The sequence below is a fragment of the Aquarana catesbeiana genome, linkage group LG10 (assembly GCF_042186555.1).
Source record: "Aquarana catesbeiana isolate 2022-GZ linkage group LG10, ASM4218655v1, whole genome shotgun sequence".
NCBI classification, from domain to species: domain Eukaryota; kingdom Metazoa; phylum Chordata; class Amphibia; order Anura; family Ranidae; genus Aquarana; species Aquarana catesbeiana.
The window spans coordinates 47,849,318-47,921,406 of record NC_133333.1 but is presented as its reverse complement, the minus strand read 5'-3'; the positions used below and the strand labels follow the sequence as shown (position 1 = coordinate 47,921,406).

The 72,089-nt window shown below is 43.0% G+C and overlaps 1 protein-coding gene across 3 annotated transcripts; it reads left to right on the top strand.

Annotated features, from left to right (window-relative positions):
• The first annotated feature begins 44,024 nt into the window (after nt 1-44,024).
• LOC141110029 (C-X-C chemokine receptor type 3-like) lies at nt 44,025-71,061 on the top strand. 3 transcript variants are annotated; one of them, XM_073601275.1, is made up of 3 exons: nt 54,399-54,605; nt 54,948-55,071; nt 69,722-71,061. In XM_073601275.1, exon 3 carries the CDS (start codon nt 69,758-69,760, stop codon nt 70,715-70,717), a length of 960 nt encoding a protein of 319 aa, XP_073457376.1. In that variant the 5' UTR covers nt 54,399-54,605; nt 54,948-55,071; nt 69,722-69,757; the 3' UTR covers nt 70,718-71,061. The 3 variants fall into 3 exon arrangements, with proteins under 3 accessions (XP_073457374.1, XP_073457376.1, XP_073457375.1); XM_073601273.1 differs by lacking the exons at nt 54,399-54,605; nt 54,948-55,071 and adding an exon at nt 44,025-44,246; XM_073601274.1 differs by lacking the exon at nt 54,948-55,071.
• The last annotated feature ends 1,028 nt before the right edge of the window (nt 71,062-72,089 follow it).

The following is a 72,089-nucleotide window of genomic DNA, read 5'->3' as shown; positions in this document are numbered from 1 at the left end:
GGCGCATGTACGGATCATCGCAGCGCACGACCAGCTTATTTTAGCTGTGTATGCCAAGACATGTTTCCAGAGGACAGCTGTGGGACACAGAGCAGGCTCTGAACCAGGCATTTTCAGTGGTTCATTTCTCCTTACCCGGGTCACGTGAGTCACCAGGTGTTGCTTGGCAGTCTAAGGTGCTTAGTAGGATTGTTGCATAGGGACTTGGTGAGCCCTATTAAAGGGTCTTTTGATCCAGACTCTTACCAAGATGGTTCGATCTGCCTTTAAGTTACCTCCCACAGAAGTTTCTGAGCCCCCCTGGTGCACTTTGGGGTTCCTTGACAAGATTTTCGTTCCTCCTAAGAGGTTTTCCCTTTTTATCCCATGGAGGAAAAGTTTGTTAAAAAGTGGAGCATGCCAGCCATAGATGCGGCAGTCTCTTCCTTAAATAAGAACTAAAGGTTCCTTTTCTTTGACCAGTTCAGCTATTCAGCCAGCTGTCGCAACAATTGGTGTCTGCCAGTCCTTAAAGGCTCAGGTCAGGCCTAACCAAGAGGATGATCCTGCTGAAAGCAGAGCACATTTATCTCGAGCACTGTGTTTGGCTGTTGATGTCTTGAAGGATTCAATACAGCAAGTCTTTTGTATGGCTCTCCTGTCTGTACATATGCGCAGACTTTTGTGGCTTAAGTTAGAAAAAAATTGTAGCAGCGCTAGAGAGGTATGACAAATATTGACCAGTATTAACCAACAATATAATAAGCTGAACCAGTAGTGACTGGCAACAATATTCCAATATAAACTGTAGTGATTAACAATATTATTATTGTAAAGTTCAATAAATATGTTAGGGTTTAATAAAGATGAAAGTGTTCTTCAGTGTATAACTGATTGTGCTCAAATTCCGTAACCAAAGTGTAGGTAAATGCTTCTTAGATAAAAATGAATACTCCACCGCAACCACACTGATAACACCACACAGAATGCACGCTTACCCCAAGGCAAGCTCTGTAAGCCTGCAACCAATTTAGGGAGAACGATGTCCCAGCAAATTCTAGGAAGTGGCCAGCATACAGCCCAAGTCACCCCAGTCACGGATTCAAAACCGGTGGTCAAATATGGATGCCAGTCAGATGTTCCCCAGAATGAAAAGGTTCACCATAGCATAATTCTGACAGACCATCATTTATTCAAAGTATAAAATAACACTTACAATATCCAGGAAGTAAAAAACATAACAGCTGGCCCGCTAGTACGAGCACCCGTCCCTCGGACAGCACACACGAAGACATCAGCACGTCAGCTCCTCCCGACGCGCGTTTCGTCATATAATGACATCGTCTGGGGCGCGGGTCGTTTTGTGGCTTAAGAACTGGTCTGCTGAGCTTCCTTGTAAGAAGCTATTGGCAGGGTTCCCCTTTTATGGGGAACACTTGATGATTTGGACAAATATATCCAAAAGATTTCCGGAGGGAAGAGTTCTCTACTATTTCCAGAGGGAAGACCAGGCGGCCCTCGTTTAAAACCTCAGGGACCACTTCCTGAGATGTCTCAGCACCAAGGTGCAGCTCCCAGAGGATCATCAGGTGATCTCTGGAATGCTGCCAACAACATGCAAGAAGGTTTGGAGTAACATGTAAGTGCAACTGCTGGACATGCCAGACTGGCTGCAGTCTATATTATATTGAACATCTTATTTATCTACATATTTTTCATTATTTAGGGCTTTTACTATGTTACTAACATACTGATACTTCATATATATGGTTTTTATTCCCAATATTTTAATAGTTATTTACATTGTGATATATCCCTACTTATCAGGTACTTTATATTACACTTTCATTCATTTAATATGGGATTTCCCTCACTAGCAAAGATAATAAGGATTTACCACTTTTTTCCTCTTTTTGCACATGCTTTGCCACTCAGTTTTTTGAATACACCATTTTGCCCATGTCTTTTTTCACATCAGACCCCATCACTTATGCACTTTCATATTCATCACTTTTTTTTTTCCCTCACATCAGACCCCATCACTTATGCACTTTCATATTCATCACCTCACCACTTTGCACCCTCACCCGTGTAATCTGCTTTATTAGGTAACAACACATAGTATACTCACTTCAATTCATTATACATTATGATAAATCAAATAAATGCATAAACTCAGTACGAACAAATGAACAACATTAGTTGATATATTTCCAATACTTGTTTTAAATACCAGCCAGTCTGGCATTACAAGGCAGCACTGAATACTTATCCAATACCTGCTGATTGTACATTAATTTTTACAAATAGCGAATTACAGGTGCCTCGCCCCACACCCTCCCCGCTGGGTCCAAGAGCCTGGCTCCTTGCAAGCCCTGTGGACTATGGACCCGCCTGGAGGGGGCGGAGGGAGTGTGCGAACATTGTGGGACCACCGAATGCAACCGCTTTTAATAACCCTGGCTGAGCGACACATCTCCACTTTTCCATCCCCAGAATGGTAGATATTTCACCATATGTATGGAGATGTATTTTTTTTAAATATTATGAAATGTCCAAATATGTTTCGTATACTGTAGAAAATCTTTAATAGAATTTTTTTATATATCCGTTTAGAATAAAAATCCCCCTGAAGAAGACCAGAACTGAAAAGGGTCGAAATGCATTGGGGTATTCATGGGGTATTCATGTGGATAGCAATATTGCAATATAACTGTATAATTAGGATCTCCTTGGTGTACTGTTAGCAATGGTGTGATGGTTTTTGTTGTTTATATCGCCAACCAGAACTTATATTCAATATTGATTGTATAAATGAAATAAATTTTATGTCTGAAATAAATGAAACATTTTTTTACTAATCATGGTTTTAGAAATACTTTGCTGCTAAAAAAACCCCCTGGGGAAACTCTTCCACTTTTTTGCAAATTTTGGGGTGCGCAGCTGTGTCAACTCATACATGTGTTTTTTTTCATTTGTAACAAGATGGTTAACAAATCTCTTTGTGGAATTGCCAATTACTTGGAACCCCCAAACATTATTTATATATATATATATATATATATATTTCTTATACATCATGAGACACAGAGCCTAAGTAATTACCTAATGCGTTATGGGCTACCTTCAGGTGTTGACACTGGTATATTCACTCCCTATATAACTAGGGCTGGGGAAAAAATCGATTTAAATCTTGAATCAAGTTGAGAGGTCAAATCGATTCAAAATTTAAGCAAATCGATTTTTTTAGATTTTTTTTTCAACGCGCCGGTCCTAAGGAGCTGCGGGCAGAAGTTTTTAGGCCAAAGCCGCGGCCTCGCCTAAAAACTCCTGCCTGCAGCTCCCCAGGACCGGCGCTGACACTGCGCTGGTCCTGAGGAGCTGCGGGCAGAAGTTTTTAGGTGAGGCCGCGGCTTCCGCCTAGTCCAGGAGGCCTCACGCCGCGGACTAGGCCGAAGCCGCTGCCTCCCCTAAAAACTCCTGCCCGCAGCTCCCCAGGACCGCCGCGGTGTGCAAAAAAAAAAACTCGATTCGAATCGTGAATCGGGTTTCTTTTTTCAAAAATCGCAGATTTTTTTTTTTTTTTTGAGAAAATCGCCCAGCTCTATCATGTATACAACCCAACAGCCAACTGAAGTAGCTTGCATGGCAGGGTGACAACGCTGATGTAAATTGTCGCTTAGGGTTGTCATACTGCAACAGGAAGTGCTGCTGCTACTGGCAGGGCCTCCAGGTAAGTAACTTTGTAAAATACAGGGCATCAGGAAAGTAGTCACATCACTTCACTTTTTCCACTTTTCGTTATGTTACAGCTTTATTCCAAAATGGATTAAATGTATTAATTTCCTCAAAATTCTACAAACAATACCATAATGACAAAAAAGAAAATGTAGCGCTGGACTAGTGAAAAATGACACATGTGTTACATACGCATATGAATTAATAAATTAAGATCTAAAAGGTTAATGAGTCATAAATCAATACGTGATATTAAACTACTGTGAAACCATACCCTGAGTGGGTGTATGCAAAACTATAAGTGACAAAAAAAATATTATTTTATATAAATATTGACAAAATATTGACAAAAAGTTCATATATGTGACTATATAGACGTGACAAAAGAGATTATTTAAAAAAATAAAATCTATAAAAAAATGTTCATATATGTGATAAAATGGAGGTGTAAATCCACAAACGAGCCAAATGAAGGGTCCGGAGTTACATGATCCACCATCAGTGCAGCCCACCACCAGATGATAAAGTTAAAGGCTTACCAGAAAGCCTGCGACCGCCCTTAGTCAGGGGGGTCAAAACAGGCTTGGTAGTGGAAGATGAACTCCTGGATATATCCCACAATGGACTCCTTACGTTGTCCTACTGGTCTCCTCCTTCCACGACTGATCCGCAGTAACAGGGACACCAAAGTGGAGGAAATAATCCCCAGAGTTTCTTCCGATATTCCTTCCCATATAAACCAATGGGGGCCACAAATCCCAAGAAAAGAAAAGGGACTCCAATAGTGCAGATTGACCAGTGCTGTTTGATTTATTAAATGCAGCAATGCAATCCAATAGATAAAAAATGCTTGCAAGCAAAATGACAAGATAAAGTAACGAGCGGTTTAAAACAAAAACGCGCATGTGTGTTGACGTTGTGACCCTACGGCCGTTTCGTCACAACTGACGTCATCAGGGGTACGCAACCACGCTCGCGCATGCGCTTTATATACACAAGCGCTGCAGCACCATAGCGCATTCATTGGCTGAAGGGGAACAAAGGCTGGTGTCAATCAGGGGCGGATCCAGAGTCTAGTCTCGGGAGGGGCAATGCCAGAAAATACCTTTTTTTGCGGGCAATCATCGGGGCAATCATCGGTGCACTGGACGAAACATGTCTTGGGCATGGTTACACGGCATTCCATCGCACTGACATTAGATGCCGCTGTCTGAGGAGGACTACACCGATCGGATGGCTGGGCCTTAGAAGGTTGGGTGAGAGATACACCAGTTTACACTTCAGGTCCGCTGTGACCGCGGTGCACCGTTGGATCACTGATCCTGTTGCTTGCTGTGCTTGCTGTGGATTTCTTTTTAAAGGCTTTTATGTTTCAGTTTAAAAGTGAGTGTAACCATTGAAGTGTGTTTGAAGTGATTTTAATAAATCTCTCAAAATGGTATCACGCTATGTGGAGCACTTTATTCATTTTTTCACATATGGAGCTGGCTTGATTGGAGTCACGGTTCATCACATGCAACCCAGGTGTGGTTCAATTGCTGTTTTGCCAAACACGAGAGTGGGAGGCTATACAATCTGGTGAGTGCGCTCTTCAGAGGGAGTGGTGTCACTATCACGGTGGTGTGGTGGAAGAGTAGAAGATTTTTCACAAGAAGATTGAAAAACAACTGTTGAACTTGATCATTCATTTCTTGTAATTTATTATTTATAGTGACACTTTTCACTGGGTGTTAAAGAAATTTCTTTTCATGATAAAATTTAATATTTTTCATGACACTATTATTATTAATATTTTTATGCATAAGTAGAGGGTCATAGGCATTATACTGCTCTGACCCATTATTTTACACAATTTATATTAGCGCCGCTATCTCTATCTGTACACGTGTGAGAGGTATAGTTTTGGGGATATGACACATTTAGTTGTGTACGTGATGAGTGATTTAATGGAGTATGTAGCGCCTGTACCACTGGATGTGAACTCTGTTAGTCTTCTATCTCGTAATGAGTTAACACTACAGACATTGCATCTCCTACAAGGAGAGAATCCTTTTAGATCTCAAAAAAAAGTGGGGCGTATAGGTGGAACTGGAATATTTGGTGCCAACAAGTGTCTAAAACTGGTGGTTCCCCTAAATAAAACTCGTGGTTTGTCATACAATAGGGGTCCCAAGACTCGATCATTTTTGATAACAGACCAATGTTTTTTAATGATCCTTTTGATAGCCCAATGTTGGCTCGAATAGGTCGTGAGGAAAGCTAATCCAAAATCCTCTCTGTCTACTACCTGGGGAGGTTTGTCACATAATAGTTCCTTACGCTCCCTATTCTCTATCTCCACAATCAGGGAATCTAGCATGGCGGCATCATACCCCTTATTCAAAAACCTAGATTTTAAAGTTGAAGCCTCCCTACGGAACTCATTAGGATCAGAGCAAAAACTGACCCTTAGGTACAGCAAATAGCCAAGAATGATGATGACAGGAGTCAAGTGGTATAAAGCTATTCCTGTCAGTTGGTTTGAAATAGGTCGAGGTGGTGAAAACATCAACGACAATTGTGATAACCAAATCCAAAAAATGGATTTGGGTGGAGCTGGCTTCATGGGTGAGTGCTATACCTCTATCGTTATCATTGAGGACAGAGAGAAAAGTGGTCACAGAATTGATGTCGCCATCCCAAATGAATAGGACATCATCAATAAATCTCCTCCACATTACCAACTGGGGTGGACTGTCACTTAGGACCACATCCTCCTCCCACTTGGCCATGAAGAGGTTGGCCATACTGGGAGCAAATTTGGCTCCCATGGCCACTCCCTTTGTTTGTAAATAATGTGTGCCACCATACTAGAAATGATTATGCTCCATCGAGAAGTCCAGTAGCTCCATCACGAAGTTACATTGCGTGATGGAGATACTGGAGTCCCGATAGAGAAAATGGCGCACAGCCTCATGTCCTAAACTATGGGATATTGATGTATAGAGTAATGCGATATCAGCTGTCACCAGCATGTATGTAGCCTTCCACTCTATTTCACTCAATATATTAAGAACATGTTTAGTGTCCTTAAGATAGGAGGGGGTGCCCATCACCAGTGGTTGTAGAAAGAAATCTATGTACTTCCCCACAATATATTGAGTGAAATAGAGTGGAAGGCTACATACATGCTGGTAAGTCGTGTATGAAATTCAATTCGGATTCGTACGAAATACGAATTTTCGTTAGGTTCGTTAACTTTTCGTAACGATTACGAATGTTCGTTATTATGGATTTATCATTATAAGGGGCTCCCACCATTCCTGTGTTGTGCAGTGTGTTGACTTCCTGGGTTTTACTTTTTAACTTTTCTCGCAGAAGAGAGTTTAATAAGACTCGGGGCCACTCATTACAATTAGAAGAAAAGAGGTTTAACCTTAAACTACGTAGAGGGTTCTTTACTGTAAGAGCGTTAAGGATGTGGAATTCCCTTCCACAGGCGGTGGTCTCAGCGGAGAGCATTGATAGCTTCAAGAAACTATTAGATAATCACCTGAATGACCGCAACATACAGGGATATGTAAGGTAATACTGACACATAATCACACACATAGGTTGGACTTGATGGACGTGTGTCTTTTTTCAACCTCACCTACTATGTAACTTTTAGGTTCGTTAACTTTTTGTAACAATTACGAATGTTTGTTATCATGAATTTATCATTATGAGGGGTTCCCACCATCCCTGTGCAGAGTTTCCAAGTCTGTACACACACTGTGTCCATTATGAGGGGTTTCCACCATCCCTGTGCTGAGTTCCCAGGTCTGTACACCCACTGTGCCCATTATGAGGGGTTTCCACCATTTCTGTGCTGAGTTCCCGGGTCTATACACTCGCTGTGTCCATTATGAGGGGTTCCCACCATCCCTGTGCTGAGTTCCCGGGTCTGAGTGTACACCCACTGTGCCCATTATGAGAGGTTCACACCATCCCTGTGCTGAGTTCCCAGGTCTGTACACCCACTGTGCCCATTATGAGGGGTTTCCACAATCTCTGTGCTGAGTTCCCAGGTCTGTACACTCACTGTGTCCATTATGAGGGGCTCCCACCATCCCTGTGCTGAGTTCCAGGATCTGAGTGTACACCCGCTGTGCCCATTATGAGGGGCTCCCACCATCCCTGTGCTGTGTTGACTTTCTGGGTTTTTAACTTTTAGGTTTGTTAACTTTTCGTAACAATTACGAATGTTCGTTATTATGAATTTATCATTATGAGGGGCTCCCACCATCCCTGTGCTGTGCTGACTACCTGGGGTTTTTAACTTCATCATAACGGATAATCGTAATTAACAAACATTCTTATTTTGTCCGATTCTGTCTGAACGGAATTTTGATCCGAAGTTCGTAAACGAAATTTCGTACAAAATTTGTATGCATAAAAATTCGTATTTCGCATCCTCACGAATGCACGAATTTTCGGAAATTCACACAAATTTCCGATTCGTACGAAACTAATCGCACATATCTAGTGGGCACAGGATGAGGTATTACCCTCAGGCGATCACGTACAAAAACAAACCGATTTTTCCTCTGTGGAGGAAACAACAGTTGATGAACCTTATGCAACCTCGCAATCTGAGAGATTGATGGTACAAACTCTTACGGAGATGGTTCATTCCACTTTCATGCTACCCCTAATAGTCAGCTGAAAGTTTGGTCCCTTCCTTGGGTTCTTTAAAACCTTTACAGCCTTTTCATGCATTACTAGAAAAGCTTATTTATGCTGAATGGGATCATCCGGATAAGCATTTTCTCTCTCCAAAGAGTCTCTTAGTTCTCTATCCCATGGAGGAGAAATTCACAAAAGATGGAAAGTACCAGCAGTAGATGCTGCGATTTCCAGCATCAATAACAATTTAACTTGTCCAGTAGACCATACACAAATGCTTAAAGGGGTTGTAAAGGTAAAATTTTTTTCACCTTAATGCATTTTATGCATTAAGGTGAAAAAACTACTGACAATACCGCCGCCCCCAGCCCCCCCGTTTTACTTACCTGACCCCTCGAAAGTCGGCTGCTCGTTCCCGACATCCATTCCGCTGCTCAGCCTGGCCGCTGATTGGCTACAGTGGATGGATTGGAAGCAGCGCAGCCATTGGCTCAGGCTGCTGTCAATCACATCCAATGACGCGGCGCGCTGGGGGGCGGGGCCGAGTGATACAGCGAGCGGCTATAGCCGCCGGCTGTATCACGGGAGCGCGCCCGCAACAACTAACCACCATGCGATGGAGCTCGCATTGAGGTGGTTAGTTCTTGCGGGGAGGAGCTGAAACAGCCGCCGAGGGACCCCAGAAAAGCAGGTTCGGGGCCACTCTGTGCAGAACGAGCTGCACAGTGAAGGTAAGTATAACATGTTTGTTATTTTTAAAAAATAAAAAAATTACCTTTACAACCCCTTTAAGGATCCAACAGATAAGAAGTTGGAATTTTTGTTAAAACCCTCTTTTTCCTGGCAGGCGCCATTTCTCAGCCTGCAATCACTGCAATGGGCATCTGTCAGTCCCTAAAAGACCAGTTCAAAGAGGCCCTTAGGGAGGTCCCTGCACAACAGGCCCATGAGTTAGCTGAACTACCAAGGCACTATGTTTTGCCATAGATGCCATAAAAGACTCTATCCACCAAGGGTCCTGCCTTGCGCTTGTGCTAAAACACATGCGTAGGACCCTGTGGTTAAAAAGTTGGTCAGCCGAAGCATCTTGCAAAAAAGCTTCTGACTAGTTTCCCTTTTCATGGGGAGCGACTATTTGGGGAGGATTTGGTCAAATACATCCAAATGATTTCTAGCAGGAAAGGTACTCTTTTGCACAAAAGAAGGTATAAACGTCCTTTTATTTAAACTGACTCCTTCCCCTGCGCCAGGGGCAGCTGCCTCTAGGCAGTGATGATGGCCTCCACCGTCAGACTCTAGAGGAGAAAACATTCAGCCCCTGTATACATGATTGAATATGCGTTTTTCCTCCACCCTGCAGGGCCAAGAAGAAAAATTAGCGACTTTAACCGCATCCGCTATCCAAAAGGATAGGAAGCGTGTTAGATCCCCTCCCCCACCTTAGACCCCTTATTAAGGGAAATATAATAAACTTATGACTCGCGCTATTGACAAAACACAGTGAATATAAATATAAAGGTGATCAGACATCACCTTAAACAAACTTCAAATATGCATATGACCATATATCTTATGAAAAAAGGACGTGTGCAAAAATTAATAAACTAGCAACAAAGGCTGCAATATATTGTGCAACAAAAGTTTAGAAAATAGTGAGTATTAGTCCATATATGAACACCCGAGTATGGTGTAAAAATCCAGTGAAGGTCCAGTTTAATAGAAACATAAGTGCTTGGGTCCACCACCATAAATAGAGTACCTGGCCGCTTACCAGAAACCCATGACCCCCGTTACAGAGGGTCTGAGTGAGCTGTTAAGTCCTGCTGCTCCGGACCACCATAAAGCCAAGATGAGTAGCTGGAATGGGACGTCAGGGACCTTATCAAGGGAACAGTGGGTAGAGGATGAGGGGTTACCCTCAGGTGATCAGGAAGAAAGGCAAACCGATTACTCCTCTGCGGAGGAGACAACTGGAGTTGAACCTTTTTTCAGCCTCGCAATCTGAGAGATTGCTGGTACAAATCTCTTACAGAGATGGTTCGTGCCTCTTTCAAGTTACCTCTAGTAGAGTCAGCTGATAGTTCTGTTTCTTCTTAGGTTCCTTAAAACCTTCACTGCCTTTTTCATGCGTTTCCTGTACATGTACAGATCCACGCAGAAATTCAACAGATCCATTCTAGATCTAAAAGAATCTAAATCAGTTCCTGAAGATCCGCTCCTTTCTATGGAGTCGATCAGGTCAGTAGTTTCTATCCTACAAGGAGGAAAACTTCTGGCCTCTATCGGCATCAGGGATGCATATCTTCATGTCCATATATTTCCTGCTCACCAAAGGTTTCTGCGGTTCGAAGAAGAACAGCGGCATTTTAGTTTGTAGCCTTGCCCTTCGGGCCAGCTACAGCATCACGAGTGTTCACAAAAGTGCTAGCCCCACCTCTAGCCAGGTTAAGGGCACAGGGCATAAACAGTCTTGGCATACCTAGATGATCTATTGCTAATAGACCAATTGGTGTTCAGAGTAAGGTGTGCGCGTTACAACCTGTTACCTGGAAATGTCCGGGTTGCGTTCTCAACCTAGAGAAGTCTCCCTTAAAACCGCTAAAATAGCTGAAGTATTTGGGTCTGATCATAGATACAGCCCAGAAAAAGGTGTTCTTTCCCAGGCAAAAAATAACTCCATAAGATAGTTGGTGCGGATGGTCAGGTGAAAAGGAGATCCCCCCCCCATTCGCCTTTGCATGAGGTTGTTGGGAAAGATGGTGGCTTCATTCAAAGAAGTTCCCTATGCCCAGTTCCATTCTAGACTGTTGCAAAACAGTATTCTATTTGCTTGGAACAAAACGATCCAAGCTTTGGACTTGCCAATGCGGCTGTCCCCAAGGGTGTCCCAAAGCCTCAATTGGTGGTTACTAAAGAATCTGCTAAAAGGTAAATCCTTCAGACCAGTTATCTGGTAAGTGGTAATGACAGAGAAGACAACTGTTCAAGGACAGTGTTCAAGAACCGAAAGAGCCTTGCCCATCAACATCCTAGAGATTTGGGCAGTGTGTCTGGCCCTGAAAGCCTGGACTTCCAGGTTAAGGTATTGTCCTGTCAGGATCCAATCCGTCAATTCCATGGCTGTGGCCTATATCAATCACCAAAGGGGGCGCCAAGAGTCTCTCAGCACAGAGGGAGGTGAACCATATTCTAACTTAGGCACAGAATATTTCTTTCTGCCCATCGGCAGTCTTCATTCTGGGAATAGAGAATTGGCAGGACTTAAATCGCCAGCAGATTATTCCTAGGGGAATGGTTTCTTCACACCGACATATTTTCGGGCTGTTTGTCAAAGATGGGGGACTCTGGACGTACATCTTCTAGAGTCCAGTTCAACAAAAAGTTAGTCAACTTTGTGTCCAGAACAAAGGATCCTTGCGCATGCAGAACACATGCGTTGAAGATACCGTTGGATCAGTTCTCACTGATCTATGCATTTCCCCCTATTCAATTGCTGCCTCGACTTCTTTGCAGGATCAAGCTGGAAAGAAAACCGGTAATTCTGGCAGCACCAGCATGGCCCAGAAGGTCATGGTATGCAGAAATCGTAAAGATGGCAGTGGAGGGTCCCTTCCACTAAGGCCAGATCTGTTCTCACAGGGCCAATATTCTATCCTACTTTACAAATGCCAAATTTAACAGCCTGGCTATTGAAACCCACATTCTGAAGAAACTTGGGCTTTCCGGGTCAGTTATCTCTACTTTGATTAATGCAAGGAAACCAGCTTCCAGAACTATACATTACAGAGTCTGGAAGGCTTGTGTTTCCTGGTGTGAATCCAAGGGTTGGCACCCTCGGAGGTGTATCATAGGCAGAATTCTTGCCTTTCTACAATTAGGCGTAGAGATGAAGTTGGGCTTGAGTACCATTAAGGGCCAAGTCTCAGCCTTATCGATTTTATCTCAAAGACCGCTTGCTATGCATTCTTAGTCCGGGGTTTTATGCAAGGGGTGATGTGGATTAATCCGCCAGCTAAAACACCTTTAAGCCCTTGGGACTTGAACTTAGTTTTGTCAGTGTTACAAAAATAGCCATTTGAACTGATACAGCATATTCCCTTAGTCCTCCTGATAAGGAAGCTGGTATTTTTGGTTGCTATATCCTCAGCAAGGAGGGTTTTGGAATTGGCTGCTCTTTCTTGTAAAGAGCCATATTTGATTATGAGGACAGAGTGGTGTTACGCCCTCGTCCAGGCTTTTTGCCAAAAGTGGTTTCAGGTTTTCACCTGAACCAAGATATTTTCCTGCATTTGTTTTTTTCCAAAACCATGTTCCAGGGAAGAAAAGTCACTACATTGTCTTGATGTGGTGAGAGCAGTGAGAATCTATTTAAAGACAACTGCTCAGATTCTTAAGACTGATGTCTTATTTATTCTGCCAGAGGGTCCTAAGAAAGGTCAGGCAGCGTTGAAATCCACTGTCGCTAAGTGGATTGGGCAAGTTATAATTCAAACTTATAATTTAGGGGTAAGATTGCCCCTTTTCAAGTTAAGGTGCACTCTACCAGGGCGGTTAGTGCTTCTTGGGCAGTGCGTCACCAGGCCTCCATGGCTCAGATCTGTAAGGCCGCAACTTGGTCTTCAGTGTATACATTCACAAAAATCTTATCAGGTGGATGTAAGGAGGTATGAGGATATTGCCTTTGGGCGCAGTGTGCTGCAGGCAGCAATATAAGTCCTCAAGCCTGGGGGTACCCTGCGGGTTGTCTCTCCCTCCCCTCAAGTAGCATTGCTATGGGATGTCCTATTAAGTAATTACTTAGGCTCTGTGTCCTATGATATACGATAAAGAAAATAGGATATTTATTACAGCTTACCTGTAAAATCCTTGTCTTGGAGTACATCATGGGATGCAGAGGTCCCTCCCCTCTTTTGGGATTTAAGTATATTGCTTTGCTACAAACACTAATGTGCTCCTAAAAGGAGGAGGGGTTATAGAGGGAGTGAACTTTTTGTATTGGGTATACCAGTGTCAACACCTGAAGGTGGCCCATAACCCATTAAGTAATTACTTAGGCTCTGTGTCCCATGATGTACTCCAAGAAAAGGATTTTTACAGGTAAGCTGTAATAAAAATCCTATTTTTTTAGCAGAGACCCTAGAGAATAAAATGGTGGTCATTGCAACTGTATGACACACTGTATTTGTGCAGTGGTCTTTTAAACGCAATTTAAAAAAAAAAAAAAATACACTTTGACGAATTTAAAAAAAAAAATAAACAGTAAAGTTAGCCCAATTTTTTTGTGTAATGTGAAAGATAATGTTAAGCCACGAGAATCATGATCTCTATTCTAAGCAAATAAATTGTGCTTCTCATTTTAGCCAGAATCGTGCAGCTCTACAATAAGTAGGCAGGAAACATCTGTGTCCACAGGCAAAGGTGAAAGTGGTCCATACTCAGGCAGGGCTCATTTATCTCTGTTTAGTGAAGTTCCTGTGCTATACAGCCACAGCATGCAGAGGAGGTGGTGGACTGGCTTACTAAATCATCCTCATCCTCTATGACCCAAGTGGATAATAGTGCACAGTCCATCACAGCTGCCAGAGCGGCTTATTCAGCCTCCTTATCCACAGCTACTCCTGCCATAGCCCCAGCATCATGCAAGGAGGAGTCAGCTAAATGATTTGAACACAGCATCAGCCACTTGCTTCTTGAGGATGCACAGACATTACTTGATTCTGATGTTTGGTCTGAGTTTGAGGAAGGAAGTAACATGAGCCTACAGTGAGGGGAGAACACTGATAAACAAGTTGGCAGTCTTGTTCCTCCAGCAGTAGAGTATGGCCAAGATGTCTCCAGTGATGATGAGGATGGAGGGGTTGATGATGATGAGGTCACTGACGCTACTTGGATGTCGGATAGAGCAGAGGAGGAAAATGAGGGGGAGGCACAACACCAATGAGTCAGGATGTCCTCCAGAGGCAGCCATCATGGAAGAGTATAGAGAAGCCAACCCTATGCCATTGTGGAGCTGTTATCACCCGGCTCACTTCCCACAGCTCAATTGTGTGGGGCTTTTTTAGCACATGTGCAGCCAATCGCACTGTTGCAATTTGCAATCTTTGCCGCAAGCAGATGAAGTGTGGCAAAAACACCAGCCATTTGGGTACCACATGCTTGACAAGGCATTTAACCTCCCACCACTCAGCCTGTAGACAAGAGCACCTGAAAGCCACACACACACAAGGGACACAATTCTTCTCCTCCTCAACTTTCATGTCTACCCTCGCTATATCTCATGACCTCTCAGCAGCTTCCACTGAAAGGAATGATGGCATAGCAAAGGGTGTCACACAGTGGCGAAGCTGGACATTCTTTCACCAGGGGCAAAAACTCAGTTTGGCGCCCCCCCCCCCACCACCACCACCACAATTCGAGAGAGAAGTTCTCCATCCACACAGCCCCCTGCCCAGAGAGAGAAGTGTCCTAAATAAGCCATATCATGGGTGACAGTGGCTGATGACCAATAGCCATACCTGGCACTTGTGATAACTAGCACCCACTCAGGATGTCTGTGTTGTGACAGTGCCATCCAAGTTTGTGTGCTGTCACTGCAAAGACTTTGTAGACCTGGGGGTGATAACAGAGCAGTACAGATCCCAGGTTCCCTGAGTGACAAAATTAATCAAGAAAGTCAAACACTATCTATTGAAACATTCATTGTAAGCATTATCTGCCTAGGGCTGGTAAGCATTGCTGTACTAGGTATGTTGAATAGCAGCTGCACTACAACTGAACAGTTGTGGGGAGGTTGATAACAGAGCCCAGGAATCTTGGGGTGTAATGTGCCAAGAGTGGTCTCCATCCAGTATGATTTGTATCCAGAACTACATGAAGAGTGTCTGAGCCTTGGGGTACACAGCTCAGGGGACACACATGTTGTATAAGGGGGTGGACCTGATGACTAAATGCCACTGCCACAGTTCACTATCCACCATATAATGACTGCCTATTAATTGTAAATGTGATTCAGCTGACTCGTGACTGGATCATTAGCTCCATGAAGCACCGATGTTTATGTATATCAGCATTTCCCCAGAAATGGAAAGTCTGCTAATGTATCAGTGACAGGATAAGCAAGGAGTGATTGAAGGGGTTAAGTGAACATGGAATAAGGCGGAGTGATTGAAGGGGTTAAGTGAACATGGAATAAGGCTAATTATTCCAGAAAGTATAAGATCTCACCAAATCCTTTCTTCCCAGTATAGGGTTCCAAGACCTGTCCAAGATCACTAAGAGAGTCCCAGTGAGTCAGTGATTAATTTTGGGGTGTCTGTGTGTCCCCTGGATAACCCCTGGGCTCAAGGGTTAACCACCAGGAGCCAATGTGCCAATACAAAATGAAAATCTTCACTCAGTGCTCATCTGTGTGATTTCTGGGCTGGGAGTGACACACTGACTGAGGTGACCCCTATACGGTCCTGTAGGTGCCACACTACCTCTATAATATCACTGATATTGATAATCATTAACCCTGGATCTACAGGACAGTCACAGACCCATTGCTCTATCTGTAGCTCTGTATAACCCTTTCTATACTCCTACACATCACCTTCACCTATATAATGTCCTTTAGTTCTAGTTTCCCATTTCCCATTCTGATAAAGCCCACCTTCCCTGATCTGATAAAATTGGCATATATACCCCCCCGCCCCAATTCTAAGGACCTTATTCCCCATTTTGATAAAATCACTCCTAACCCCCCCACACGCCCCCCATTTCACATTCTGATAAACCCCCTAATATTCCTTTTTCTAATAGCCCTCCATTCCCCATTCTGATAACCCCAGTAATAATAGGAATATCTTGGGATTTAGAGACCAAGCACGAACACAGAACTCCGATCACTTTCCCAAGTCTCAGATACTACTAGCTGAGTTACTGTCAGATGACCACCAGCTGATCAACAACCCTCCCACCCCTCACCCCCGTGGATCATAAAACGGATTATCAAAGAGAGGGGATCTCTGTCAGAAACCTTCTGCATAGAACTGGGTCGCCCCCAAATCGCTGGGGAAGCAGGACGGAACCAGACATACCTCTTATAGAGGTAATACTCAAGGCGGGTGCCTGCACAGAGACTGGCGCAGCAGCAGGGATGGCCTGCAACTCAGGCTGTACTGGAGCAGCCACAGTGGGGGATTCCAGGTGAGCCGTGCGACTCAGGAGCGTTTGTAACGCAATGGCAAACTGATCCATGCAGTGATCTTGCTCATCCAATCTGGAAAAAATATTACCAACAAGTGGATTGACTGTATCTTCTGAATTCATGGCCTTCGCCTACTGCTTCTGTCCATGGGAAACGCCTGGGGCAGCATCTCAAAGTATATCTCAACTGTTGAGATATACTTTGAGATGCTGCCCCAGGCGTTTCCCATGGACAGAAGCAGTAGACGAAGGCCATGAATTCAGAAGATACAGTCAATCCACTTGTTGGTAATATTTTTGTCATTTCCACTGCTGGTTTTTCAATGGACCCAGAGAAACTTTCGGCAGTCCTACAGTGGCCTCGACCCGTGGGGTTACGTCCTCTGCAGCGTTCCCTGGGTTTTGCCAACTATTATCGGAAGTTTATTCATAACTTTTCATCTCTGGTCAAGCCCCTGACCGATATGACCAGAAACAGTAACCCACAGAGTTGGTCCCTGGAGTCCATTCAGGCCTTTGAAAGTCTCAAGGCTGCCTTTGTTTCTGCTCCTGTGTTGGCACATGCTGATCCTACGTTACCTTTTATCCTTGAGGTTGATGCTTCTGAGACTGGTGTTGGCGCCCTTCTGTCTCAACGTCCTACCTCTGAGAGTGCTATGCATTCTTGTGGCTACTTTTGCAAGAAATTGTCACCTGCGGAGTGTAACTACGAGATTGGTGACAGAGAGCTGTTGGCGATCATTTTAGCCCTGAAAGAATGGAGATATCTCCTCGAACGTACCACTGTGCCGGTTCTCATTCTTACTGACCGTAAGAATCTCACATTCTTGTCTGAGGCTAAACACCTCTCTCCCAGAAGGGTGCGATGGGCTCTCTTCTTGTCAAGTTTCAATTACATTGTCTCATTCTTACCCGGTACTAAGAATGTAAAGGCTGATGCCTTGTCACGACAATTTTCCTCCACTTCCAAGTTGGAGTCGGTTCCGGTTCCTATGATTCCTCCTGATCGTATTCTGACTACGGTTCGCACCAGTCTTACTTCTCCTTTGGGTGACCAAATTTTTTCTGCTCAGGTGGATGCTCCTCCTGAGAAACCTTGTGACCACTACTTTTTTCCAGAGTGTCTCCGTACTGCCGTGCTCCAGACTTGCCATTCTCCCAAGGCAGCTGGCCACCCTGGGAAGAATCAACTCATTTGGTCACATCACAAGAAACCATCTCCTGTGTTCCTGTTTAAAGACTGGCTTGACTGGCTCCTTATCCTGCTTGCTGTTCCTCTACTTGAATCCCTGACTTCTGGCCTGGCTGAATACCCAATCTGGTTACTGGACTCTGGCTATGCTTTGACTACGCTTACTCTTTTTACCTTTTTTTTTTATTAATAAACAAGTTTGATTTAACTGTACTTCTGTCTCGGTCTGGTTCATGATTTCTTACAATCTCCGCGGGCATTTAATCCCAATGAATGACATAGATGAGCGGCACAGTGGTTTAGTGGGTAGCACTCTCACCTAGCAGTAAAACTAGGTTCGAATCCCAACCACGACACTACCTGCCTGGAGTTTGCATGTTCTCCCTGTGACTGTGTGGGTTTTCCCTTTGGGTACTCCGGTTTCCTCCCACACTCCAAAGACATGCTGGTAGGTTAATTGGCTTCTATCTAAATTGGCCCTAGTATATGAATGTGAGTTAGAGTTAGGGACCTTAGATAGGGACCGATGTGAATGTACAACGTATATGTAAAGTGCTGCGTAAGTTGACAGCGCTATATAAGTACCTTAAATAATAATAATCGATGGACTGAGAGAAGACTGTGTCATAGTCACTGACACTGTGTAAGCCCGGGCTTACTGCTGCCGCCTCCTGTCTGAATCACAAGTTCAGTTCAGCAGCAGGGCAGCTGATTCTCGCTGCCCCCCCCAACCCCCTGCCAGTAGCCAGGCTCCCCCCTTCCCTGCGATCAGCGGCAGTGTGGTGCCGTTGCGGGCTCCGGGGCTCGCCTCTGTCACATCGATTAGCCACCCACCTGGTTCTCTTAAGGTGCAGCGCTCAACTCCGGCAGTCAGTGAGTCTGTGACAGACAAGTCGAAGTCAGTCTAACTCCAGCCCGATACAACCAGCCTGCGGCTGTGGCCACCATATCCCTGCTAGTGTAAGCTAAGATGGCTGGCCGACAGACTTGGTCATCTGATTTCACAATTTGGCTCCCAGGGCGGGCGGCGAAAGTTGTTGGCCGGGGGAGGTGTTGCAACATGTCTGCCAGCAGCACACCACCAGCTGTAGAGTATAGCAGGCAAATTTCTCTGCCCCAGCTGCTGCATTGAAGAAAAAAAAAACACTCCCTGTTACTCACATGCCCAGCACCTAAATTTCAGCTTGTTCAAATGAAGAAAGCTTGCAGGGATAATCAATTTAAATGTAATTTTTTTTCTTTAGAAATGTCAATTTTGCTGCAGCAGGTTCTAAACATCGTACAAATGCGCCACTTTCCAGGCAGAGACTAAGGGGACCCCCCAAGCACTATATTTAAAGAAATTTTTCATTTTTATTGTTTCACTTTAAACATCATAAAAAATTACTGCTCCTTTAAAAATGATATTTTTTCAGTTTTTTTTCATTGGTACATGTCCCCCAGGGCAGTACCTGGGCCCCTTACCTTTTTTATGGCCAGTAACTTACATATGAGCCTTCAAAATGGGGACTTATGATTTTTCCAATAAACTTTAATATGGTTCACGGTTCGGGTCCGAACTTTTGCGATGTTTGAGAGTTCCAGCGCAAACTGAATCGGGGTTGTTCAACCCATCTCAATTAAACAGGCCAGGTGTGAAGACTGGAGTATGGCTGCATTGCAGTGCAATTGGAGTATCCATTCGATGGCAGTGAAACAAAATTCAGCCATTCTAAGTCTCCTATATACTCCAAGATAAGAGAGAGAACTAGCTGAATGCTATATGCTACCCAGACACAGTGACTAACGGATCTTTACAAAGGTAATTGTTGATGGAAAAAGTAGAAAGAAAGCGAGAAAAAAGGTTACACAGCCCAACTTTAGATATACACTCTTATGCCCCGTACACACGGTCGGACATTGATCGGACATTCCGACAACAAAATCCTAGGATTTTTTTCTGACGGATGTTGGCTCAAACTTGTTTTGCGTACACACGGTCGCACAAAGTTGTCGGAATTTCCGATCGCCAAGAACGCGGTGACGTCAACCACATACGACAAGACTAGAAAAGGCCAGTTCAGAACCAAACGCGGCACCCTTTGGGCTCCTTTTGCTAATCTCGTGTTAGTAAAAGTTTGGTGAGAGACGATTCGCGCTTTTTCAGACTCGTGGTTTTCAGATCGTTTTCTGCCGTTCAGTTTGTGCTTGTGGGTTTGTATCTGCTCTTCAGTGCGTGCAAGCAAGTTCCGTGTGACTTTAATTAGTCATTGTGTTCTTGTTCGTTACTGTTTTTCAGGTCGCTCTTCACAGGCCTTGCTGTTCTTCAGTGCGTTCTGTTACTTCGTTCTGAGCAGCTGACCGTTTTCTAGCCATGTTGCGTATGCGTACTCCTCGTAGAGTTCGTGCTGTGCGGGGGCTTGGTGTTGGGGTCCTGACCTTGACACAAGTCCAGTCCATGAACAGGGTGGGGAGGAGTTCATGGACCAAGAATTGGTTGCTTCAGCGTGACCAGTTCTCTCATATGCCTTTGCTCCGTGAGATCCGTGAGAATAATCCTGATGATTTCAGGAACTTTCTCAGGATGACGGACCCCATATTGATGTCTGCCCTGGGGGTCCCAGGTTTCGCTAATTTCTCATGTTTATCCAGTGTTGCCTCCCTCTTTGTTTGGTTCTGAGCCCTTAATAAAGGATTTTTGTTTTGAATTACACTTGCCTATGTGTGTTTTACTTGAAAAAGGACAGTTTGTTTGTGAGGATTCAGGTAAATATCAAAAATACAATGTGAAATTAACAAGGGACACCAACAACAAACAATCTCCTTGAGATTAAATAATAAAAGATATCAATGGTGTTGTGGTAACTTGACACACAAAACACACACAAAAATAGTCTGGAGTAAAACTAAAAATAACATTAAACAAAGATCAGCCTTGGAAAAAATACAAACATAAAATCTAAACCAAAAATGGCTTTAAATCCAAAAACAAAAAACCAAAAAAAAAAACATTCTGTCAGATGTGACAAATAACAATATATTAAGGGAATCCCAAGAAAAAAACAAAAAAATAAGTTTGTGAGAAGTGTGTGTGAATATGAGCAGCAAAACTACTTAATTCTTGTCACATTATAAAGAAGAAGAGAGTGCGCTGTATTAAACCATTTTTAACATTGCAGCGTGACGAAAGTGCTGTATCCATTGCGAACGCTAAGTTTACCAGACCGAGCTGTTCCGTGTCGAAATTTCTTCTGAGCATGCGTGGCACTTTGTGCGTCGGAACAGGCCACACACGGTCTGAATTGACGTGATCGGATTTTGTTGTCGGAAAATTTTATCTCCTGCTGTCCAACTTTGTGTGTCGGAAAATCCGATGGAAAATGTCCGATGGAGCCCACACATGGTCGGAATTTCCGACAACACGCTCCGATCGGACATTTTCCATCGGAAAATCCGAACGTGTGTACGGGGCATTAGACTGGCCATACATGGTAGAATTTCAAAAGAATTTTCTTTTGAAAATCAGAAAATGTGTGCGTTTTGTGAACTGATGGTGCTACCATTGATTTCAAAATTCGTGCAACCAAACCTTCAATTTCATCTCATGTTGCTACAGAAAATAATTTTCGTGGCTGGGAATCTTCTTTTCTTTCTGGGAATTTTGTTTTCTTGCACATGCGCATTTCTTTTTCGATTACATTTCTCGCACGATTCTCCCATGATTGACTAGAAAATCGTTTGTTTTTCAAAAAATTTCCAACATGTCCGATTACTCAAATTTGATTGCCCACTAATGATGCGAAATACGAACGAAAATTCTTAGAAAAGATTTTTGAAAGAAAATTATTTCGAAATTCGACCCATGTATGGCCTGCCTTACTGGCACTGCTGCCAACTGTCCCTGATTTTGAACAAAGTCCCTCTGTCCCTCTGTCCCTCTTTCTCCCTCATTTCTCCCTCATTTGTCCCTCATTTTGGTCTGATCTATAAAGCTGTATATAAAATGGACTTTTTATCTTTTAACCACTTGCTGCCCGCCCGCCGTCATATGACGGCGGGACGGTGCAGCTGTTGTTCTGGGCCACCGTCATATGACGGCGCAGCCTTCCAGGCAGCCCAGGGGGCGCGCACGTGCGCCCCGCCGCATCGCTCGAGTCCCAGTGCGCGTGGCCAGCGGCCGCGATGTCCGCCGGGCAACTGTGATTGCCCGGTAACCAAGCAGGACCATGGATCTGTGTGTGTAAACACACAGATCTACGTCCTGTCAGATGGGAGGAGACCGATGGTGTGTTCCTTGTACAGAGGAACACCGATCGGTCTCCTCCCCAACAATTGTGAATCCCCTCCCCACACAATTAGAATCACTCCCTAGCAACACATTAACCCCTACAGCGCCCCCTCCTGGTTAACCCCTTCATTGCCAGTCACATTTATACAGTAATCAATGCATTTTTATAGCACGGATCGCTGTATAAATGTGAATGGTCCCAAAAATGTGTCAAAATTGTCTGATGTGTCCGTCAGTCACAATAAAAATTGCAGATCGCCGCCATTACTAGTAAAAAAAAAAATAATAATAAAAATGCTATAAATCTATCCCCTTATTTTGTAGACGCTATAACTTTTGCGCAAACCAATAAATATACGCTTATTGCGATATTTTTTACCAAAAATATGTAGAAGAATACGTATCAGCCTAAAATGAGGAAAAAATTTGTTTTTAAAATAAAAAATGTGGATACTTATTATAGCAAAAAGTAAAAAATATTGTGTTTTTTCAAACTTGTCACTCTTGTTTTGTTTATAGCACAAGAAATAAAAAACGCAGGGGTGATCAAATACCACCAAAAGAAAGCTATATTAGTGGGGAAAAAATTATAAAAATTTAATTTGGGTACAGTGTAGTATGACCGCGCAATTGTTTTTCATAGTGCGACAGCGCTGAAAGCTGAAAATTGGCTTGGGCAGGAAGGGGGTGAAAATGCCCTGTATGGAAGTAGTTAAAAAGAGTTTCCCAGGGCTAAACCTTTCATCCATATTCTAAATTGCTGCATTTGTAAATTTTAAAAGCCAATATAAAGGAAAATTAGTGTTAAAAAAAGCCCTTGTGGATTTCATTAAACTTTTTTGTGGTTAATTCTTGTTTAAGGGGGAGTGGCAGGGGGCGGGAGTGGCAGGTGGCATGCCCTATGCCTACATACATTTGCTAGTAGGTGTCCCTCATTCCCATCTCAAAATGTTGGGAGGTATGTTACTGGCTCTCTATGGAGTTAATTCTGCACAAAAGCTAAAATAAACTGGGTGAGGTTTTAACACACTCGCTGTGTTTACTGGATAGTGCTAGTAGCTACCTAAATGCTTTTGCTAGTTACCTGGAACTTGAAATACATTTTTATGTCAAATTAGACCATCAGCAAGGAAGCAAACTGAATTTTCTGGTTACGATTTATATATGAAATAGTTTTTTCAGAATAATCGTTGGTATGCTAAATAGCTAAAATAACTTCACTCTACAAGTATGCAAGTAGCCAGACATCAGTGTGCAATTCCACAAAAGGATTTGTTAACGATCTTGTTACTTCCTCATTAATATATTCCTCTCTAGTACAGGAAAGTTTTACAGTTAATTGCGCCCCATAGACTCACCACATCCCCAGAAAGTCCTTATTTGCTCTTATTTATGGTTTTCCATGTTTTTTCAGTTTCATTCATTTTATTGAGTTTTAAAGGTATAAGAAGATTAAACATTGCTCAAGTTATATAGCAATATGGATACATTTTCTTTTGATATCAATAGAGTGTGAAGAATGTGACAAATTAAAATTTAGTTACCATTTTTGGGAATTGTAGGTGTTACTATGGTCATTACTCATGAAGGAAGTGGACAGGCAATAGGTGGTTTGTTGCTGACCTAACTTATTATTGGGGTTGGTTAATTAGAAGGCAAAACAAAACCAAAGAATTTCCCAGCTCAACTTACTGACCAGCCTGCAACCAACCAAATTATCCTGTCTAACAGTATGAGTTAAAAACAGGGGTTTAGTTTGCACACAATTTAGAGTTAGGACTACAGAGAATACTGGGGTGCCATGATGGGACCCTGTAGCTTACGTATGTATTTGCAAATGTGTGCAAATAAAACCCCTTTTTTTTTACGCATACTGTTAGGATAATATGGTTGGTTGCAGGCTGGTCGGTAAGTTAAGCTGGGAATTTCTTTGATTTTGTTTTGCATGCATTGCCCTTCCATGAGCTCCTTGCTGCAAAGGCCAGTTATAGGTGAGGGCAGTGGCCATTTGTACAGTTAATTAGAAGGGGTTCATGTCAGACTAGGTGCTGTACATCATGTTCTATTACTTGCCTGTAACAATTCCTTAGCAATAGTAATCACTTCACAGATTCAGTGAGAGAAGAACGTAATGCGGGTGGATGAAACAAATGCATACCTCCCAACTGTCTATCATTTGGAACCAAATACTACTGTCCTCCTCCTCTCCTCATGTGTTCCTCTTTGTGGCTAGATATGTAGACCTCTATATCAGTATTTCTGGACCACCAGGCTGCGGCCACACTTCTCCCTGACCTCCAGACAGCAGCTGATCCCATGACCTTTCATAGTACACTTCAACCTCCCTAAGATCCCCCAGCCTCCACAGTGCACCCCAATCTTCGACAGTGCCCCTCAGCCTGCTGCAGGGCCACCAGCCCTCCATAGTGTCCCCAAGCTACAACAGTGTTCCACAGTGCCTCCAGCCCTTTTCAGACATCTTATCCAATGCAGGGCCACCATGCCTGCTCTAGAGTCCCCTAAGCCACTTGGACAACCTCCATTTGCTCCACAGTGACATCCAGCCCCATCCAGAGCCTTCCAGCATTTCAATACATTTTGTTTTTCTATACTTTCATTGTGTGTATCTTTTTTTTTTCTGAAGCATGGAAGTTTTTGAAAGAATTTACCAGGCACTGGTCTCAAAAAAGGTTGACAACCACTGCTCTATACTAAATGCAATACTTAAGTGTTACATTACACTAAACCTTTCACACACATACCTTTTCATTATCACATTATTATTTTAAAACACCAGTATAAAAGAAACATTGGGGTTGATTTACTGAAGATCCACTGTGCGCTACAAGTGCACTTGGCAGTGCAGTCACTGTAGATCTGAGGTGAAGATCTGAAATGAGGGGAAGCTCAGTTGATTTCTTTCATCCAATTATGTGCAAGCAAAAATGCTGTTTTTTATTTTCATTGCATGTTCCCCTCAGATCTACAGCGACTGCACTTCCAAGTGCACTTGTAGTCCACAGTGGATTTGCCTTTAGTAAATAAACCCCATAGTAATGGGGCTTAGCCAATCGTTTTTTGATCATTCATTATTTACAGCATATGGGGCATGGAAGTTGAGGGCTGGTTGACTGCAATGGAGATAAGATGATTATTGCAGCCAGCGATGTCTTTTTATTCTAATTATCTGCTGGAGCACATATGGCCAAAAAATGTCCAGAGTTCGGCTATAAATACAACATTTGTTTGCTCAATCCCTGATCAGAGGTCAGAAATTACGAGTTCAGTGCTTGTGAGGTGCGGTTTTCAGGTGGGTAGGTCTTAAGAGAAGAAAAAGCTAGCCGATTGGTGGCTATCCAGCAGGGAGAAATGAATTGATATATTGGATTTCCACGAGAGTCAGTTTCAGACATTTCACTGATCACTAGTTTTGCTTTGTAATAAAATCCATTGCATGTTGGTATTAGCTTTACTGCCATATAGAGGGTCGTCAGCAATTTTAACTGCTACTGTCAGAGTTCATTATCTCAGCTGCATGGTTCTAGGACACATGGAAGCAGATGTTGATTAAACTGTTTTTGACCTCCTTCTAATGGAAGCTATTTTAAGATACATTTTTTAAAAGACTAAACAAATTCTGATATATAGCTTCTATTAATGAACTGACTGCACCACACTATAAAAATCAAGACTGAACACTCTACTGTTGGAAACTGCATGCATCATTGCTCCTTGGCTGGTCACAAACAATTTAATTTTTATTTTAGATGTATTATTTTTATACTATTGGAATAGGCATAAGTAAACAAGATGATAGGAGTGAATGTATATTTTGTGATCATTTTATGTTATTTGATTGATTTTCTGAACTCATGCTTTAAATAGCAGACATCACTGGTGCTTGCAGGCACACACCCTCTGACACCAAACACAACAACCGTCTATGAGGATCTCCATTTTCTACAGTCATTTTTATTCCTTTACTGGTCCAATTTAGGTTCGTGCTCACCACTATCAAGGGTTTGTGATAAATCTTTGGGTTTCATGAATAGCAACATTTTTGATGAAAAATGTGCAGGTTCACTGCCAGATATAAGGTACAACCAATAATGCAGTTCTTAGGAAGAGCAGCCGATAAGGCAGTACAGGCAGTCCTCTCCGAGGTCCCATTGGGACTGTTGACTTGTCCTCTTCTCGGAGTGCCTGCTGTCCCATGCAGAGAAACCTGAAGCTGGAAGCCAGGGGGCACTCAGCATCTAAGCCACAGCAGCTGGAGGTGGTTTGTGGGGTGGGGCCACCCCTTCACTCCTCTCAGAGCTGTGGCTTATACTGGCTGATCCAGCAGCTGGATATGAGGTAGGGGCAGGAGGAAGGAGTAGAGGTGGCATCCTGGGAATTCTTTCATCTCCAGCCAAGTGGTAAGTGCATAGGCGTGCGCACAGGGTGTGCCAGGTGTGCCCAGGCACACCCTAATCACCCCGTGCACATTAGTGTTATCGCTCTGTGTAGCAGCAGAAATAGGGGAAAGATCTCCCTCTTATTGGCTCTGCCATAAGAGAAGTGTTTATGCTCTTCTCTTTCACTGTGCCGGCAGGGAGATCAATGTGCCAGGGTCATATATATGTAGACACCCTCACACGCATGTGTGTTTGAGCTTAAGGGTGCACACCCTCATGCAACAGGCTGCGCACACCTATGGGTAAGTGGCTGATAGGGAGAAGCTTCTCCAGCAGGAGTTCCATCCATCTGTCCCAGTTGCCCTGCCATTGACTGCCCTACCACTATATAATGCAACACCCTGCCACTCACTGACTGCCTTGCTGCTATGTACTACTCACTTGAAAGCACTGTTGCTACATACAGCTTACTAACTTCCCTGCCACTGCATAGTCCTCACAGAGTGCCCTGCAATTTCTTACTGCCCTGCACTGCATACTGCTCGTTGTACTTTACTATGTACCGCTCTGCACTTTAGGCTACAATCATACCAAGAGAGGCAAGGGAGGGTGACCCTGTCAGGCTGGCTTTACGGTGCCCCATGGCTTCTAAAGGCAGCCCTGTGTATAGCCTTTGCCACTGATCAGTCACAAGAGTTTTTTTTGTTTTTTTTTGGGTTTTTTTTTTTGTTTTTTTTTAATTGTCATTGGTACAGTGGGGATTGAAAGTTTGGGCACCCCAGGTAAAAATGGGTATTAATGTGCATAACGAAGCCAAGGAAAGATGGAAAAATCTCCAAATGGCATAAAATTACAGATTAGACATTCTTATAATATGTCAAAAAAAGTTAGATTTTATTTCCATCATTTACACTTTCAAAATTACAGAAAACAAAAAAATGCCGTCTGCAAAAGTTTGAGCACCCTGCAGAGTTAATATCTTGTACTGCCCCCTTTGGCAAGTATTACAGCTTGTAAACGCTTTCTAGCCAGCCAAGAGTCTTTGAATTCTTGTTTGAGGTATCTTTGCCCATTCTTCCTTACAAAAGTCTTCCAGTTCTTTGAGATTTCTGGGCTGTCTGTCACGCACTGCTCTTTTAAGGTCTATCCATAGATTTTCAATAATGTTGAGGTCAGGAGATTGTGAAGGCCATGGCAAAACCTTCAGTTTATGCCTCTTGATGTAATCCCCCGTGGATTTTGAGGTGTGTTTAGGATCATTATCCATTTGTAGAAGCCATCCTCTCTTTAACTTCAGCTTTTTCACAGATGGTATCAAGTTAACACCCAAAATTTGTTGAAATGTTATTGAATCCATTTTTCCTTCTACTCGTGAAATGTTCCCTGTGCCACTGGCTGCAATACAAGCCCAAAGCATGATTGATCCACCCCCATGCTTAACAGTTGGACAGAGGTTCTTTTGATTAAATTCTGTGCCCTTTCTTCTCCAAACGTACCTTTGCTCATTTCGGCCAAAAAGTTCTATTTTAACCTCATCGGTCCACAGAACTTGTTTCCAAAATGCCTCAGGCTTGTCTATATGTTCATTTGTAAAGTTCAAACGCTGATTTTTGTGGTGAGGACGTAGAAGAGGTTTTCTTCTGATGACTCTTCCATGAAGACCATATTTGTACAAGTATCTCTTTATAGTGGAATAGTGTACCACAACTCCAGTGTCTGCCAGATCTTTCTGGAGGGATCGTGCAGTCAAACGTGGGTTTTGAATTGCTTTTCTCACAATCCTGCGAGCTGTTCTGTCTGATATTTTTCTTGGTCTTCCAGATCTTGCTTTAACTTCCACTGTTCCTAATGACTGCCATTTCTTAATTACATTCTGAACAGAGGATATTGACATCTGAAAACACTTTGCTATCTTCTTATAGCCTTCTCCAGCTTTGTGAGCGTCAACTATTTTCAGTTTCAGTTTTCTAGACAACTGCTTAGAAGAACCCATGGTGCTAATTGTTGGGGTAAGGTCAGATGAGTCTGGCCATTTAAAACCTTTGAGATTGACATCACCTGGTCTTCCCAGACGATGATTGAGAACAATCCATGACACTGGCAGGTCTCAGCTTTGCAAAAGGGGCAGTGCATGCTATAAATTCTGCAGGGTGCCCAAACTTTTGCAGATGCCATTTTTTTTGTTTTCTGTAATTTTGAAAGTGTAAATGATGGAAATAAAATCTAACTTTTTTTGACATATTATAAGAATGTCTAATCTGTAATTTGATGCCGTTTGGAGATTTTTCCATCTTTCCTTGGCTTCGTTATGCACATTAATGCACATTTTTACCTGGGGTGCCCAAACTTTCGATCCCCACTGTACATGTCCCCCATGGCAGTGCCTGGCTTCAAATGCCTTTGTTTGACAGTAGCATGCTTATTAGCCCTACAAATGGCCAGAATTGAATAACAAGATTTGCCCCCCCCCCCCATATACTCTATTAGGTCTGCTCCCAAATTTCGGACTATTAGCAAGATCCGCAAACCTGTTGGGGGTCTCTTTATAAAACATTGGTGAACGAATGTCTGAAGCATTTTTACAAACTGAACAAACTTTCACCCTAATTTTTGTAAGAGATTAATGCCTGTGTCATCTGCTTTTGCCTAGTGGCCAAAATGTGATCTATTTTTTTTAAATACCTCAATGAGAAAACTATTCTGCATTTTGGAAACTAGATGTAGTCGACGATACAGGTATTAAACGCTTAAAAAAGTATGATACAAGAACGAAAAAATGGACTTTGTAGGCACCAATTATAAAAAACACATACATTTTTTAGTAAACACGTAGTACAAAAACATTTAAAAAAAAACACTGCAAATAGAATGCTAGTGACTATTGGCAGTCACTGATAGACCATTGGCAGTGGTCTATCAATAAAACTCCCACAGTACCATCCTGTGCTGGAGTTTGGCCAAACTTTTTGATATATAAAAAAGTATGATAACATTTCTTACAGCTTGCATGAATGCTTCTGACATTCCTGCAACAAACATTTTACAAATAGACTCTACAGTGAGCTTAACGCAGACAGATTGTCTCATTCTTTACTTGATTATAATAATAATGTAAATACATCTGTATAAGATAGCTATATACTTTGACAACATATGCACACAAGCCTAGTTTGCATAAAAGTAAACCAGCAGTGAGAGTTCAAGCAATAGTAAACCGCTGTGTGTGTGTGTTTTTTTTTTTTTTTTGCAACCTGCGAGGTAAAGAGGTCTTCCTTTCGAGTTCTCGGGCTAACCTACCGCTTTAAGATTTGGATGGTACCTGTACGCTGTATTGTATTAAGAGTATTTATTTTAAGTAGGTTACAGTTAATGTTTTTTTTATGATAGCTCCCATTCATTTTCTTCATAAAAAAAAAAAAAATCATTTATGTCTTTATGTAGCTAGCTTTTCACAGTTATGCTAAAACAGAAAAGGACCTTGCCCAAAGTGTTGCCACAAAATTAGAAGAGCAAAATTGTCTAAAATCTCTATATGTAACGTTAAGAGTGCCCTTCGCGATCCAGCGATTTGCATGGGAGCCTCGGCTTTCCCTGGGGACTCTCCCCCAAAATAAGAGCAGACATGCCATCAATTTTCAGGCCTGATCACTGTGAGATTTTCAGGTGCCGTTTTTTCTTTACATCTGTAGAGATAAGCGATATGCACAGCAGGAAAGGTAAGTAGTTCATGTCTTCTTGGCAGAGAACAGTTTTTATTTTTTAATACTTATTTTAGTAACTAAGTCTTTAAAGCTAATCTATAACGTAGATCTTGGATGTAATCTTTCCTCTTTTTTTTTTTTAACCTTTCAACAAAACAAACTTTTTGCTGTATAGAGATGTGGTATTTTTTTGCAAATTATGTTCACTATTTCTACACAGTTTACAATAAGATAAGATCTGTATATATTTCATTAAAGACCAAATACTTGCAAGACATTCTTGTGTGAGAAAAATAAGTTTCAAAGAGGAACTACAAAAAGTTAGACCATTAACTGAAAAACATTAAAACTTGTTTCATGTTAAAAAAAAATGTGATGCTTCATATTTCTCATTTGCGTGAGTTACTGGACTTTGCAAAAGCTTCTTATGGTCTTTAATGAAAAAAAACAAAACTGTACTGCTGGTTTAAAGCCCCTCCTATCCTCCTCCCTATCAATCCTTCCCACAGGAACACTAAATCCTTTCTAGCCCAGTCCTACCCATTCACAAATTTTTTAAAAACCTTCAGATTCCCTTTTATGCACCTGAGTCCACCATTTCATGACCTTCCAGGCTGTCTTCAGCAAACTGTTTGTGGGCTTTCTTGTGCATCATCTTTAGAAGAGGCTTCTTTCCAGGAGGACAGCCATGCAGACTAATTTGATACAGTGTGCGGCGTATGATCTGAGCACTGACAGGCTGGCCCCCCACCCCTTCAACCTCTGGAGCAATGCTGGCAGCACTCATATGTCTATTTCCCAAAGACAACCTCTGGATATGACGCTGACCATGTGCACTCAACTTTTTTGGTCGACCATGGTGATGCCTGTTCTGAGTGGAACCTGTCCTGTTAAACCGCTGTATGGTCTTGGCCACTGTGCTGCAGCTCAGTTTCAGGGTCTTGGCAATCTTCTTATAGCCTAGGCCATCTTTATGTAGAGCAACAATTCTTTTTTTCAGATCCTCAGAGAGTGCATTGCCATAAGGTGCCATGCTGAACTTCCAGTGACCAATATGAGGGAGTGAGAGCGATAACGCCCAATTTAACACACCTGCTTCCCATTCACACCTGAGACCTTGTAACACGAACGAGTCACATGACACTGGGGAAGAAAAATGGCTAATTGGGCCCAATTTGGACATTTATACTTAAAGGTATACTCACATTTGTTGCCAGCAGTTTAGATATTAATGGCTTTGTGTTGTTATTTTGAGGGGACAGCACATTTACACTGTTATACAAGCTGTACACTCACTACTTTACATTGTAGCAAAGTGTCACTTCTTCAGTGTTGTCACATGAAAAGATATAATACAATATTTACAAAAAAAGAAATGTGAGGGGTGTACTCACTTTTGTGAGATACTGTAATATATATAAAACCAGGGCTTTTTTTTCTCGGAGAATAGGTGCAGGAACTCCCTCCGTCTAAGTCGCCCCTTGTCTCTGCCCCCTACCCATCTGGGACCACCGTCCCTTGATTCCACCCCCTACCCACTTACCAGTACTGCCCCTTTTAGAGAATACAGAACCAAGTATCATTTTGTGGTGCTGAATCATTTGTATGGAACATGTTAATGATAAAAAGAAAAGCAGTAAAATAGATCCCCTGCAGCCAGCAACAATAGAATCCCAGGAATAGATCCCCACACAACAATAGATTCCTCCAGCAACAATGGACTCCACCCCAACAACAATAGATTCCCTGCAGCAACAGTGAACCACCCACAACAAAATATCACACCCAGTAACAAAATATCCACCCAAGCAACATTAGACCTCTCCCTCAACAGTAGATCCCTACCAGCAACAAAAGGCCCCCCCTGCAACAATAGATTCCCCATCAGCAACAATAGACCCTCACACAAAATTAGATCCCTACCAGCCAATATCAATAGACCCTCCAGCACACCCTACACCCCATGCTATTACATACATTTAGTGCTGGAAGTGCCGCAACTGTGTTCCCCCGCGTTCCCGCTGAAAAAAAGCCCTGTATAAAACTAAAAATCAATCCTGATGTACTGATGGCCTCATTTTTTGAGGCCTGAAAACTCCAGGACAGTACAAATACCCCCAAATTACCCCTTTTTGGAAAGTAGACAGTCCAAGGTATTTAGTAAGAGGCATGGTAAGTTTTTTGAAGTTGTATTTTATTTTTATTTTTTTTTGTAGATTGCTGATATCAGTGAATTTCACTGTTCTAAGTAACCATTGTTACTGAATGAAATTGATTCATTCATTGTTTAATATTGTGGTTAGCTGTGATTGGCCACAGCTAATCACATGATACAGATGGACTGTGCAGTGACATTACTAGGGTTGGTGTCACCCAGTGCGGTAAAACATGGTGTTACCCCCCCCACTAGGGCACTGAGCAGGCAAGCACATCGGCGAGGCTCCCCCTCCCATTATTGTTCTCAGTGACCCAATTCCTATCCTATTACTGTCCTTAGTCCCCCCACCCCAATAATGTCCTCGGTCCCCCCAATAATCTAACAAAACTATCCTACATTCCCAGATGATGCCTTGTACGTAGAAATGCGTCGGTACGATATAGGAGCTGTGACGTCACAACGTTCTGGATCTGTTGGTTTACTCTATGTTTGGATTATTTCTCTTTACTGCTTGATTTTATCCAAATTTCTTTAAGTGCAATGGTGTATTTTAACCCCTTCGCGCCCACGCTATAGCCGAAAGACGGCTACAGCTTGGGCCTAAATTACCGGAAAGGTGTCCATATACGTCCTCCCGTGTTTAAGCGGCCTGTGCGGCGTGCTCTGTGATCAGCAAGGTCAAGGAGATTCGGCTGATCATAGATCGGAGTAAGGGGCCGATCCCGACCCCCTTACCACGTGATCAACTGTCAGCCAATGACAGCTGATCACGTGACGTAAACAGAGCCGGTAATCAGCTGTTTTTTCTGCTCATGCTGATAGCGTGAGGAGAAAAAGAAAAAAACCGTATCCCCAGCTACTGTCAGAGGGACATCGGTCCCTCGCACAGAGCGCCAACGCTGCCTCATCTGTGCCCACCAGTGCCACCTAGCAGTGCATAACAGTGCTGCCGATCAGTGCCCACCAGTGCCACCTACCAGTGCCTCATCATCAGTGCTGCCAATCAGTGCCTCATCATTAGTGCTGCCTATCAGTGTTACCTCCCAGTCACTATCAGTGCCCCCCATCAGAGCCACCTATCTGTGCCAGCTATCTGTGCCACCTATCAGTGCCACCTTAGTGCCATCTTATCAGTGCCTATCAGTGCAGCCTCATCAGCGCACATCAATGAAGGAGAAAAATTACATGTTTGTAAAATTTTGTAACAAACTATGAAAACTGTTATTTTTTTTTTTTTCAACATTTTCGGTCTTTTTTTGTTTGCTTAGCAAAAAGTAAAACCCCCAGTAGTGATTAAATGCCACCAAAAAAAGCTCTATTTGTGTGATAAAAATGATAAAAATTTAATTTGGGTACAGCGTTGCATGACTGCGCAATTGCCATTCAAAGTGCAACAGTGCTGAAAGCTGAAAATTGACCGTGGCAGAAAGGGGGTAATAAGTGCCCAGTAGGCAAGTGGTTAATACATCCTCTATGTGGATATATTGCACGATGAGCCCTCCTTTGTTTTGCATGTAATACACACATCACGTCTTGAGCACAAGGGAGACTTGACACGTGACTTGCAACGATTGAGATTGCACATGTGTGGAGGCTGGGACACCAAAAGTCGGGCAGATGATCCAACCCAAGTGTGGTTGTGAGAGTGAGACCTGCCTGCCCCTATGATATCATCTTATTTTATGCTTCTCATGATTTCCTATAATTTAGAGATCATGTCGGTCTGGTAAGAGGTTTTTATTGTCTTTTTGAGCACTGGTGAAATACGGAAATTGATTCATGAATCTGGTAACTTTAAACACTGGGAGCAGTGTATTTTTTGTGTTTAGATATACAGTGCTGTGAAAAAGTATTTGTCCCCCTTCCTGATTTTTTAGTTTTTTGCATATTTCTCACACTTAAAAGATTCAGATCATCTAACAAATGTTAATATTACACAAAGATAACCTGAGTAAATCCAAGATGCAGTTTTTAAATTCATTTATTAAGGCAAAAAAGCTGTTCAAACCTACCTGGCCCTATGTAAAAAAGTAATTGCCCCCTCCCATGCTGAATCATGAATGAACTGTGATTAACCACAATTTTTTGGAAAGCTGAGTTAAATTTCACTTGTTGCCAGGTTTGCCTGATTACTGCCAGACCTGTTGAATCAAGAAATCACATAAATAGAAGCTGTCTGACAAAGTGAAGCACACTAACAGGTCACAAAAATACATACCTCATGCCACAAATTAAAAAAATTCTAATCAACAGATTAGAAACAAACGTGTCGGTCTAGGAAGGGTTTCTAAGGCTTTGGAACTCCAGTGAACCACAGGGAGAGCCATTATCCACAAATGGAGATAGCTTGGAACAGTAGTGAACCTTACCAGGAGTGGCTGGCCTACAAAAATCAATCCAAGAGCATGATGACGATTTATCCAGGAGGTCATTAAAGAACCCAGAACAACATCTAAAGAACTACAGGCCTGACTTGCCTCAGGTAAGATCAGTGTTCATGATTCAACAATAAAAAAGAGAATGGGCAAAAATGGCATCCATGGGAGAATTCCAAAGACAAAGCCACTGCTGACTAGGGATGAGCCGAACACCCCCCGGTTCGGTTCGCACCAGAACCCGCGAACGGACCGAAAGTTCGCACGAACGTTAGAACCCCATTGACGTCTATGGGACTCGAACGTTCGAAATCAAAAGTGCTCATTTTAAAGGCTAATTTGCATGGTATTGTCCTAAAAAGGGTTTGGGGACCCGGGTCCTACCCCAGGGGACATGTATCAATGCAAAAAAAACTTTTAAAAACGGCCGTTTTTTCGGGAGCAGTGATTTTAATGATGCTTAAAGTAAAAAAAAAAAAGTGAAATATTCCTTTAAATATCGTACCTGGGGGGTGTCTATAGTATGCCTGTAAAGTGACGCGTGTTTCCCATGTTTAGAACAGTCCCTGCACCAAATGTCATTTTTAAAGGAAAAAATCTCATTTAAAACTGCTTGCGGGTTTAATGTCATGTCGGGTCATGGCAATATGGATGAAAATCAGTGAGACAAACGGCATGGGTACCCCCCAGTCCATTACCAGTCCCTTTGGGTCTTGTATGGATATTAAGGGGAACCCCGCACCCAAATTAAAATAAGGAAAGGTGTGGGGCCACCAGGCCCTATATACTCTGAACAGCAGTATACAGGCGGTGCAAACAAGACAGGGACTGTAGGTTTGTTGTTAAGTAGAATCTGTTTGTAATTTTGAACATTTTTAACGTGTTTAGCTCCAGCCAAAAAATCTTTTCTAAGCTTTTTGGAAAACATAGGGAAGGGTTATCACCCCTGTGACATTTGTTTTGCTGTCTTTCCTCCTCTTCAGAAGATTTCACCTCACTTTTTTGTCCCAATGAAAAATGTTTTTTGAAAATTTGGGTTTTTTTGTGGAACAAGGATTGGAAAGCATCAGTGGAAAGGAGAACTTGTTTTCCCATATTAACTCTTACAGGAGAGAATTTCCCTTCCTAGGGGTAGATTTCATCTCACTTCCTGTTGTCTCCTTCCGTTTGCAAGTAGGAGTCGTTTGTAAGTTAGATGTTTGAAAGTAGGGTCCTGCCCTATATACTCAGCAGAAATTTGGGCCTTAGGTGTTGCTGTGGCCACAACACTGTAAGCCCTCACAGGGCCCTGCTGTGAAATATTAGATCAAGAATTGTAATTACATGCCCCTGTTGAACAGGAGCTGAAAAATTAGGCCTTAGGCACTGGTGCTGGTGCCACAACACTGCAACCCCTCACAGACACTCTAGTTGGAACGCAGGAACGAGCCCTGCTGCAAATTATTGCTTCAAAAATTGTAATTACACGCCCCTGTTAGACAGGGGCAGAAAAATTGGGCCTTAGGCACTGGTGCTGGTGCCACAACACTGCAACCCCTCACAGACACTCTAGTTGGAATGCAGGAACGAGCCCTGCTGCAAATTATTGCTTCAAAAATTGTAATTACACGCCCCTGTTAGACAGGGGCAGAAAAATTGGGCCTTAGGCACTGGTGCTGGTGCCACAACACTGCAACCCCTCACAGACACTCTAGTTGGAACGCAGGAACGAGCCCTGCTGCAAAGTATTGCATCAAAAATTGTAATTACACGCCCCTGTTAGACAGGGGCAGAAAAATTGGGCCTTAGGCACTGGTGCTGGTGCCACAACACTGCAACAAGCTATCAGCGTGATGATTGAGGAGGAAGAGGATAATTACTCAGGGATAGTCACTCAGCATCAGCATAGGCAGTCTTTGAAGGGATCTGAGATTTCAAAAAAAATTATTCGGTTACATCAGCATCAGGTGCTTGGTAGCTGGTGGTGATCCAAGACTCATTCATTTTTATGAAGGTCAGCCGATCGACCGAGTCGGTGGACAGACGCACCCTCTGATCGGTTACCACGCCTCCAGCAGCACTGAATGTGCGTTCCGAAAGAACGCTGGATGCAGGACAGGCCAGTAGCTCAATTGCATACTGTGCAAGCTCTGGCCAGTGATCCATCCTCAAGACCCAGTAACCCAGAGGATTTTCGGTGGGAAAGGTGTCCAAGTCTGATCTTGCCCCTAGGTATTCCTGCACCATGTAAAACAGACGCTGGCGATGGTTGCTGGAACCGATCATACCTTGGGGCTGCGGACCAAAAAATTGTCTGAACGCATCGGTCAGACGGCCACCTTCTCCACCGCTCCTTCTTTGACTGACCGAAGCCTCAGCAACACGTTGTCCAGAAACAGGAGTTTGTAACCTCCCAGTCTCTGGGAATGCGTTGCACAGACCTTTCTGCAAGGCCTCCCGAAGATGTTTCATCCTCTGCTCCCTCTGCGATGGCAAGATAAGGTCCGCAACCTTACCCTTGTAACGTGGATCAAGGAGGGTTGCCAGCCAGTATTGGTCCTTCTCCTTGATACCACGAATACGAGGATCCTTACGCAGGCTTTGCAGGATCAGGGAGGCCATGCAGCGTAGGTTTGCTGAGGCATTCGGTCCGGAGTCCTCTGGGTCACTAAGAACGACATGGTCCGCAGCCACCTCCTCCCAGCCACGTACAAGTCCATGTGTTTCTTGGGACTGATCCCTTAAAGACTGCTGCTGATGCTGAGTGCCAGGCTCCACCTCCATACTGACACAATCTTCCTCCTCCTCCTCTTCCTCCTCGTCCTCTTCCTGTGTGATCGGCGGGCACGCAGGAACACTGTCTGGATAAAGGGGGCCTTGAGAGCTAAGGAAGTCCTCCTCTTCCTGCCTCTGTTCTGCCTCAAGTGCCCTGTCCATTATTCCACGCAGCGTGTGCTCCAACAGGTGGACAAGGGGGACAGTGTCACTGATGCATGCACTGTCACTGCTCACCATCCTCGTGGCCTCCTCGAATGGTGACAGGACAGTGCATGCATCCCTGATCATGGCCCACTGGCGTGGGGAAAAAAAACCAAGCTCCCCTGACCCTGTCCTGGTGCCATAGTCGCACAGGTACTCATTTATGGCCCTCTGCTGCGTGTGCAGCCGCTGCAGCATGGCCAACGTTGAGTTCCACCTGGTGGGCATGTCACAGATTAGGCGGTTCTTGGGCAGGTTAAACTCCTTTTGGAGGTCCGTCAGCCGAGCACTGGCATTATATGACCGGCGGAAATGCACACAGACTTTCCTGGCCTGCCTCAGGACATCCTGTAAGCCCGGGTACCTGCCCAAGAACCGCTGCACCACCAAGTTAAGGACGTGAGCCAAACAGGGCACATGGGTCATTTGTCCCTGTCGGAGGGCAGAGAGGAGGTTGGTGCCATTGTCGCAAACCACCATTCCTGCCTTAAGTTGGCGTGGCGTCAACCACCTCTGAACCTGCCCCTGCAGAGCTGACAGAACCTCTGCCCCAGTGTGGCTCCTGTCCCCCAAGCACACCAGCTCAAGCACCGCATGGCATCTTTTGGCCTGCGTACTTGCGTAGCCCCTTGAACGCCTACGGAGCACCGCTGGTTCCGAGGAAGAGGCCATGGAGGAAGAAGAAGAGGAGGGGGTGGAGGAGAGAGGTGTGTCACAATCAGCATTTTGGAGGCGTGGTGGCGGAACAACCTCCAACACTACTGCACCTTGTCCTGCATCCTTCCCAGCTGCCAGCAGAGTCACCCAATGCGCCGTGAAACTTAGGTAACGTCCCTGTCCATGCCTGCTGGACCATGAGTCAGCGGTAATATGCACCTTACCGCTGACCGCCCTGTCCAGCGAGGCATGGACATTGCCTTCCACATGCCGGTAGAGAGCCGGAATCGCCTTCCGTGAGAAAAAGTGGCGTTTGGGTACCTGCCACTGAGGAACCGCACATTCCACAAACTCACGGAAGGGGGCAGAGTCTACCAACTGAAAAGGCAGCAGTTGAAGTGCTAGCAATTTTGCCAAGCTAGCATTCAACCGCTGGGCATGTGGATGGCTGGGAGCAAACTTCTTTCGGCGGTGCAGCAGCTGGGGCAGGGAAATTTGCCTGGTACAATCTGACGTCGGTGTACCAAAAGCAGATTGCCCACAAGTACTTGGCTGTGACACACCTAATTCTACACCTTCATTCCTCTCACTGCAGGTCTCAGAGAGGACTGAAGGTCTAGTGGGGTTGGAAATCTCAGCTGATGAGGAGCAAGGAGAGATCCTCTTTGTTCTTTGGTGTGGGTCTTTTAGATACGCTTGCCAACGAACTGCATGGCAGGTCAACATATGTCTGGTCAAGCATGTGGTACCCAAGCGGGAGATATTTTGGCCACGCGAGATACGCTTGAGACATATGTTGCAAATAGCAGCGGTGCGATCTGATGCACTCGTCTCAAAAAAGGCCCACACCAAAGAACTTTTTGAATAACGCGCAGAGACTGCAGCGCCCTGCACATGTGGAGCTTTGGGGTGTGATGCAGTCAATGTGCTGCCCTTAGGCTGGCCCCTGGAGGGCATCCTGCCTCGTTGGTGATGTGCTGCCGCCTCCTCCTCCTCCTCCTCCTCCTCCTCCTCCTCCTCCTCTCTCCTATCAGGCACCCACGTTGAGTCAGTGACCTCATCATCCCCTCCCTCCTCATCACTGGAGCAAACCTGGCAGTATGCTGCAGCAGGGGGAGCATGACTGCCAGATTGCTGTCCTTCTTGGGCACCCCCTCTGTCCGCGCTCATGTTACTGCCTTCATCGAGCTCAGTATCGTCATCAGAGCCTTCCAAACGCTGGGCATCCTCCTGGAGCATGTACCCAACACTGTGGTCAAACAGTTCGAGGGAATCCTCATGAGGACATGGTGGAGCTAGGGAAGGAGTCACTGATGACATTGAGCTGAGGGAAGAGGCCGCTGCTTTGCCAGACAAAGCACCCTGGGCATGGGTGAGAGAGGATGAGGAGGATGAGGACGGCTTGGTCATCCACTCGACCAAGTCTTCCGCATGTTGCGGCTCAACATGGCCAGCTGCCGAAAAAAAGGCCAAGCGTGTCCCATGGCCACGTGCTGATGAGGATGCACCGTCTCCACGACCAGCACTAGACACAGAGCCTGCTTGCCCTCTCTTATTGGCTTGTGACTGTCTGCCTCTCCTTCTTGGCCTTCCAGACATACTAATGGCCTGTAGCTGCACTAAGCTGGGATAGAACACCTGTAATTTTCTTCAAGTAGCTTTATATACTGTAACCAGACAAGCCTGCCTGTCAGTAGGAAGATAAGAGGAACGGATCTAGCTGAACACTGTGAGCAGGACGCACTGTACTAAATGTAAATAGTCTAGCTGCCTGACCGTGGTACTAATAGGATCAAATAGAACACCTGTAATTTTCTTCAGGTAGCTTTATATACTGTAACCAGACAAGCCTGCCTGTCATTAGGAAGATAACAGGAACGGATCTAGCTGTACACTGTGAGCAGGACGCACTGTACTAAATGTAAATAGTCTAGCTGCCTGACCGTGGTACTAATAGGATCAAATAGAACACCTGTAATTTTCTTCAGGTAGCTTTATATACTGTAACCAGACAAGCCTGCCTGTCAGTAGGAAGATAACAGGAACGGATCTAGCTGTACACTGTGAGCAGGACGCACTGTACTAAATGTAAATAGTCTAGCTGCCTGACCGTGGTACTAATAGGATCAAATAGAACACCTGTAATTTTCTTCAGGTAGCTTTATATACTGTAACCAGACAAGCCTGCCTGTCAGTAGGAAGATAACAGGAACGGATCTAGCTGTACACTGTGAGCAGGACGCACTGTACTAAATGTAAATAGTCTAGCTGCCTGACCGTGGTACTAATAGGATCAAATAGAACACCTGTAATTTTCTTCAGGTAGCTTTATATACTGTAACCAGACAAGCCTGCCTGTCAGTAGGAAGATAACAGGAACGGATCTAGCTGAACACTGTGAGCAGGACGCACTGTACTAAATGTAAATAGTCTAGCTGCCTGACCGTGGTACTAATAGGATCAAATAGAACACCTGTAATTTTCTTCAGGTAGCTTTATATACTGTAACCAGACAAGCCTGCCTGTCAGTAGGAAGATAACAGGAACGGATCTAGCTGAACACTGTGAGCAGGACGCACTGTACTAAATGTAAATAGTCTAGCTGCCTGACCGTGGTACTAATAGGATCAAATAGAACACCTGTAATTTTCTTCAGGTAGCTTTATATACTGTAACCAGACAAGCCTGCCGGTCAGTAGGAATTTAACAGGAACGGATCTAGCTGAACACTGTGAGCAGGACGCACTGCATTAAATGTAAATAGTCTAGATAGAAGATAACAGGAACAGATCTAGCTAAACTGAATACAGTGTATATATATATATGCAACACCTGGGATGCATATATATACACAATACACTGTAAGTGCAGCTAACTGACTGACTGTTCTGCCTAATCTATCTAACTCAAATCAAATGACACTGTCTCTCTCTCTCTCTATCTCTCAGCACACCGGAACACACACTACACAGGGCCGCCGTGCAGGCGGCCTTATATAGTGTGGGGTGTGTACTAAATCCCCTGAGCCATAATTGGCCAAAGCCACCCTGGCTTTGGCCAATTACAGCTCTCTCTACTGACAGCGCTGTGATTGGCCAAGCATGCGGGTCATAGTGCATGCTTGGCCAATCATCAGCCAGCAATGCACTGCGATGCCGCAGTGAATTATGGGCCGTGACGCGCCACACGAATTTAGCGCGAACGGCCCATAACGTTCGCAATTCGGCGAACGATCGAACAGCCGATGTTCGAGTCGAACATGGGTTCGACTCGAACACGAAGCTCATCCCTACTGCTGACCAAAATGAACACAAAGGCTCATCTCACATTTACCAAAAAAGTCTTGATTATCCCCAAGACTTTTAGGCAAATGTAACAAAGTCTTTAGCCTCTTCCAGTCTAATGAGGACCTCCAAGGCCAAAGATAGCGGTCATCCTTCAATATGTAGTGGGTTGTGGGGCATAGTGGGTGCAAAGATGGTGAAAGTCATTGGGGGCCAGACACTTCTTGGATGTAAAAGAGGTTTTATTTCTTTTAACAGTCCTTTTTGTATTTTTGTGGGAAAGAGGGTTGGGGCCAGGACACCCTTAAGTAGTTGTCGATTCATTTGGCAGACTCTGAGACTTCAATAGGAGGACAGCCGTGAAGGGTAAGGCCCCAGCATGGTGCCACATCTGCACATGCAGGAATGCTGTCTCCTATGGCAACAGTCTTTTAACCGTTCCTAACTCAAACATAATAGTTCCTTCTGCTTCATTACAACTGCCTCTTGTAGTTCTTCAGCACTGAGCTCCCGGTCTCTCACTAGACCTTCTAATTCACTGACTCTGAATCCCTTGATCTCCTTTAATCTTTGCAGTGGTATCTCCCTCGAGATGCTGTTACATGGCTGAATTAAAACAATTCTGCAAAGAGTGGACCAAATTGGTTCCACAGCAATGTGAAAGTCTCCTTGCCAGTTATTGCAAACACTTGATTGCAGCTGTTGCCGCCAAAAGTTATTAGGTTTAGGGCAATTACTTTTTCACATAAAGCCAGGCAGATTTGGACAGCTTTTTTGCTTTAATAAATGAAACCATCATTTAAAAACTGCATTTTGTATTTACTTGGGTTATCTTTGTGTAATAATTAAAATGTGTTTGATGAGTCATTTAAGTGTGACAAATAAGCAAAAAAAGAAAAAATTAAAAGGGGGCAAATACTTTTTCACAGCATTGTATATGGACACATACTTTTACTTCACACAGAATATATTTTGCACATTTGTTTATATTTGGTACTTTTTTGTAATACACTTTATTTTTGGATACATTTATATTACTAGGTTGAGTCACTGTATCTATGTTTGATTTAGTTCATGACTATTCAGGAACATTTTGTTTGGGATACATTTCTTTATTGGTTTACAGACAGCGCAACTTTATTTATGTTTTATATATTTCCAATACCTGCCAGTGTGCACAGCTGCACTTACATACCTTTCTTTCCCTCTCCCAGGGATGCGTTCAGGGGGAAAGAGACTATGTAAAGGTAAATATGAAATACTGTATTACAAAGAATTTTTTAATTTCATGCAGGCAGATGGAGCTCCTGTCTCTCTTTTCAGAAAGTTCAAAACACAAGCGAATGAGTCAGCACAGAACTTGATTTTTCTCCTACTGTGTTCAGTAAGCTCCATCTAAGGGTTCCAGTTTAGAGAGAGAGACAGGCAAACATGCAGCTTTTGCTGTTTAAGAAAACCCACAGCTAGCAAGAGCCTGGAAGCGGCCCATTGTCTCAAGTGTCATGACTAAATAGAATATCTCATGGATCATGGCCCATGAGAAGATGGTCAGCATACTACAGGACATGGTACAGAGATTTGAGGCTGACTGACTTCCCAGCAGGGATCCGATTGAGTTTGACAGGAACTTATGGCAGGATAGCTACACATCTACCCTTGACCTTCTCTTCTACTATCCTACTTTACCCCCTTTCCTCTCTCTCTTCTACTACTAACTTTTTCTTTTAGTTGTTTGGTTTCAATAAGGGATGTCTTAACTGGAGTGGATATGTGACACACATAAGGGGATCGCCTTCTAAATGTAATGTAAAAGTGTACACAGTGGAGGGTCCCACTCTCTGTTTCTCCACGCTCCTGATGGTTGTCCACCTGACAAAAATTACACCTGAAATCAAGCTATTGGACTATCTGATGATATATTTAACTGTTAATGTTGGACATGCTCATTCTGGGGCTTCATTACCCCCTACTCCAAACTACAGGAGATAAGGGTCCTCCAGCCCACAATAGGAGCCACACCATGGATAGGTTTAGCCTGCTCCTCCTTGGAGAGGTGAGACTGAGCTTCTCCTTTTACACCTATTTTCCTATATAACATCACTGGCTCCTCTAGATTTCTCCAAATAACCTTGGAGTACCCCTTTAAGGTAATGATATCCGATCCAACAAAATTCTCTCCCTCTGTACCAATTGTGTAAATGCCTGACTCAGCAAGTTATATGTCTTAACTAAATTTTTCTTGTTTTATTTTCTTTCAGTTCCTATTGCATTATTGTGTTCACGATGCATATACTTCAGTTGTCATCACATGTAACTAAGTAATGTGATCCTAACATGTAAACCTTCTGCTTCATGTTGCATTAATATGGTCTTGTTATGATTTGAACCTCCAATAAAAATTGATTGAAAGAGAAAACCCACAACACCCTGTAAATCCCTGTGTATCACTGGTGCACAAATTATTAAAATGGTTCTAAAGGCTGAACGTTCTTTACCTTCATGCAGAGACAGCAGCTATTAATCACAGCCAGTGAGAAGGGAGCGGGGGCGGAGCCAAGCCTAATTCTGTGTCTTATGGACACACGGGGGGGGGGCTTGGGAGTGTGTGCGTGCGAGTGCCCCCATAGCAAGCAACAAGAAGAGGAGCCAGGAGCGGGAACTGAGGAGTATGAGGGCTGGTCTGTGCACAACCATTGCACACAGCAGGTAAGTATAACATATTTGTTATTTAAAAAAAGGTCTACTTTTTAAATATTCTTTTAAAAAATGTTTAAAGGTAAAAATAGTAAATTTTTTTTTTTTTTAGATTATATATAAATATTTTGTACAGGATGTCAAGGATAGATCCTGGATGAAAGATATATTTTGGGTTGGATGATGGGAAGATGTTTTGTGTACTCAGGGAGTCTCATCTGTGTAGAGTGAGGGCTTCCACAGTAGTCCACTTGAAGAGGAGAGAACTGATTTACAGTTCTCTCGAAGTCTGTAAGTTCTCATCTGTAACCAAGAATTTTAAGTCTCAGAAAGACTTTGGGTAGAGGAAAGAGCCCTCAAACCCTGATTACAGAGCGTTTTATCCCAAAAGGGTTAACCCACCTCCAGGGAAGGTCTGAAAAGGTGCAGGAAAGTGTCAGCGCCTGTCGGTAAAATAGAGTGAAGTAGTTCACAGCTGTGAGAAAGTGTAGACTGACAACTGAGGCGTTATTTGCTGAGGTTCCTGTGGCCTTTGTAGTACCCTGAAGCAGATAGGAACCCTAAACCTTGGTGAAGGACTGGTAGTATTAGTGGTGAGCCATCATGGTATTTTCAATTTACCAGGATTATGGACTGTTTTGCCATTGTTTTTGAAAATATTAAAACAATAGGAAGAACCTGCGCTTGAAAAAAAAATCTTATAACAATAAACCTTAAGTGACAGCAGCACTCACTGGTGCCTAAATACAATAGCACTTAAAACAAGTAAAGTTCATTTGTTTTGCTGGAGAAAGCTGTTTTGTTTACTTGCTTTTGAGAGTACAATATAGGCTGTTAACTTTTAATTTGCAAATGACTGGCTGGTGAACCTGGGCTTCCCATGTCAAATATATATGTATATATATGTAGCACCCTGGAGTTTAGGCAGGGATGCTCCTCACCAATTTACTTGCCAAGAGTAGTTATCCTGCTTGGTTGATAGCGATCTATTGATTTTTCCCTAAGCTTGGCCTTGTTGCACCTTTCTCTTCTACCACTATGTGGCCGGGTTCTTGGTGGTACTAGATATGAGAACTCAAGGTCAGGTTATGGGTATATGGGGTGTCTCAGCCAATGGGCGGAGGTTTTATTAAATCCCTTGGCCTGCTGGGAGAGCTTATATATTCAGAAGGAGTCAGGTGATCTATGTTCTGTGCCACCTGGAGGGCTGTCTGGGTGGACCTGTGTTGGGTTGCCCTGGGCTGCTAGGCCAGAGATTGGGCCAATTCGGGGGCATCTGGCTGCTAGGCTGTCTGAGGGCCTATCCAGAAGCAACTTGTAGTCCAACAAGAAGTGCCGGTTCTGCCGGCCGGAGAACCTGTTGTGGTCGGAGGTAGAGGGGAAGCTGTCGCCACTAAGGGGCCATCCACCTTATTACCAGGGACCACAGTGAGTAACTGAAGCAGGTACCGGAGCAGTATTCTTACCGAACGGGCACAGTGGAGAATCGGGAAACTTCAGGCGGTGATCAAGCCAGGGACCCAGTCAGCGGAGGTGATGCTTGCAGAGCAGCCTTGTGTGTCAAGCTAGGGACTGAGCAGGCCAGAGGGGGGGAGAGCTTGAAGAATTGGGAGTGCCAAGCTAGGGACCCAGAAAAGTGGCGTGGGTGACGCTTGAGGAAGATACCACCGTTAAGATTGGAGGAGCTCAAGCGATTCAGTGGCAGTGAATCGGAGGGTCTAGTGAAAGACCGTGGGCTCAGTGGGCTGAAGAACTACAAGAGGCAGTTGTAATGAAGCAGAAGGAACTGTTATGTTTGAGTTAGGAACTGTTAAAGACTGTTGCCATAGGAGACAGCATTCCTGCATGTGCAGGTGTGGCGCCTTGCTGGGGCCTTACCCTTCACGGCTGTCCTCCTATCAGTGTGCTGGTGGATCACAAAATCCGGACCCAGGACTGGAGATTTCACCCCACCCGGATTGCTACGAAATCCCCGGGCTCCAGGTCCCAAAACAAATTTTCCTAAATAAGGAAACTGAAAAGCCAGTTTCCTCCCAAATGACCAAAACCCCTGGAGCCCCTCAACCTGCCTGGTTGAGAATCCTGCATTATATATATATATATATATATATATATATATATATATATATATATATATATATATATATATATATTGGGGAAAATAATTATTTGATCCCCTGCAGATTTTGTAAGTTTTCCCACTTACAAAGAGATGAAGGGTCTATAATTTATTTTAAATGATCGGGACAGAATATCAACCAAAAATCCAGAAAAAAAAAACGCATGATACAAATGTTATAAATTGAGTTGCAGTTCAGTGAGTAAAATAAGTATTTGATCCCTAAGCAAAACATGACTTAGTACTTGGTGGAGAAACCCTTGTTAGCAAGCACAGAGTTAAGACATTTCTTGTAGTTGGTGACCAGGTTTGCACACATCTCTGGAGGAATTTTCGGCCACCCTTCTCTATAGTCCTTAAGGTTTCTTGGCTGTCTCTTGGCAACTCAAATTTTCAGCTCCCTCCATAAATTTTCTATAGGATTAAGGTCTGGAGCCTGACTAGGCCACTCCATGACCTTAATGTGTTTCTTCTTGATCCACTCATTTGTTGCCTTGGTGGTATGTTTTGGGTCATTGTCATGCTGAAAGATCCATCCATAACTCATTTTCAGTGTTCTGGCTAAGGGAAGAAGATTCTCATCCAAGATTTTACAATACATGGCCCCGTCCATTGGCCCCTCAATGCGGGTGGCCCCCTCAATAGAGCGGGTTCACACAGCTCAGGGGCGGCCATGGTCCGCATTTAAAATTTAAAAAGGGTCCTGTGCGTGTCTGGTTCTGATTCAGGTGCGAATTCAGACAAAAATTCGGACCTGTATCACACCTGAATCGGTGCGCGTGGCCGCAGCATATGTTAATGGAGCCTTAAAGTGGAGGGCCACCCTAAAAAAAAAAAATACATTAATATTCTTAAAAATATATAAAAAAAAAAATTTGAAAAAAAAAAAAAATTTTTTACTCACGAGAAACCTCTGTTGCTAGGCAGTCTTCCTAATCTGCTTCTTCCTATTCCGCGGCGCTGTTTCTTCTGTTTCCTCCTCCTCGGCGAGTGGCCCCGTTGTCTTCTGGGACATGTGTGTCCCAGGAAACAACGGGGCCATTCACAAAGCGCCGCGCGGCTCGTTCATGCGCAGTAGGGAACGGGCAGTGAAGCCACAAGGCTCCACTGCCTGTTTCCCTTAGTTAGGATGGCGGCGCCAGCAGCCGATCCGATGGACGGATCGGCCTCGGGGGGGCGACATCGCGGGCTCGCTTGGCAGGTAAGTGCCCTTATTTAAAGTCAGCAGCTACAGTGTTTGTAGCTGCTGACTTTAAAAAAAAAAAACAAAAAAAAAACGTCCGGAACACCCCTTTAACGTTACAGGTATAAAAAGGGTTGCTAGCGTGGTTGTACTACACGCAGTAGTAAGTAGCAAGTGTGTCCTATTACTGATAGGCAGCGCACATGTCGCGGGCCAGTCCAGAGACCGTTAATCAAGATGGCAGACAAGAGTGTTAGTGCATATATGGAACATTGTGTGGTGACGTTTCTTGTGAATGAAGGTGTAAAACCCGTGGATATCTACAGAAGACTTAAAGCACCGTACAGTGATGAGAAGCTCGGCCATAGTAAGACATTTGAATGGTGTAAACATTTCAAAAATGGCCATACGTCCGTCTGTCAGTGACTATCCCAGCCGTGGTTGTTCCCAGCCCACACCAGTCATTCTTGTGAACATTCAGCTCGTGTAACGCCTGATCCTGGATAATTGATGCATAACCTGTTGTGAGACAAATCTTTCTGTGGGAACCGTGACCATAATCATTCACAAACATTTGCATTTTCAAAGAGTCAACGCACTTTGGTTACTAAGACAGCTTTCCACCTTTGACTGGCACAGAAGAGTTGAAGTCTGCATTGCGTTGAAGGAGTGTTTTGACAGAGAAGGCCAGGATTTTCTGGATCACATCATTAAAAGTCACGAAACCTGGGCACATCATTTCACTCCAAAATAAAAAGGAGCATCAAAGCACTGGAAGCTTGCGGACTCGCTACCACCAAAAAAAAATTTAACAATTGTGTCTACAGGTAAAATGATGGCAAGTGTTTTCTGGGACAAACATGGTGGCGTTCATGTGGATTTTCTACCCGGTGGTGCCACTATCAATGGTGAAGGTTACTGTTGTGTTCTGAGTGATGTGAATATGCAACTGCGGAAAAAAAACGGCCTGATTTGATCACGAAGGGCATCCTGTTTCTCCAGGACAACTCATGAGCTCATACTCCTCACTGCACTACCTGCACATTACAGCAACTTGGCTGGAAGGTATTGCTACATCCCCCTTACAGCCCGGACCGCTCTATGAGCAATTTCCACCTGTTTGGACCCCTAAAAGAGTTCCTCCGAGGTCAGCATTTCAGCACTAATGACGAAGTGAAGCAGGCTGTCCTAGGATGGTTCAGGTGTACTGACAAATCCTTCTATGCCAAAGCTTTCCAGGCATTAGTTAAGCGCTGGTTAAAGTGTATACAATTAAATGTAGCAGGCAGTTTCCACTCATTAACCACTTGCCGACCGCCTAACGCACATATACGGCGGCAGAATGGCACGGGCAGGCAGAATCACGTACCTGTACGTGATCTGCCTCCCGCGGGCGGGGGGTCCAATCGGACCCCTCCCCCGGTGCCAGCGGCGGTCGGCATTTGACTGGGAGCGTCGGGAGGCGAGGAGGAGACCATCCGATCGTGGCCCCCCCCTCGCGATCGCTCCCAGCCAATCGGAATCTTCCCCTGCCTGTGTGTAGTTTCACACAGGCAGAGGATGTGATGCCATCTCTCCTCGGCTTGGCAGTTTCCGTCCCAGCACCGAGGAGAGAAGACATGTGAGTGCACAACACACACACACAGTAGAACATGCCGGGCATACTTTACACCCCCGATCGCCCCCCGATCCCCCCCAATCCCCCCCCCCCGTCACAAACTGACACCAAGCAGTATTTTTTTTATTTTTTTTTTTCTGATTACTGCATGGTGTCAGTTTGTGACAGTTACAGTGTTAGGGCAATGAGTATTACCCCCCTTTAGGTCTAGGATACCCCCCTAACCCCCCCTAATAAAGTTTTAACCCCTTGATCACCCCCTGTCACCAGTGTCACTAAGCGATCATTTTTCTGATCGCTGTATTAGTGTCGCTGGTGACGCTAGTTAGGGAAGTAAATATTTAGGTTCGCCGTCAGCGTTTTATAGCGACAGGGACCCCCATATACTATCTAATAAATGTTTTAACCCCTTGATTGCCCCCTAGTTAACCCTTTCACCACTGATCACCGTATAACCGTTACGGGTGACGCTGGTTAGTTCGTTAATTTTTTTAAGTGTCAGGGCACCCGCCGTTTATTACCTAATAAAGGTTTAGCCCCCTGATCGCCCGGCGGTGATATGCGTCGCCCCAGGCAGCGTCAGATTAGCGCCAGTACCGCTAACACCTACGCACGCAGCATACGCCTCCCTTAGTGGTATAGTATCTGTACGGATCAATATCTGATCCGATCAGATCTATACTAGTGTCCCCAGCAGTTTAGGGTTCCCAAAAACGCAGTGTTAGCGGGATCAGCCCAGATACCCGCTAGCACCTGCGTTTTTCCCCTCCGCCCGGCCCAGCCCAAGTGCAGTATCGATCGATCACTGTCACTTACAAAACACTAAACGCATAACTGCAGCGTTCACAGAGTCAGGCCTGATCCCTGCGATCGCTAACAGTTTTCTTGGTAGCGTTTTGGTGAACTGGCAAGCACCAGCCCCAGGCAGCGTCAGATTAGCGCCAGTACCGCTAACACCCACGCACGCACCGTACACCTCCCTTAGTGGTATAGTATCTGATCGGATCAATATCTGATCTGATCAGATCTATACTAGCGTCCCCAGCAGTTTAGGGTTCCCACAAACGCAGTGTTAGCGGGATCAGCCCAGATACCTGCTAGCACCTGCGTTTTGCCCCTCCGCCCGGCCCAGCCCAGCCCACCCAAGTGCAGTATCGATCGATCACTGACACTTACAAAACACTAAACGCATAACTGCAGCGTTCGCAGAGTCAGGCCTGATCCCTGCGATCGCTAACAGTTTTTTTGGTAGCGTTTTGGTGAACTGGCAAGCACCAGAGGCCTAGTACACCCTGGTCGTAGTCAAACCCGCACTGCAGTAACACTTGGTGACGTGGCGAGTCCCATAAATGCAGTTCAAGCTGGTGAGGTGGCAAGCACAAGTAGTGTCCCGCTGCCACCAAATAGACAAACACAGGCCCGTCGTGCCCATAATGCCCTTCCTGCTGCATTCGCCAATCCTAATTGGGAACCCACCGCTTCTGCAGCGCCCGTACTTCCCCCATTCACATCCCCAACCAAATGCAGTCGGCTGCATGAGAGGCATTTTCTTTATGTCCTCCCGAGTACCCCTACCCAACGAACCCCCCCAAAAAAGATGTTGTGTCTGCAGCAAGCGCGAATATAGGCGTGACACCCTCTATTATTGTCCCTCCTGTCCTGACAATCCTGGTCTTTGCATTGGTGAATGTTTTGAACACTACCATTCACTAGTTGAGTATTAGCGTAGGGTACAGCACTGCACAGACTAGGCACACTTTCACAGGGTCTCCCAAGATGCCATCGCATTTTGAGAGACCCGAACCTGGAACCGGTTACAGTTATAAAAGTTAGTTACAAAAAAAAGTGTAAAAAAAAAAAAAAAAAAAACACAAACAAAAATATAAAATAAAAAAAAAATAGTTGTCGTTTTATTGTTCTCTCTCTCTCTATTCTCTCTCTATTGTTCTGCTCTTTTTTACTGTATTCTATTCTGCAATGTTTTATTGTTATTATGTTTTATCATGCTTGCTTTTCAGATATGCAATTTTTTATACCTTACCGTTTACTGTGCTTTATTGTTAACCATTTTTTGTCTTCAGGTACGCCATTCACGACTTTTGAGTGGTTATACCAGAATGATGCCTGCAGGTTTAGGTATCATCTTGGTATCATTATTTTCAGCCAGCGATCGTCTTTCATGTAAAAGCAATCCTAGCAGCTAATTAGCCTCTAGACTGCTTTTACAAGCAGTGGGAGGGAATGCCCCCCCCCCAACGTCTTCCGTGTTTTTCTCTGGCTCTCCTGTCTCAACAGGGAACCTGAGAATGCAGCCGGTGATTCAGCCAGCTGACCATAGAGCTGATCAGAGACCAGAGTGGCTCCAAACATCTCTATGGCCTAAGAAACCGGAAGCTACGAGCATTTTATGACTTAGATTTCGCCAGATGTAAACAGCGCCATTGGGAAATTGGGAAAGCATTTTATCACACCGATCTTGGTGTGGTCAGATGCTTTGAGGGCAGAGGAGAAATCTAGGGTCTAATAGACCCCAATTTTTGCAAAAAAGAGTACCTGTCACTACCTATTGCTATGATAGAGGATATTTACATTCCCTGAGATAACAATAAAAATGATTTAAAAAAAAAAAAAAAAATGAAAGGAACAGTTTAAAAATAAGATAAAAAAATAATAATAATAAAGAAAAAAAAAAAAAAAAAAAAAAAGCACCCCTGTCCCCCCTGCTCTCGCGCTAAGGCGAACGCAAGCGTCGGTCTGGCGTCAAATGTAAACAGCAATTGCACCATGCATGTGAGGTATCACCGCGAACGTCAGATCGAGGGCAGTAATTTTAGCAGTAGACCTCCTCTGTAAATCTAAAGTGGTAACCTGTAAAGGCTTTTAAAAATGTATTTAGTTTGTCGCCACTGCACGTTTGTGCGCAATTTTAAAGCATGTCATGTTTGGTATCCATGTACTCGGCCTAAGATCATCTTTTTTATTTCATCAAACATTTGGGCAATATAGTGTGTTTTAGTGCATTAAAATTTAAAAAAGTGTGTTTTTTCCCCAAAAAATGCGTTTGAAAAATCGCTACGCAAATACTGTGTGAAAAAAAAAAATGAAACACCCACCATTTTAATCTGTAGGGCATTTGCTTTAAAAAAATATATAATGTTTGGGGGTTCAAAGTAATTTTCTTGCAAAAAAAAATTATTTTTTTATGTAATCAAAAAGTGTCAGAAAGGGCTTTGTCTTCAAGTGGTTAGAAGAGTTGGTGATGTGTGACATAAGCTTCTAAATGTTGTGCATAAAATGCCAGGACAGTTCAAAACCCCCCCAAATGACCCCATTTTGGAAAGTAGACACCCCAAGCTATTTGCTGAGAGGCATGTCGAGTCCATGGAATATTTTATATTGTGACACAAGTTGCGGGAAAGAGAGAAATTTTTTATTTTTTTTATTTTTTTTGCGCAAAGTTGTCACTAAATGATATATTGCTCAAACATGCCATGGGAATATGTGGAATTGCACCCCAAAATACATTCTGTTGCTTCTCCTGAGTACGGGGATACCACATGTGTGAGACTTTTTGGGAGCCTAGCCGCGTACGGGACCCCGAAAACCAAGCACCGCCTTCAGGCTTTCTAAGGCCGTAAATTTTTGATTTCACTCTTCACTGCCTATCACAGTCTCGGAGGCCATGGAATGCCTAGGTGGCAAAACCCCCCCCCAAATGACCCCATTTTGGAAAGTAGACACCCCAAGCTATTTGATGAGAGGTATAGTGAGTATTTTGCAGACCTCACTTTTTGTCACAAAGTTTTGAAAATTGAAAAAAGAAAAAAAAATTTTTTTTTTCTCGTCTTTCTTTATTTTCAAAAACAAATGAGAGCTGCAAAATACTCACCATGCCTCTCAGCAAATAGCTTGGGGTGTCTACTTTCCAAAATGGGGTCATTTGGGGGGGGTTTGTGCCACCTGGGCATTCCATGGCCTCCGAAACTGTGATAGGTAGTGAGGAGTAAAATCAAAAATGTACGCCCTTAGAAATCCTGAAGGCAGTGATTGGTTTTCGGGGCCCCGTACACGGCTAGGCTCCCAAAAAGTCCCACAAATGTGGTATCCCCGTACTCAGGAGAAGCAGCTAAATGTATTTTGGGGTGCAATTCCACATATGCCCATGGCCTGTGTGAGCAATATATCATTTAGTGACAACTTTGTGCAAAAAAAAAATTTGTCACTTTCCCGCAACTTGTGTCAAAATATAAAATATTCCATGGACTCAACATGCCTCAAAGCAAATAGCTTGGGGTGTCTACTTTCCAAAATGGGGTCATTTGGGGGGGTTTTATGCCATCTGGGCATTTTATGGTCTTCAAAACTGTGATAGGTAGTGAGGAGTAAAATCAAAAATGTACGCCCTTAGAAATCCTGAAGGCGGTGATTGGTTTTCGGGGCCCCGTACGCGGCTAGGCTCCCAAAAAGTCCCACACATGTGGTATCCCCATACTCAGGAGAAGCAGCTAAATGTATTTTGGGGTGCAATTCCACATATGCCCATGGCCTGTGTGAGCAATATATCATTTAGTGACAACTTTTTGTAATTTTTTTTTTTTTTGTCATTATTCAATCACTTGGGACAAAAAAAATGAATATTCAATGGGCTCAACATGCCTCTCAGCAAATTCCTTGGGGTGTCTACTTTCCAAAATGGGGTCATTTGTGGGGGTTTTGTACTGCCCTGCCATTTTAGCACCTCAAGAAACGACATAGGCAGTCATAAATTAAAGGCTGTGTAAATTCCAGAAAATGTACCCTAGTTTGTAGGCGCTATAACTTTTGCGCAAACCAATAAATATACACTTATTGACATTTTTTCTACCAAAGACATGTGGCCGAATACATTTTGGCCTAAATGTATGACTAAAATTGAGTTTATTGGATTTTTTTTAGAACAAAAAGTAGAAAATATCATTTTTTTTCAAAATTTTCGGTCTTTTTCCGTGTATAGCGCAAAAAATAAAAATGGCAGAGGTGATCAAATACCATCAAAAGAAAGCTCTATTTGTGGGAAGAAAAGGACGCAAATTTCGTTTGGGTACAGCATTGCATGACCGCGCAATTAGCAGTTAAAACGATGCAGTGCCGAATTGTAAAAAGTGCTCTGGTCAGGAAGGGGGTAAAACCTTCCGGGGCTGAAGTGGTTAAAATGTGTTATTTTAATATATAAACTCAAAAGTCCTGATATGACTTGAACGCCCCTCAAAGTTCTCTCTACTACGTTTGAAGAGTTTCTACAGTTAACCACTTCCTCTCTTATAGACAGTCCCTTCTTCTCATAATTCTCATAATTCTCAGACTTAAGCCTTACAAGCTTTGAAGTCCTCACTACTTATATTGCAACCAGATTGGAGGATTCCATAATCTATATAATATTGCAGGATGACCTCCTTAGCATACGATTATGATGTAAGTATTACTAACACGTGTCTTATTAAAAAAGGTATTTAAATAAAAATTGCTCACACTGCTTACGCTCAGGGAACATTTAAAAAAAATGTGAAAAAAATTCAAAATCAATTATTCTGCAACAGTTAATTAATTTTTTCACATTTTTATAGCAACGTGTTTATAGCTTGTTTATGCTAAAATGCTTTCATATGCATTACAGTTTCTTTAAAGCTTAACACTGATTTAAACACAAACCCACACATTAGTAGCAATATTTATTATGCCTGCATAGGCTTTTGAATGATCCTTTGTAGCCAATGGAAAAAAATAGAAATGTTCTCATAAGGCTTTCGTTTACAGCCGCGTACAAATGTTTACAGAACAAGGATTATTATTTTGTGGGAGGTATTGCAATTACAACTACAAGTAGAAATTCACAACGGCTTTTAAAAAATTTCACAAATCAGTGTGAAGAAGAGGAAAGGTGAGAGACAAAAAAAAAAATACACTAAGTCACAGCACCAAATATAATCTTTATTAAATGTGGTACAAAAGATACTTTAAGTGCCTGCACAGCTAAAGAACAACAACTTAGGTAATAAATTATGTTATGTATAACAATCTCCCCTATTTTGTCTACGGTTCAGTCTTTGCACAAAAATAATTGTAAGCATTTTGGGTACCAATGATGCCTAAATCATTTTGTTACAAGGTACTGGTTTGACTATCTATCTATCTATCTATCTATCTATCTATCTATCTATCTATCTATCTATCTATCTATCGATATAGATATATATATATATATATATATATTTTTTTTTTTAAGAAAGGGGAAAAATTAGGATTTTAATTGGTAGTAGTGAGGCTGATTTTGTAAGGAGTTAAGAATCTTAAAAAATTGTGTGAACATGTACTTTATGCAATTATGTGGAAAGAATCAATGCATTATTGGATATTCAAAGTAAACAGGAATTTGCTTTTCATATGAATAAATAATTGAACTTAATACTTTGAGTGAAGATTCTCAACTCCTTCAGTAAATCAGCTGTTTTCTGATAAAAAAAAAAAATTGTCCTACAAAAGTAAAAATAAAAGATAATTGTATACGTTTGAAAAAATAAATAAAAAATAAATGTATATATATATTTATTACTGTATATATATTACAAACTTTATTCTGCAGCTTATTTGATTTACCACTAAACATTTAGGCTTGGTTCCCACTTATGCAGTTTCCTCTTGGATCTTTCTGCAGTGCTTTTTGCTGTGCGTCTTGCGTTTTTGTAGACACTATTTTACCGCAATTTGCTTTTTGCATTTTTTTTTGGGGGGGGGGGGTTGCCCAATTTGTTGTTGGGCAGATTAAAAAAAAAAAAACTAATTGTGGAAACATCATTGTAAAATTGTGGCAAAAATGCACTACATGCTTTTCTGCAGTTTCTCCATTGAAGTCCATGGAACCAAAAAAGCAAAAAAAGCACCGTTTTGCATTTAAAAAAGTCCTTGACCCTATCCAAAAATGCAGGCTGAAAAAAAACATGGATGTGAACGTATCCCATAGGAAACCATATTAAATGGACTGTAGTGCATTTCTGCAAAAAGCACCAAAAAAACACATAGGTGTGAACCAGGCCTAAGGGTCCATGCACACTAGGCAACTAAAAAAATGCCAGAACCTTTGGCAGAAAAAAAGAGGCATACAAAATGCTCATAATGGCTCATATAGCACACAAGGTTATGTGTGTTTATGTGCGTTTGCGTTCATACTTTTTGTTTTTTACCAAAACATTACCCGATGTTAATTTTTTCACTATAATAAATTTACACTTGAAAATGCTGAAAGTGCCTAAATGTTGTGTTTATGCACCTCAAGCGTTTTCTGCCTGAAAGCTCCTCTCAAAACCGTGCTTGTAATGTTTTTTTCTTTTTTTTTTTTTATTCTGTTAACACACCTCCTCAAATATGCTTGTAAATGCCCAAATGTGCATAGACACATAGGCTAACATAGAGCTGCTTCCACAGGCTGTAGATATGTCCAGTGTGCATGAGACCTAAATGTATATATTCTTAGTAAAGTATTTACTGGTAAAGTCATTTAATGGAAGTTATATACAAATTAAATAAGGGCTTTTTTTGAATGTATGCATTTTTAAGTTTGAACACAACACTGGAAACTGAAGGTAACAATAAAGTGAATGCAAACATACACAATACTTACATACTAAAGGAACAAAAAAATTTGCAAATGAGTAGCTAAGGTAAAAGGAATAAAATAGGGTTACTGGAGCTAAATAGCAGAGACTTATTAAAAAATGAGCTGTCGCAGTGATCCTTAAGCCTGGGTTCACACTAGTGCATGCAGAACACCGCATGTGATTCGGACAGAAATCGCACCACGCTCCTGGGCACATCACACATGATGTCTGTGCTGTTCGATTTGAGCCATGCATTTTGTATGGCTCAAATTGCATTGTATCTGCAACAAAATGGTGCAGGACCCTGTTTTTCTGCGCCTGAATCGCATTGCATGGGTGTTCACACCCATGCGGTGTGATTCTGGCAATCGCACTGCATTTTGCGATCTGTTTCGGGGTGTCAATAATTTAACATTGACACCCGCAGCAGATGCCGATGCGATTGCTATGCGATGTGGGGAAACAGCAAATCTTGTGCGATTCCTGCATCAGTGTGAACCAGCGCTCAAGCAGGAATCACACTGATTGCCTCCTGCTTGCACATTGGGAATCCGGCTGTCACGTTGGCTGTGAGTCCCAATAGGAACATGCTTTAATGTAAACAGAAGGGCGAAAAAGGACGAACATTTTTAATTCTGCTGGAGGATATAGAGTGTATAATACATTTTCTTACCTATGTTAAGGACAAAAGATTTTTGTTTAAATGTTATATTTAGATAAACATGAAATATTACGTAAGAATTGTTCATATTTATAATTTCTGCCAGCTGGAGGAGCTTTAGACTAATTATTTACAGATTTACCAGGCTAGCTGTGACTGCTTAGCTGAAAAATTTCTGTTCTTTAATAGCTCATGGCTCAAGCAACTCAGTAAATCACTTCCCTCGTCCTCCACTTTTCTGTTTTTACAGAGCCAATAGGCATTTAAGTTACAGAGAGAATCTGAGAGCAAACATTTTCTGCTATGATCTCTCTTTAGCCATCCCATAGTTCTCTGTGACCCATCATTTTGGGTCTATCGATTAACCACTTCAGCCCCGGAAGGATTTACCCCCTTCCTGACCAGAGCACTTTTTGCCATTTGGCACTGCGTCGCTTTAACTGACAATTGTGCGGTCGTGCAACGTGTACACCAAAACAAATTTGACGTCCTTTTTTTCCCACAAATAGAGCTTTCTTTTGGTGGTATTTGATCAAATGGCAATAAGCATATATTGATTGGTTTGCGCAAAAGTTATAGCGTCTACAAAATAGGGGATAAATTTATGCCACTTTTATTATAACATTTTTTTTATTAGTAATGGCGGTGATCTGCAATTTTTATCATGATTGCGACATTGCAGCGGACACTATTTTGGGACCATTGTCATTTATACAGCGATCAGTGCTATAAAAATGCACTGATTACTGTGTAAATGACACTGGCAGGGAAGGGGTTAAACACTAGGGGGTGATCAAGGGGTTAAGTGTGTCCTGGGGAGTGATTCTAACTGGGGGGGGATGAGCTCACTACAACATGACAGAGATCACTGCTCCCGATGACAAGGAGCAGTGGATCTGTCATGTTGGTAGGCAGAACAGGGAAATGCCTTGTTTACATAGGCATCTCCCCGTTCTGCCGCTTCATGACACGATTGCGGGACACCGGCGGACATTGAGTCTGCGGTACCCGCGTGCACGGTCGCGCAGTACGCGGCAGGCGTGCGCCCCCTAGCCGCGCAAATTAAGAGGGACGTACAGGTACGCCCATTAGCCCACCACTGCCATTGTGCCGATGTATATCGGCATGCGGCGGTCGGCAAATGGTTAATAAATGTCTATTTGTAGAATGAAGATGTTAAATTCATAGAAATATGCATTTAAAAACATACACAATTGAGTAACTAAAATAGGTGTGACTCAGTCATTTCAGTCTCCCTTTACATAAAGTCCTATGTTTAGGAGTATATATATAGTAAAAATAAAAATTGATTGCCTTCAAGTAAGTAGGCACCCCTAAGGTGCTACATCACTTTTGTGCCTTCATCCCCACCTCTCCACAGTTATAAACCTATATGCATTCTCAAGGGTGGCAATAAGTGTGCCTTTACAAATACTGACAAACTATAAGGTCAGATGGTCAGGTCCCCGGCCCTGCACTTACCCCATCTAGGTCGCGGCTGCTTCCCCTGCGTCTTCTCCTCCCCTGTATCACGCCTCCTCTCCTCCATGCACTGTGCATCTCTTCCCTCCTCCTCTTCCTAGGCAGCTAATCGGATCACCTCTCCTTTTGGCCAATCAGGTGACAGGTCCCAGAATCCGCTTCCTGATTGGCTGGGAGGAGAAAAAGGTAGACAATAGCGAATATTCATTTTTTCTATTGTCACACAAGTGGGTGTGGCTGAGCCCACCCTTTTTTGAAGCCTATTGGAGCCTCTGGCTCTAATCACATGCTTAAAAAAAACAAAAAAACATTGAAATCCATGCGTCTAGTGCTCACATGTACATTTGGGGGCCGGATGCATGGATGGGGGAGCTGCGCCCCTTATGGATGGGCTGCCACTTAAATTGACAAAGGGGTGTGTACAGCCCCGAAATGTGTGGCCACACCCACTGAGCGCCAAAGTGTGATGTCACCCACTGAGCCCAGTCTGAAACGCCTAGCCACTACATCGCACAGCTTCATTCCCATTGCCGCCTGTCATCCAGCAGCTTCCTGGCACAGCTCTGCAAACACCAGTTGCTTCCCTGGCGAACTCTGCAGCTACTGGCCACTTCCTTGCCGAACAGACAGTGGATATACAGTTTACTTGCAAATTACCCTGCTTAATGCAGTGAGTGCTGTTCTGTTTTTCTGTTCTGTTTTTATGCCATTTTATTTCATTAATAAACATTTGCACTTAGATGATGGCGCCCTCTCTCTTTTGTCTATTGTATGTGTACCAAAGCTTTCGCAGGGCCCGGGTGAAGAGGAGCTGCAACCATCACCCACTGGCTGAACTGTCTTCTACTCCATTTTAATAAGACTTGGATTCTTTCAACTGTTTTCTGATTGTATATATTTCACACTCAATTTTTGCACCGTAGTTAATTACTTTATATATATATATATATATATATATATATATATATATATATATATATATATACAGACTGGATAGGATGAAGGCACAGCCAGACTGCTCTGGCATTGTTCTGCTATAATGACCAATCACACTGGGATCTCAAACTTAACTGGTTCCTGAACGCCTCGCGTACATATACGGGGGCAGAATGGCTCCCCTGCGTGAAACCCTGTACAGGTACGGGGTTCCGTTAAGAGCTGCCAGAGGGCGTACACGCCCGCTGCAGGGCAGGGAACCCAATGCGCGTGGCCAGCGGTCACGATTGCCGCCAGCCACACACGAACGCGTGCACGAGCGCTAGCACGGGGTTTTGTGTGTGTAAACACACAAATCCCTGTGCTGTCAGAGGAGACGTATTGTTTGTTCCTACTATGTAGGAACAGCGTAATGTCTCCTCTCTTACACAGGCCTATCCCCATACAGTTAGAACACAGTGAGGGAACACACAATTAACCCCTTGATCGCCCCCTAGTTTTAACCCCTTCCCTACCATTGTCATTTACACAGTAATCAGTGCAGTCTTATAGCACTGATCGTTATATAAATGTATATGTCAATGGTCCCAAAAATGTGTCAAAAGTGTCCGTCACAATGTCACAAAAATCGCAGATCACCGCCATTACTAGTAAAAAACAAAACAAAATAATAATAAAAATGCCTTAAAAATGCCGTAAATCTTTCCCATAGTTTGTAGACCCAATAACTTGCACAAACCAATCAATATATGCTTAATGCAATTTATTTATTTTTTTACCAGAAATATGTAGAAGATTGTTGGCCAAACTGATGAAGAAAATAGTTTTTTTTTTATTAATTGGGGGATATTTATTATAGCAAAAAGTTAAAACTTTTTTTTTTTTTTTTTTTAAATTGTCGCTATTTTTTTTTTCATAGCGCAAAAAATAAGAACTGCACAGGTGATCAAATACCACCAAAAGAAAGCTCTATTTGTGGAAAAAAAAAGGACGCAAATTTTGTTTGGGTACAGTGTCGAACGACCGCGCAATTGCCAGTTAAAGCGACACAGTGCCAAATTGTAAAAAGTGCTCTGGTCAGGAAGGGGGTACAATCTTCCGGGGCTGAAGCAGTTAACCTATCAGTCATATTTGCTGTTGAATGGTTAATCACAGGTATTCCCTTGACTGGGAAAGGTTTTGCGATCTAACTTGAAATGGAAAACAGTCATTTCTATATTTTTAATTAAGCTCAGAAGCGTGCTGGCTTGGAATACTGGCAAGAACTAGCTCAGCTCTGCCAGGAATTGGATCTTTGCCGTTCTTTTTGCATGGATGGTTGCTTCCAAGCACAGTGTTCTAATTCTCAGATGCTGCCTAAGTGAGTGATCAGTTATTGAAAATAAATAATGAGCTCATTAGTCAGATTTTCAACAACAATAACAAAACGGGTACAGAAGTGCACTTTCACTATGGCTTTTTTCTTTGATGTTATCACCTCTGTCAAAGAAGCCAGTTTACTTTCAGAACTGTAATTTAAAGATATATAGACATAAATAGACTTTCACTCTCACCAGCTTACACTTGTGTGTAATATGCCAGGACTTGTTATCCCATTCATTCTAGCTCTATGTTACTAAAAAGTGAAATAAAAAATGCATTAAAGTCATATTAAACCCCAAAGAAAATATTTATTCTATTGCAGCTTACCAATTCTTAGATGTAGGGCAGTGGTGTCAAACTCCATTTCATCACGGGCCATATCGGCATTATGGTTGCCCTGAAAGGGCCGGTTGTATCTGTAAGACTAGATGTCCAGAGCACCCCCCCCCCCCAACCTTATATCAGATGTCTAGCGTGCCACCACCATCAGAAGTCAAGAGTCAACCCACCCTCCCTTACATCACACTGCACCCCCTTACCTTGTGCTGCTGCCGGGAAGAAGATGGGAGCAGAGTTGAGAAGCAGAAAGTGCAGGGTCTGGAGGAGGACCAGAGGAGGGCTAGAGTTAGCTGCCAGAGTCTGCTGAATGCTGAGACCAGGGGAGGCGGAGATGAGGGGGTGCACAGGCTGCACAGAGAGGTTTAGGATCTGTAGAAGGAATTTCTATCTTTCTCTCTGCTGCTGACTGCTGAGACAAGGGGGTGCCACATGAAATGGCCTGGCGGGCTGCATTTGGCCCGTGAGCCTTGTGTTTGACACATGTGTAGTAGGGCTACATTTGATTTCTTTTTTAGGCTTTATTTCTTTTATTGCCACCCATCTGGCCAGTAAGTTTGGTGTATTTCAATAGACCAGTCTGTCTTTCAGATGTAGAGGAAGTGGTGGTCAACCATTTCACACCGACAGGGGTGCTTACAATGATCAGCTTTTATTCATTTAAAATCTCTATCCCAAAAGGAACAAAACTGTTGCTGTAACTGCTTAAAAAGAGTCAGCTGGAGTTTAGCTTCAGTTTGTTAGTGTAAAACTGCTAGTACGTCTAACACTCCTCTTTCCCCAGACTGACAATACTGCTGTCCAAAGGCACCCCCTGTGCTCCTTCATCCAAAGACACTATAATACAGGAGGTGTGTTAATGGCCAGATTGCCAGGTGAATTTAGAGGGAAAAAAAGCCTAAAAAAAAAAAAACGAATGCAGCCACCACATCTAATGATTGATGACCTGTAATATTTTTGGTTTTAGGTTTAATACATCTTTAAAGGCTATTGGTTGAAAATAATGTAAACATAACTTCCAAATGAACCCAAAGATCAATTGCATACACTATTAATATCACAGCCTACAGTATTTTTTTTATTTAAATTTCATTAATAGCAATTTTTAGGATTTTATGTCATTAGCAGTTGAAATAAGAAAAGTAAATAATATCACAGATCTCATTTTGATTCTACAACCGTTCCTATAATAAAATGTTCCCATTGTGTGGGTTTTTGTAATTAGATTAGGTGACAAGCATCTCTTTTTTAATAGCTACACATAGATTGCTTGTTGAACCTTTAAAATGAACAGGAAGTGAGAGGAAATCCCTGCAAAAAAGTGTCTCCATTGGGGGCCCCCAAGTCACCAGAACTAGTGTTCCCATTGAAAGATTTTCCCTCAATTGCTGTTCTGGGGGCAACCCAAAATGTGTGATTTTCTTTAACTTTTACTTTTGATGATAACGGTAAACAAGACCAATAGAGATGGTGAATCTCCCCAACAGGGGCAGAGGTAGCAAATTAAAAAAAAAAAAAAAAAAAAAAAAGCGATTTAATTTATTATTATTACTATAACAAATAAGAGGTTTATAATTACCCCCTCTGTGCAGTGATTTTGCCCAGAGAGGCTCCTTAACTCTGCTTTTGTGGTCCCTCCCTGGTGATGTCCGCATTTTCTCCCTATGAGTGCCCCTATAGCAAGCTGGCTGCTGTGGGGGACACTCATGCAGACACACTCCTGAGCTGGGCTGTGCGGATCAATAGGCACACACACAGCGCAGTTTGGCAATGCCCTCTGCTCCTTCCTCACAGGATTTGACTGACAGCAGCGGGAGCCAATGGCTCCCGCTGCTATCAGTGAAACCTGTGAGAATGGGAAAAGGGGAGAGGAGACCTGTGCTGGGAACAGAGCTGGGCTCAATTCAAGGAGCCAGGTAAGTGTTTAGGGGCAAAGGGGAGAAATGGTAGCTAAATGTTTTTTACCTTATTGCAGGGAATATATAAAGGTAAAAAAACATTTAGACTTTAGAACCACTTTGTTTCCTGTTTTTGTTCACACCATGGTAGATCAGTACGAACAGTGGGTGCACATAAAGTGTATAGAGACCCGAGAAAAATATATAATATGTTGCAGTTTAGCAGTCCTTAGATGTGGTGGCTGCACTAGTTTTATTTTTTCAGGCCGTTTTCCCTTGCGTTGCCAGTAACAGACTTCTTGTCTTAGTGACAACCAGTGGCGTAACCATAGCCCTATAATAGCAGCTCACATGGCTGCTATGGGCCTGAGGGGTGAAATGATGCCCCATCAAGGGGCTGTCAAAGCAATTTAGATTACAATCTTTTTATTGAGGTTGCAAAACAGTAAATCCCAGGAATGGGGAACAATAAATATTTATGCACCAAGTTTAGTCTGTATTATGATATAACGTAGCTACATAGATCCATTTAATGTTTGCGTATAGACAACAGTAAGATTTATGTTGACAATATGACTGTCAAAGCAATTTAAACATAATGTGTGTGATAACACAAACCCAGTACTGTATTATTAAGGTTGCTGTTCACAGGCGGTCATACTCCCTGTGACATTTCTATTTAGGAAGAGATTACAGACTACAGAATGGTTATCCTTAAACTGACCATAAAATATGACCGATTCAGCAGGGACTGGCTGAATTTCAGTCCATGTATGGGCACTGTGATTGAACAGAAGTTGATCTACTGATCGACGTCTATAAAACCACCCTGCTGGATTTTATCCGCTCAATCAGCACTGTAGGCTAAAGTCTGCAGCACTGATCAGTGCATTCTGACAGTGGGGAAGTCTTCTTGTTGTCAGGATGCAATAGCCCAGCAAAGAGGATTCCCCATCCACCACAAATGTGTGAATGGGAGAATTACAGTATATACTCGAGTATGAGCGGAATTTTTCAGCACATTTTTTATGCTGAAAAAGTCCCCCTCGGCTTATACTCGAGTGAGGGTCTCCCGCTGTGTCATGCAGTCTTAACTGTTCAGGGGCCGTCCACTGTAACAAAGCCCCGCCTCCTCCTCATCCATCATAGACGGAACCCTGATACAATGCTGGGAAACTGAATCAGTGTTCCGTTTATCACTGATGAGGAGGACGTGGGGCTTTGTTACAGTGGACGGCCGCCGAACAGTTAAGACTGCATGACACAGCGGGAGACACCCGCTGTTTTGGTTATCAAAGGTACAGGTGGGCACAGTGAGGGTGCAGATGGGCACTGATGATACAGGTGGACACAGTGAGGCTGCAGATGGGCACAGTGGGGCTGCCGATGGGCATTGTTTACCCAGTAGCTGCTGCATTTCCCATCCTAGGCTTATACTCGAGTCAGTACGTTTTCCCAGTTTTTTGTGGTAAAATTAGGTGCTTCGGCTTATATTCGAGTCAGCTTATACTCGAGTATATACGGCAGGTCAGTTTTTTTTTTTTTTTTATTAAACCCACTGGTTGAGTAAAAAAAGACTAAGGGCAGGCTCACATTGAGCCCCTGCACTTTGTCCACACTGCAGTGTACCCACGATGTTAGCTGTGCTTTGTCATTGACTTCTATTATGTCCTACGGTTTTGGTGTGCTTTGTGAAAACGCGCCAAAACCGTAGGACAATATAAAAGAAGTCTATGGGGAAGTGCAGCTTATCCACACCAAAACCATGGGTACACTACACTGCACCCGCTCTGGTCAAGGCATAGCAGAGTCATGTGAAGTTGTACTAATGTGTGGGCAGTTTTTAGTTCCAGACTCCCCTTGCAGACTCCTCTTGGAAAAATTTGTGTAAGGCCTCGTTTAGACTTGCGGTTGGCAGGTGTAAAAAATGCATTTTTTGCTGCCAACTGCCTCCCCCTTAAGATGCAATAGGCAGCGGAGGTGTTTACAGGTTGAGCTGACATGCAGCACATTCAAGTAAATAGGGAGAAGCTTCAAATGTGGCGTCGCATTGCTTCTTCACCACCTATCAGTGGCCTCTGGAGCGCGATCAGCAAGCAGATCAGGCTCCAGAAGCAAGGGAGATTTAGGTGCACGTCTACAGTAAATCTACCCTGACAGTGCTGGCTAGAATGACCAGACAGACAGAGTGTTTCCAAAGCTAAAAACAGATGTTTGTAGTTTTGCAAAATAAAAAAAAAACATTTAAAAATGTTTGCATTAGAGTTATAGAGTAAATGTGGGCAGGAACACTTACAATTATTGTATACAATTTATGTGTTATTGCTACTACAGCTTTTTCTTTCTTTTTATATCTGAAATGCTAAAAAAGCCTGGAGGACTACGAAGGACAGGGTACTTAGCTGGAAAGTCAATCCTAAGGCTTAATGCACACGGGACGTTTTTACAACCTCTCCTGAACGATTTAACTTGACAGCTAGTAACCCACATTTTAAACGTCCGCTTTGCCGCGTTTCTATGCCGCGTTTAGAAGCGTTTGAAATTTTTATTTATTTATTTATTTTTCAAAATGGCCAAAAATGAAAAATGCCTGTAAACGAAACACGGTAACTCACGTTTATTTGCATTTCGTTTACAGGCGTTTTTCATTTTTGGCTATTTTGAAAGAAAAAAAAAATTTATTTTTTCAAACGCTTCTAAACGCAAATGGCTAAACACGGCAAAATGGACGTTTTAAACGCGGGTTACTATCTGTCAAGTTAAATCGTTCAGCAGAGGTTGTAAAAACGTCCCGTGTACATTAAGCTTAAAAGTTAATTCCCTACACTGATGCCCCTCTCTTCCCTGACCACTTCTGACCTTACTGTATCTAATAGAAACTGAGGGAACACAGAGGTGACATAAGCAGCTAATGACACAATTGGGACAGCACTGCAGAATTCCTCAGGACTTGCAATGTCACTTGATTTCTGGTGGGTTCAACAAATATTTTTTGCACTTATCGAACAGATATAACAAAACGTATTCAATGGTATATTTAACAGACCGAAAAGGAGAAAATAGGAGGAGTTCATTGATCGGATTTACATATGCCTTAAACATACAATGGTAACATATTTTTTTTTTAGCTTTCCACATAAACATACAAACATATAACAAAAATATACAAACATATAATAAAGTCTCCAACGTAAAAAAAAGGCCACTTTGAAATACAAAGCAATCTAAAATCTTTTTTCTAGTATTTCTCTACCCAAAACCACAGCTGTGTATCTTGTTTCCTAGGTGTATCAGAGGCTGACTCATACTGAGATTCCATATGTTTTTGTAAACCCTCATACAGGGCGATAAACATTATTTTACAAATAACATTTCAAAAAGGGCGTTTTTTTAATCTAGTTTCTCTTTAAGCCGAACTCTAGGTAAACAGCTATTTACATTTGATTCAAACACGTCAGTCAGACAACACAGATAGGATGGTGGCTCCACTTTTTCTGCGTTAAAGAACATGAGCCTTAAAGTTGGACTACAGGCAAAACGTACGGAAGGGGTTAGAATACCTGTCAGTTTTCTTGCCATCTTTGTCCCATTGGGGAGATTTGCCTTCACTTCCTGCCCCATAGCCAAAACAGGAATTGAGAGAAAATCCCTGCAAATAGGTGAATCCATTGGCCCCCCCAGGTCACCAAAACTAGTGTCCCCATTGGAAGATCTTCCCTCAATTACTGTTCTGGGGACAACCCAAAATTTGGGGTTTTCTTTTGTTTTCACTTTTTTAAAAAAAAAACAGAGGCTTTAATCTAGCTCAACTGTATCCACAACTAAAAAAAAAAAAATAATAACTTTTGCTTTTAGTTATACTTTAAACATTCAAATAAAGGTCCATACTTTTATGTACTTTTATGTACTTTATGAATACATTTTTTTTGCCTCTCTAAGGGAAAAGCTAATGGATTCATTAAAAAAAAATCCCTTCTTTAGGTCTTCAATTCCTGCCTGTTAGCTCCTTCCCTGACAGAAACCCGACTTGTGGGTGTTGATTTCAAGCAGAACACAGTTACTACCATCCCCTGTTCAGTGACTGTGCCTGTTGGGAGTGCCTGTAGGAAGTATTGATGTTTACAATGACTATTTTCGTAAGCTGCCCATGCTCATACTTCCTCTCCTCTGCTATGGTATGACCAACGTCTATACCCAGCTACCATGTTCAACCCCCTTTTTGTCTCACTGCAGCTCCGTTGGATCAGCCACCCAGCAATTCAGCGCCATGGGTTTCCATGGTCTTGGAGGCCCAAGCAGCACAACGTCATTAGTTTCCCCGGTGCTGCTGGCCCAGGTACCACAACATCATTACACTGACCATTCTTCTAAGTTGCCCATGGTCATGCTCCCTCTCCGCTACTATGCCATGACTAATTGCAACACCCAGCTCCCTTGTTCAACTCCCTGTTTGTCTCACTACAGCTTAGTTGGATCAGGCAGTTGAGCTTCATTAGTTTCCATGAGGCTGGTGGCCAAAGAGGCACAGCATCATTCGTTTCCATGGTGCTGGTATTTCAGGTACCCCAACATAATTAGTTTCCATGGTTATAGAGGCCCAGGCTGCACAGCATCATTGATCTCTATTTTGCTGGCACCCTAGCAATTATTAAGTGGCTGATTCAGTAGAGTCACAGTGAGACAGATAGAGGTTTGAACCCCCTTAGTGTGAGGAAGCTGGGTCTAGGTGTCCATGGGAGAGGAAAGCTTACAGTAAAACTGATGCATCCCTTTCCCCCTGCATATCTAGTGACAGCAGTTGTCTCAGGCAATTGCATGGAGACAGGCACTGTCACTCATGGCTCATTAGATATGCATCTTCGTGCTAGCTGCATTATGAGTGGGTTGCCCTGTTCGACCATGTCATTGGTCTTGGAGACCACATAGAAAGACGGGAAGAAGTACTCAATTTACTTATCCCTTGGAGAGACAGGAGACACCAAAAAATGAAGACTACTTAAGGTAAACATTGGTATCACTTCCATGACGAAAGCCCTCTGATTAGACAGTGAGGGAACAGCAACACACTAAGAAGTCATCATCTCTGCTCACTGTACTCTTTCAACTCTTGGCTGCATGTTCCATGTTTTGCATATGTGCATGAATCAGAACTTGATTAGCTACTGGCACTGCCCATACCTCTCCCAGTTTATGTAATTCTATACAGGGGATGACATCAAGACAGATTCAGGTAATCTATGTAAAATGTATTTAATTTTTAAAGGTGTACACAACTACCTTAAAACTTATGTATACGCCATGCCTTGTCTTTAAGTTGTGAATGGAGTGGGGAAGGGTTCAAACATCTGTCGGGTTTTATTACTGTCTGTATCTCCCTCAGAGAGATTTAGCCTTTCTATTTGTCCCGGTGACCATTGTCAAAAATCCGAAATTGGAAGTTTTTGCCAAACCAGTGGATGAGGGGACATTTTGAAATGGGGATACCTGTTCCCATAACTAAGAGGGAAATTATCCTCATTTTGCAGAGATTTTCTCTCACTTCCTGCTGTATCACCAAAGCTGAAAGCAATGGGAAAATCTCCTTAGTGAGACATAGACAAAAAAAAATTGACTTGGGAAGTATAAAAAATACATGGGGTACTGGGTCTCTTGAACAGTAGGTCTTAGGTAGGTTTTAGTCAGGTCTTAGGCATTGTAGGGGGAATGATCATCCTTAAGCAGCAGAAATGGTGAAAAAAGGGTTTTCTCTTTGCTTGAGTAGGAACTGGGTGTGCAAGGAAGAAGGTGCCAAAAGCAAAACATATAAAATCCAGATATAATTTTATTTAGACTTTGTATCAAAAATCCAACATGTTTCAGTAGTTTAAATGGTGCTCCTTTATTAGAATACTATTGAAAGAAGTATGTACAGGACTGATAAAATTTGAGGGATCCAGAGGGTATTCAGTATAATCACTCCATATGCCAGTTCATAGCTTTTGGCGCTTTCCACCTTGCATACCCAATAAATGAAAAATGAAATGTAATTGAAAGGTTTTAGCTATACATACATTTTAAATGTTTTTTTTTCCCAATTAGTTTTAAATGTACTAGGGCTCGTTAATGTATTCTCTGCATGACGGACCTGCTAATATGGATACAAGGAGACATGCAGATGTTTACAGTCTAGTTAGACGTCATTAGTGCAGGATATATTTTGAATAGTTTTGGAGAGTAATGATCATTCACAATAATCATTTTTTTTTCAATTACCCTTTACAGGAAGTTACAGCTTCGCCAGAGGATGCCACTCCTTGTATGACTCTTGATTCTGTTGGCGGCTTTGCTACCTATTTCATTCCAGTTACTTATATGGTGGTTTTCTTGCTGGATCTGTTAGGCAATGGACTGGTGGTGTATGTGCTAGTGGCAAAACGCTCCCCTTGGCTTATAGCAGACTACTACTTGTTTCAGCTTGCCTTGTCGGATCTTCTTCTTGGATTCACTTTACCTTTTTGGGCCTTCCAGTACAGTTTTCATCAGATTATTAGTGACACCCCTTGCAAGATTCTAGGAGCTCTTTTTACCATAAATATTTACAGCACAATCTTTTTCTTGGTGTGCATAAGCATAAATCGCTATTTCTCCATTGTCCATGCTATAGAACTTCATAAAAAGCAGCGACCTCTTCACACAGTTTTCATTTGCATTTTGATCTGGGTGCTGTCCTGTGCTCTGTCTTGGCAAGAGTTTTATTTCCGAAAAGCTGAGGGCTCATTTTGCATGTATAACTTTCCCACAGGCAAGTCTACCATTTGGAGAGTAGTTCTGCAACTTGTTGAACTTACCATTGGATTTATTATTCCTTTAGTGTTTATGGTGTTCTCCTACTCTCGGATACTTTGCACACTTCAAAGGTCCAGGCACAACCATTCCCGACGATCGCAGTTGGTTATCATAGTCCTCCTACTTGTGTTTATCTTCTGCTGGGCTCCCTACAAAGCTTTACAACTTATTGACAGCCTGCAACGTTTGAACGTAATTGCTCGCAACTGCTATTATGAGAAGGTCTTGGACATTGGAATGATCATCACAGAAGCTTTGGGTCTTTCTCATGTGTGCATAAATCCACTTGTTTATGCATTTGTTGGTGTTAAGTTTAGAAGAGAAATCTTTAAAATGTTCAAAAGATTCACAAACCAGATCTTTAACTCCACAGTGGTTATCTCTAGGGAAGGTACTATCTACACGGACTGCTCTTATTCTAGAATCATGTGATCATCCTCACTTACTGTCTGTCATCCTTTTCGTTCATTTATAATGTTTGTTGACTTGGCCTGTATCATCATTTATCATAATGTTGACTTGACATGACGCTGTAGATATTAACAACATGTGTGCTGTAGATTGCTATAAAATGTTGCTTAGAATTGATTTATTGATGCCATAAAACATATAGGCTTATTTTATAGGGCAAAGAGAAAATGCAACAGCCTATAGCAACAAATCAACATTTAGCTTCTGCCTGCTGATGCCTGTGTTTAGTTGATTTGTCTGGGTTACTTCACATTTCATTTTGAGCCCAGCTCTTACTGTAATCTTAATTAAAAACTCAGATAGTATCATTGTGATTTTTGTAAAGTGTACCTACACACTCTGAGAGGTTACATTTATTATAAACCTCACTATTTTTAACTTTAAGCAAAGCAAAAAGACGGTAGCAAAAAAAAAACTTGCTCCTGGAGCATGCAGTTTTCCACCCCTCCCTTTTTGATCATATGAGCTAATGGTGGAACACTGGTTATGTGGCCTGTGCCAAAAAAGATCAGTTTTCAGACAGAACCACTGATAGGCCTTGCATGTCAGACATGAGTTTTTTTAGCATAAACAACATGACCAATATTCCACCATTCAGACAAGTGACTTACGCCAGAAGGGTGGGGATTAGGGATGCTTGAAGTAAGGTAAGTTCATGATCATGATCTTTGTTCCTTAAGGTTTGACACAGAAGAAGGATCTATACCAACCTGTTACATGTTATTTCCCCATTGCTGTGATCTCCCCTGCAAACATTTTCTAATAAATTGCATTTAAATACATTTTTTATGTGATCATGTGGTCCCAGCTCTTTCTCTACTGCTGGTGGATATGAACTCTCTCCCGGCCTTAGAGCGAAGGATGCTGGTGGTATGACATCACTGCTCTATGAGATTAAGCAGCATTATCAAACTTCCATTAAACACACATGGGTAAATTTACTAAAACTGGTGCACTCAGAATCTGGAGCAGCTGTGCATGGTAGCCAGTCAGCTTCTAACTTCAGCTTGTTTAATTAAACTTTGGCAAAAAAACCTGGAAGAAATTTATTGGGGCTACCTTAAACCAATTCCAGTGGCGGCTGGTGCTCCAGCTGGGGGGGTCGGCAAACAGAAAATCAACCCCTCGCGTGTGATACTCACACGGTCAGGCTCTCAATCTGCGCCGATGCAGAGCAGTGAGAAATCACTCTGGGCGGCCATCTCCCGAGTCTCAGATCTTCCTGTACATCCTCCCCGTTGCCCGGCCAATGTGATCTCTTCTCCGTTCGGCCAATCACGCTCCTCCCGCTTCCTGATTGGCCGGGAGGCGAAGCAGGAAGACAATAGGGAAT

What these genes read in the sequence shown, in the direction of transcription:
- LOC141110029 (XM_073601273.1), top strand. Translation starts at nt 44,040, where the DNA reads ATGCAGAGACAGCAGCTATTAATCACAGCCAGTGAGAAGGGAGCGGGG. An exon ending in ACAACCATTGCACACAGCAG is followed by an intron (nt 44,247 to 69,721) that starts GTAAGTATAACA and finishes TACCCTTTACAG; the next exon opens with GAAGTTACAGCTTCGCCAGA.